At 38.4% G+C, this 72,089-nt stretch overlaps 5 protein-coding genes and 1 long non-coding RNA gene across 11 annotated transcripts in view; 2 read left to right on the forward strand and 4 right to left on the reverse strand.

The window, feature by feature from the left end:
- The first annotated feature begins 9,285 nt into the window (after positions 1–9,285).
- LOC110878344 (altered inheritance of mitochondria protein 32) lies at positions 9,286–12,669 on the forward strand. Its single transcript, XM_022126641.2, has 5 exons — positions 9,286–9,690; positions 9,806–9,891; positions 11,361–11,666; positions 11,766–11,849; positions 12,000–12,669. The coding sequence occupies exons 1-5, from the start codon at positions 9,427–9,429 to the stop codon at positions 12,310–12,312; spliced, it is 1,053 nt and encodes a 350-aa protein (XP_021982333.1). The 5' UTR covers positions 9,286–9,426; the 3' UTR covers positions 12,313–12,669.
- A 3,732-nt stretch (positions 12,670–16,401) lies between these two features.
- Positions 16,402–18,266, reverse strand: LOC110874582 (GATA zinc finger domain-containing protein 8-like). The gene is made up of 3 exons (XM_022123144.2): positions 17,605–18,266; positions 17,191–17,260; positions 16,402–16,556 (listed from the first exon to the last, which is right to left on the reverse strand). Exons 1-2 carry the CDS (start codon positions 18,215–18,217, stop codon positions 17,226–17,228), a joined length of 648 nt encoding a protein of 215 aa, XP_021978836.1. The 5' UTR covers positions 18,218–18,266; the 3' UTR covers positions 16,402–16,556; positions 17,191–17,225.
- A 2,331-nt stretch (positions 18,267–20,597) lies between these two features.
- Positions 20,598–22,443, reverse strand: LOC110878345 (U-box domain-containing protein 3). The gene is made up of 2 exons (XM_022126642.2): positions 22,047–22,443; positions 20,598–21,521 (listed from the first exon to the last, which is right to left on the reverse strand). Exons 1-2 carry the CDS (start codon positions 22,265–22,267, stop codon positions 20,768–20,770), a joined length of 975 nt encoding a protein of 324 aa, XP_021982334.1. The 5' UTR covers positions 22,268–22,443; the 3' UTR covers positions 20,598–20,767.
- Positions 22,444–58,575: 36,132 nt separating this feature from the next.
- Positions 58,576–62,825, forward strand: LOC110878346 (putative glucose-6-phosphate 1-epimerase). The gene is made up of 8 exons (XM_022126643.2): positions 58,576–58,816; positions 59,814–59,888; positions 60,782–60,838; positions 60,919–61,076; positions 61,150–61,281; positions 61,457–61,559; positions 61,653–61,752; positions 62,260–62,825. The coding sequence occupies exons 1-8, from the start codon at positions 58,739–58,741 to the stop codon at positions 62,475–62,477; spliced, it is 921 nt and encodes a 306-aa protein (XP_021982335.1). The 5' UTR covers positions 58,576–58,738; the 3' UTR covers positions 62,478–62,825.
- Positions 62,579–64,151, reverse strand: LOC110878347 (fatty-acid-binding protein 1). Of its 3 annotated transcripts, none has more exons than XM_022126645.2 (4): positions 63,861–64,151; positions 63,510–63,747; positions 63,328–63,419; positions 62,579–62,973 (listed from the first exon to the last, which is right to left on the reverse strand). In XM_022126645.2, the coding sequence occupies exons 1-4, from the start codon at positions 64,075–64,077 to the stop codon at positions 62,936–62,938; spliced, it is 585 nt and encodes a 194-aa protein (XP_021982337.1). In that variant the 5' UTR covers positions 64,078–64,151; the 3' UTR covers positions 62,579–62,935. The 3 variants fall into 3 exon arrangements, with proteins under 3 accessions (XP_021982337.1, XP_021982338.1, XP_021982336.1); XM_022126646.2 differs by having other exon boundaries at positions 62,579–63,059; XM_022126644.2 differs by having other exon boundaries at positions 62,579–63,019; positions 63,861–64,150.
- A 4,404-nt stretch (positions 64,152–68,555) lies between these two features.
- The window catches only part of LOC110878348, a 3,577-nt gene continuing 43 nt past the window's right edge, over positions 68,556–72,089 (reverse strand). Inside the window, exons 1-10 of one of the 4 annotated variants that reach the window (XR_004867037.1) lie at positions 71,833–72,089; positions 71,622–71,759; positions 71,401–71,514; positions 70,955–71,028; positions 70,685–70,775; positions 70,470–70,536; positions 70,263–70,380; positions 70,066–70,186; positions 69,449–69,637; positions 68,556–69,235 (exon numbers count right to left, since the gene is read on the reverse strand). The exon at positions 71,833–72,089 is cut by the window's right edge and continues 43 nt beyond it. This is a non-coding gene — a long non-coding RNA (uncharacterized LOC110878348). Of the gene's footprint in view, positions 69,236–69,448; positions 69,638–70,065; positions 70,187–70,262; positions 70,399–70,469; positions 70,537–70,684; positions 70,776–70,954; positions 71,029–71,400; positions 71,515–71,621; positions 71,760–71,827 lie in introns of all 4 variants that reach the window. The other 3 variants (XR_002557839.2, XR_002557841.2, XR_002557840.2) reach the window with 3 other exon arrangements.

The raw sequence follows: 72,089 nt of genomic DNA on the forward strand, positions 1-72,089 counted from the left end.
TTAGAGGTTTACAGAAGTGATGGTGAGTTAGTAGCAGAGGTGTACAAATCGGTTAATCGGTTTTTAAAAAACCGGTTAAAAAAAAACCGGTTTTTTTCACCCAAAATAAAAACCGGTTTTTTTAATAACCGGTTCGGTTAATAACCGGTTTTTGAGGTCCAAAACAATAACCGGTATAACCGGTTGGGACCGGTTTTTAACCGGTTTTTCTCAAAAAAACCGGTTTTTTCCCGGTTTTAACCGGTTTTTTAATAACCGGTTCGGTTAATAACCGGTTTTTGAAATCAAGAATAGTAACCGGTATAATAACCGGCGGTTAAAAAAAACCGATTAAAAAAAAACCGGTTATAAAAAAAACCGGTTAAAAAAAAAACCAGTTTCGGTTTTTTTTCCGGTTTCGATTCTAAAACCAGTTTTTTTGTACACCTCTAGTAGGTATCCACTCCCACTGACCCATCAAAATAATCCCAATTTCCTTTTTTTATTAATTTTTACAATCGACCATATTTTTTCCACATCTATAGTCTCAGTGTTTACAAGACCATACTGCCACGTCTATAATCTAAAGTGTTTACAAGACCATACTAGCAACAGTTTTAAAGTTGTTGCCCTCAGGTAACCTTTATTTTCTTTTATGTATCAAAACTTGTAATGAGAATGCAGATAGATACACTACATATTTTAATTTTGGTTTTATTGTAAACAATTTTAGTGATAATATCACGGTTTCCTTCTTGGAGCATAATAGCAATACAACATAATGTATTAAATATTTGTTACTATTTTATTAATTTTCCATAATTTAACCTATTGAATAAGATAAAACTTTCAATTTGTGTGTTCGATATTAGTTAACAAGATTTCTAAGACTCATGGTATAGACAGACTACACTCTGATGCTACGAATAAGAACACCAAGAGACATACTATACACTGTAACACGAGTGGATTGATAAACTAACAGGAAACAAGTACCGCGTTGTAAGTTGTCATCGCCGCTGCATCGTGCGGGTTTCCTACTAGTTATCTAAGTAACTAGGTTATAGTCTCGTGTGTTAATGAGCCTTTTCTTTGAGATTCTTAGAATTTAAAGGGCCATGTTAATAATGAACATTACAATAAGCACTTGGATTATACAAATACGTGTTGTAACATGGTCCACAAGACTCATTTGATCATGTAGTACAACCAAATTAAAGCTTATGCTCATACATGTTGGCATCTTTTAGATATTAAAGCATCCAAAACCATAAAATCAAATCGTACTTCAGTTTGATTTTAGATATGTGATCATTAGGTTTTATCGTTTTAGAGAAGTATGTAACATTAACAATGTGGTTAATTTGAGTTTAGTAATATAAAATGTAAGGCTGATGAGTGTGGGGGTATGAGTTGGGTCATCAATTATCACCTAGGACCATTAATCAAATGTTACACCAACCCCCTCAAACATCCACCATGATTAGCGTGGATTAAACCACAACAACCACGAGCCTCCTTTTTCTTTTACCAATATTTTAAGCATGTGCATTAATTTAGGGTGGTGGTTTGGGTGGGTTATGACTACACCCTTAGTGTAGTGGTTTTAGTCTTTTAGATGGTGATTTAGATGTGGATGACATGACGCTGATGTGGCGGGTCATAGTGGTCTTAATGGTCATGACCACACCCTATGGCCTAATGGTAACAATAACGATGATGAATGAGGATTGTCCTAAGAGCATCCTATGAAAACTGGTATTCAATTTAGGGTTTCTTTCATTCAAAAACAAAGACCTCGTACAAGAGGTTAAATACAGGACAAAGGAAACATGAAAAAGGAAACAGAAATATCACAATGATATGACAGCTAATTAAAAATAAAATCATAATAATTTCCTTTACTCCCCCTCAAGATGGAGCATGTAAGTTTCGAATGCCCATCTTGACAAGTAACGTTTGGAGTTGCTGAGATCCTAAACCTTTTGTGAGTAAATCTGCAATCTGATCTTTGCTGTTTATTTGCATTGTCATGATTTCTTTGGATTCAACTCTCTCTCAAACAAAGTAACAGTCCATCTCAACATGTTTGGTTCGTTCATGAAAAACTGGGTTGTTAGCAATGTGACGAGCTGCTTGATTATCGAAGAAGAGAGTTGTTGGAGCTGTCAGGATGATCTGTAGATCCTTAAGTAACCATCGGACCCATAAGATTTCACTAATGGTGGATGCCATGGCTCTATATTCAGCCTCTGCAGATGAACGAGAGACTAGAGATTGTTTCTTGGACTTCCAAGAAATAGGAGCACCACCCAAAAGGAGAAGATATCCGGTTCTCGATCGTCTATAACAGGGGCATCCAAGCCAGTCTGCGTCACAGTAAGCAGTTAAGACGGGTTCGCCAGCTCGTGGGAGTAAAATACCCTGTCCTACTGTTCCTTTTAAGTAACGAAGTACTCGATTTGCAACATCCACGATTGTTAAAAAATAGTTTGCCCCCGAAAGCGAGGGAATTCTATATCTTCCCCAGTTATCACAATGCAACAATTCAAAACATTCTTTGCTTTTGATAGAACTTATAGGAAAAGGCAATCGGGTGTATTTAGCTTTAGCACACGAATCACAATCAACAGTTTTAAAAGAAGCATTCTTGGCAAAATCAAAATGAGAAAGTTTATTACTAGAAGTATGACCAAGCCTTTTATGCCATACCTCCACCGAAGCCATCATAGCCTTTCTTCTATTCTCCACCATCTTGATCCGGTATTGTAACACCTCGTAAATCACGTCCAATGAAGTATTGACACGTGTAATAAACCCTAATGAAGTCAAACATTGAATTTAAGGGACTAATTTTTCGAAAAATCAAAAACTTCGATTATGAAATGACTGGAAGTGTTAGCAAACCTAAAATAAGTTTCTAAATAACCTCTCACGATATTTACATTCGCAAATGAGCCCCTTGGCGATCGAGTGTAGCCGTTTGTGGAATTAATTGGAAGTTTGCGCAATGAAGGGTTAAAAGCGTCAACATGTTAATTCTTACCTCTGAGTGACCTTTTAACAAATCGGGAGCTTTATAATATTTAATTATACTCTCGGGAATGCCAAATGATGGCCGTCTAAGGTTTTTATGCCTATAAGTAAAGTTACGCGCAACTTTGCAAGTTAGAGGGACTAAAAGTGTCAATATGTTCAATTATACCTCTGAATGACCTTTTAGCGAACCCGAAGCATTGTGCTGTTTAATAATACTTCCAAGGATGCCTAATATGGATTAGATGAGGCTTCAATACTAATAAATGATGAGATGCGCAAGTTTGCGCAATAAAGGGGCCTAAAGCGTCAACTTTTGAATCTACGCCATTCGGTGACCATTTAAGCAAGCGGGAGCGTAGTAATGTTTAATTATATGCTTGGGAATGATTAATATGGTCCATGGAAGGCTTAGATATCATTAAACGGCATTTCGCGCTACTTTGCGCAATTAAGGGACTAATTGCGTCAAACTGCAAAAGTATGTCGATTCATTTAGAATCGGACCTTCCGGAATATGACCATAAGTTAAACATACCCTATTTATCCTTTATATAGCTTAGATATAGGCATAGAGGTCTTTGGTGCGCAAAAATAAACTTTTAAGTCATGCAGGGACTAAAAATGTCAAAAAGTGCACAAGTTTGCATTTTCGCGCATATCTTGCATTCTGGATATCTCCGGACATCCAAAAATTTATGTAAGCACTAAAATATTTTATTTTAGTGATTGGCTTGATAAAATTCCATTCGTCGCGTAATTTGGTTCGTTTTTCGCATCCGTCCGTGTTTCGTCGTAATTAACCGAACGACGTGACCGTACGACCAAATGAACCGACATCCAGCATGTTTTTGAGCATGTTTCATGTTCCCCATGTTTAGGTATCATTGTAGAGCCTTAAAATGGTTTAACGGGCCTTAAATGTGTCGGAAATGACATTTGGAAGTGCAGGGGCCAAAACTATCAACAAATGAAAGTATGTGTGAGCTGTACTGGTCCTTACGGACCGTATACCCTGACCCTTACGGTCCAGATACAGGTGTCAGCTCCAGAAAATTAAAAACCAGCTTTGGTTTTGCTCTTTGTCTCACATACTTGATTCTATGGGCTGAATTTGGAACACCCATGGTTTTCTAAAACAAGGGGCATACTTATAGGGCTGAGATCGAATCCCGTTTATCGAGGAACGATCCTAACGGCTCTCAAAATCCTATAAATACCCCCTTTGTTTTGGGTTTTCACTTGCACCTTCCTTCATTTCTGATTGCTCTGAATTCTTTGAGGGTCTTGAGCTTCTTGAGAACCTCATTCAGTCCTTTGGACTCTTGTAAGTAATCCTTTCATGCTTAGTTTAATTATTTAGCGTTTTAACCCGAAAAGTCAAGCGTTTTTCGATAAACGCTTTGATTTTTAAACGGTTGAGCCATGGTTCACAACGAACATGGCTACATGATCGTAATTAGGTAGGTATTAAACCCTTAAAGGGGAACCTCCTAATTACCATGTTTACTTAGTTAAATTGTCGGGTCAAATAAAAGTCAAACGGGTTAATTTTTAATTAAATTCATAACTATTAATATAAGAAACCATAAATCAGTTTTCTCACTTTAATAACTTGGTAAATATTAGTTGAACATGCCTAAGCATGATTCAACCCGACAATTCTAAGTATAGGCTCGGTTCGAAACCGAAAGTCACAAAAGTTGACTTTTGCTTTGACTTTCAGTTCTGACCCGATTTAGCTTAGTTTAGATATGCCTTAGGATTCCATTAGGACCATATATAGGTTAGTATAACCCTCCGAGGTTATACAACTTGGTTCCATAGAAATCCTAGTTCATGCATGTTTCCGTTAAATGCCTAAATGTTGACCGTTATGCCCTTTTGACCCTAAAATGAGAATTTTGAAAATATGAGAGGACAATAATCTTTATTACCGATTTATAAACTTGTCCTTAAAATTTGACATCAGTTTGAGGTCTAGATTAGGAGTTATGCTCAATAGCGTAATTAAAAAGCTTTTTGTTAATTAAACGGCATAATTAGCGTTTAGCCTATCTAAACCCAATTTTTGAAACCAAACTTTTTACCTACTGATATAAAACAATATTTTGGGATTTTTAAAGATTTTTATTTAATTTTAGGCTGAGCATAACATAGGGTTCTAAGCTTGTTTCGGTAGTTGTCGCTTTTGCCCTTTTGGGCTATAAAATAAGTTTTACAAATCCTTTTGATGCCAAACCTTTTTCTACTTATCTAATATGATAAATAAAATATTTTGAGCCTTCTGAAATAATAAAAACATCAGGTTTCCTTTAAAAACCTGGAAATGGCTCCAAATCGCCTTTTTAAGCGTTTTTAACGCATAGTATGTATCAAAACTATTTTAAACATATAAGGGCTGATGCCTACTGATATATTCAGTAAATTTTTATATTTTAACAGTAAGGAAAAGTTTTAAACTCAGGTTTTCAGTTTTGACCTTTTAAGCCTATGTGAAATTACCAAAATATCCCTACGGTGCATAGTATGGTTATAATTAATAAATTTCACATATATATGATACCATACTGTTATAACTTATTAAATTAAGTATATTTACTGATTAAATCAGACCTGAAACTCATATTTATAATTAAATCCTTTTAAAGCTTTAAAATGACCAAAATACCCCTACGGGGCATAAATTGGTCCTTAATTCGTTTTGGGCATAATGGAAGGTATCCTACTGATATCACAACATATTTAGGGCATATTAACTTAGGAAACATGTTCATGACTCATTTGGTTACCCGTTACGCACTTTTCGCGTTCGGATCGGCTTATGTAACTAGTTTACATAAATTAGCCGAAACGGGTCAAACCTTATCATTTTTATCTCAAAATCCAGAATGTGTTTAGTTTACCCTTATTACACAAGTATACAAGCTTGTTGGTTCTAAACCACATTCTAATCCGGTTCTCGCTTAATCATGCGTTTTGAACCGTATCTTCCTTCAAAGCTAACCGGTCTAAGCATAGGCTTAATTAAAGACCCGTTAGGAATCTAATAGGTTATTAAAAACCTCCGTTCCAAATTAAGAGACCCAGTATAAGTACTTGTGCTTGCTAATTAGGATATAAGGCTGAGTATAAATTGCATTTTAAGCTCAGTTAAATACTCTTAACTTATTTTCCCTATACGGGCTTGGGATACGGTATTATAATAATACCGCTTGGTCGGGTATTGAATGTTTAATCGTATTGTGATTAAATTATTGAGGTAACCCGCTTTAATATGTCTTGTTTGAAATAAAGGCCTTTAGGGGTTAATGACCATGTCCCGGATATCCTTGGCATCATTATAAATTGAAAATGGCCACGTCTTAAGCACGGGGTGTAGGCGTACACCTGACAGTTGCATAAGGGAAACGGTATCCCACTCTCTTGTGGGCCTATACTTGTGGTGTGTCTGTTAATCTTGACTTGGTTTCTACATCGGGCCCTAAATGTATAACGAACATTGTAAATCTGTATACAAGATTATTTTTATATAATTGTCCCAAGTTATAAAAGTTTTGTGCCATGTGCATTCAAATCAATTTTCTAAAACATTTTCAAAATGAGTCAGTTAAGTTGTATTTACCAGTGTAAACTGACGTATTTTCCCAAAAAGATTAAGTGACAGGTACTATGCGTAATTGGCTGGGAGCTCAAAGCGTCAATAGGGAATCTCGCAAGTTCTAGATGCCTAAAGTCTGTTGAACAATGTTATATTTCTGTTTTAAGATCCGCCTGTGGATCCTTTACTTTCCGTTGTAATACTTTGATATTACTTTATATCGGATTGTGATATATTTATCTTTTGCTTCCGATGTGCATTTAAATTGTGTTGTTTGACTATGATGATATCAACTACGTCACGATACTCCCCACCGGGCCCACCGGTAATACGTGGAAATATCGGGGTGTGACAGGTATAGTCCACGTTCACATTTACCCATTCCAATCAATTCCCTTGAACGCAAGTCTTGTATGAAACAGAATTCGGGAAGGAAAATTACCGCACATTGATGATCCTTCGTTAAACAACTCACTGATAAAAGGTTACACTTAAACTATGGAACATGCAACACCCCCTTAATTTTCCTTCCACTTGGTAAATAGCAACTTCCTTTACCCATGACAAGTATAAAATCACCGTTTGGGATCATAACAGGAGGTTCACAAGTGGAAGCCATCATGTCTTCTAACCATTCACCTTGGTACGTTATGTGTATGGTACAACCCGAATCAACTATCCAATCGTTGGATGAGTGGTCTCCCATGGATGTCGATCAGAGTGAGATAGTAGAGTTTTGGATTTGTTTGTCGAGCAGGATAGTAGCCTGCTCTGATACCATATGAAAACTGGTATTCAATTTAGGGTTTCTTTCATTCAAAAACAAAGACCTCGTACAAGAGGTTAAATACATGAAAAAAGGAAACATGAAAAAAGAAACAAAAATATCACAGCGATATGACAGCTAATTAAAAATAAAATCATAATAATTTCTCCAAGTCAGACTCAACCAAAAGCTTTATGGACGATCATTCTCTCTCGCCCTCTCACACATGTGAAGACAAATTTTTAGTCATCTATTTCCTTGCCTCGTCCTCCGCATCGTCTCCTTCATCGATTAGGATGTCACAGATTGGTATCAGAGCCATCATAGCCTTTCTTCTATTCTCCACCATCTTGATCCGGTATAGTCCACGTTCACATTTACCCATTCCAATCAATTTCCTTGAACACGAGTCTTGTATGAAACAGAATTCGGGAAGGAAAATTACCGCATATTGATGATCCTTCGTTAAACAACTCACCGATAAAAGGTTACATTTAAACTTTGGAACATGCAACACCCCCTTAATTTTCCTTCCACTTGGTAAATAGCAACTTCCTTTACCCATGACAGGTATAGAATCACCGTTTGGGATCATAACAGGAGGTTCACAAGTGGAAGCCATCATGTCTTCTAACCATTCAGCTTGGTACGTTATGTATTCGGTACAACCCGAATCAACTATCCAATCGTTGGATGAGTGGTCTCCCATGGATGTCGATCAGAGTGAGATAGTAGAGTTTCGGATTTGTTTGTCGAGCAGGATAGTAGCCTGCTCTGGTACCATATGAAAACTGGTATTCAATTTAGGGTTTCTTTCATTAAAAAACAAAGACCTCGTACAAGAGGTTAAATACAGGAGAAAAGGAAACATGAAAAAAGAAACAGAAATATCACAGTGATATGACAACTAATTAAAAATAAAATCATAATAATTTCTCCAAGTCAGACTCAACCAAAAGCTTTATGGACGATCATTCTCTCTAGCCTTCTCACGCATGTGCAGACAAATTTTTAGTCATCTAGTTCCTTGGCTCGTCCTCCGCATCGTCTCCTTCATCAATTAGGATGTTACAGATTGGTATCAGAGCTATACTTATAGAAAAGTTAGGTTATTAGAATGCTTTTGACCTAAACTATAATATTTCTAGGACACCAAACATACCCAAAAGCGTCACAGGGCACTTCTAGATGCTATACTAAATATACCTAAAAAATAAAATTTGAATTTAAGAAATAAGCTATTATGAAAGGGTACAAATAGCCTTATCGTACAACATACATGAAAAAGTTAGAAAAAAACGTGGTGATATTTTCGTAATTATTTTATTCGCGATTACCGTACAAGATGAAAATATCCCTACCAGATCAAAATTACCCTACAAAATCATTTGTAGAGTATTTATGATACTCTATAAAATTACCCTACAAAATCAAAGTTATCCTAATTATGATGCTCTATAAATTACCCTATAAGATTAAATTACCATACAAGATTATTTGTAGAGTAATTATGATACTCTATAAAATTACCCTACAAGATTATTTCATGTTTTTCATATGTTTTGTATGATAACACTAGTTGGGTGTAGGGAGTAGTTAGACACTTTAAATAGGTAAACTCTCAAATCATCCAATCAAACAGGTAAATTATTTAAAAAAGGAAAAATGTGTTATTGGTTGAGAAAATATGAACCCCATCACACACCCCTCTCTCTCTCCCCGATTCGGTGAAGGTTCACCGATTTTCTCCCCCTTTTCGGTAAACATGTTGGCAATGAAGGAGGGTCGGTACAAAGTGAGTTTACCGCCCCACTCCGTATACCCTTAGATATTTCGCTATGACCAAAAGATACGGAAAAACCACATATTCAACCTACCCAATGTCCAACCCTACAATATTATTATTATATTTTCCTCATACGTCACCCAGTAATCCAGTATATTAATCACAGCCGTTCCCTTGCCGTCCAATCTTATCTCACCTCACTCTCTCTCTCTCTCTCTATCCCCTATCATTCCGATCACCGTCGATACTTTTTCCGGCATGGCCGCCGCATCGGAAAACGGCACCAGTGACATTTCTACCGAATCCGTGGTAGTAGATGATGACGTCAAGTTCGGTTTCCAGCGGCCGGAGATGTACACCGAGACTCTCACCGGATCCGTTAATCCGTACGGTCGTCACGTTTTCTTGTGCTACAAGTCTCACGAAGAGTGGCCTGCTCGTGTTGAATCGTCCGATTCCGATCCGCTTCCGAAGCGTCTCGCTGGAGCTATCAAGGATCGGAAGAACGATATCGCTGTTAAGGTTAGGGTTTCTAAACTGTGTTAGTTAGGTTATATCGTGTTTATGATTCTGATGAGATATTTGAAGTTTTGTAAGTGTTGATGAGTTGTTTTCGTTTGTGATCTGGTTTTTGTAGACGATGTTGACGATATGCGAGAGCGGTGATGGTACTGGTTTATCTGATGGAGATGTTTTGATTTTTCCTGATCTGATTAAGTACAGGTATTGTGAGTTTCTTTAGGGTTTTAGATTAGTGTGTACGTGTAATTGTAAGTGTGTGTAGAATTTCGCTTTATGTTTCGTATTTGTTTACTGTTTGATTCGAAAATTTCGCTAGGGTTTTAGATTTAGTGTATATGTGTAATCGTAAGTGTGTGTAGAATCTTGCTCTATGTTTCGTATTTGTTTACGCTAGGGTTTTAGATTTATTGTATATGTGTAATCGTAAGTGTCTGTAGAATTTTGCCCTGTGTTTTGTACTTTTTTTACTGTTTGGTTAGATCTATGACCTGTTCTGTTGTTTTTATTAAGTTTTAAAGCAAAATAATACTTGATGTCATGTACGAGTCATTATGAGTATATGAAGGATTTAAAACAGTGAAATGTTAGGTCAGATATATATTTATATGGTTTTGATGAAGTGATACTTTTGGTAGCATATTATTCGTTCTTTTGAGTTTGGAATTTTGTTGTGTTTTGTTTTTTGTTCAAGCTGTATATCTTTAGCTGATACGTACTAGTGTGTTTGGATATCAGGAATAACAATAGTCAAAGTTTCTAGCCAGTGTTATAAGAATTGCTAGGCGCTAGTCGGGCGGTGGGGTACCGACTAGCGATTAATAGGGATTAATCGGATTGAGATTTTTATGTGTAATGTTTAGTTATATAGGTAGAGGATCCTGTAAAAAGTGCTCAAAGTGTGAGAAGTGTGAGAAGTGTATTATAACACTATATATAATACTATGTAACACCATATAAACACCGTATAACAATATGTAACACCATATAATACCATATAACACTATGTAACACTATATATCATTATATAACAAATATAACACTATAGTTTGTCTGATAGCATGTCTATGATAGATGTATAGTGTTATGTTTGTTATATAATGTTATATAGTGTTACATAGTGTTATATGGTATTATATGGTGTTACATATTGTTATACGGTGTTTATATGGTGTTATATAGTATTATATATAGTGTTATAATACACTTCTCACACTTCTCACACTTTAGGCCCTTTTTACACTATCCTTACCCTAGTTATATATACACAAACGTATTTTTATATGTAGCTTTTTAAAGTAGACATGTTTTAACCCCTCATTGATTCATTTTTTAAGCAACTGACAGGAATTTATAAGGTTTGGTCGAAATTTGGCCGGGATCTGGACAAAATTTGGCTAGAATAGGATCGTCATTGACCGCCTAGCGATTAATCGGCCATTAATCGGTGAAAACGGCAACTAATCGGAGAATAGTCGGGATTTTTACAACCATGTTTCTAGCATTAGTCTTTTTTTAAAGATATCTGCTTACTATTTTTTGCTGGATTTTTTTCTCAATGATTAGGGGCAGTGTTGTAGTATAATCTTATAGAGCATTACCAAAATGCACTATAGCATGTGATAATGTTATTGTTAGGTTGGTTACTTACTTACTGCTTTTGTTGATTAAAGGGGTTTGGAAGAGTCAAACATCGATAGTTTTGTGGAGGATGTGCTTGTGAACGGCAATCCATGGTCTGCAGGAACAGGGGAACCAGTGACAGGTTCATATGTATTTGTCTGTGCTCATAACAGTCGAGATAAAAGGTGTGGTGTTTGTGGACCGGTTTTAATTGAGAAGTTCAACGAGGAGATTGGAGTGAGGGGATTGAAGGATGAGGTGTTCGTGGGTGCTTGCTCACACGTTGGGGGCCACAAGTATGCAGGGAACTTGATTATATATAGCAAGGTTCAGGAGGAGAAAGTTTCTGGACACTGGTAAGAGAACTTGCTACCGTGTTTTATTATTTGTCCTTAATTTTGTTTGCACCAGTCACTCTGACATATGTATGTTCCTGTACTATTGTTGTATTGTAGGTATGGTTATGTTACTCCAAATGATGTGGCTGATTTGCTTGACCAGCATATTAAGAAGGGCGAGATCATCGAAAGGATTTGGAGGTACCATTTTCCCTTCCTACGTGCTTTGCTCAATTGGTTGTTTACTGATTTATATATAATAACCCAAATCGACTCTTTATTACACATATGAGTTGAAATCGATCCCTACAAGGTTTTGCATTAGTGTTTAACGTATTTAATCAACTGCAGGGGTGAAATGGGTGTTCCTCCTGTTGAGAAAACCGAGAAGGTAGCTGAACAGACACTCCCGAATGGAAATGATCTGAAGGAAAACGCGAAAGACGAGAAGGAAAACACTGGAGGCTGTTGTCAAGGTGCCAATGGATTCTCATGCTGCAGAGTTGATAATTCAGAAGCGAAAAAGGATGGGAAAAAGTCAACCTACAAGTTTGACTTCTTCACTAGAAAGTGGGAGCAACACGAGATCTACACAGCTGCTGCTGTAGTTGGAGCTGTGGCAACTGTAGCTGTGGCATATAGCCTTTATAAAAGGACACGGTGAGTTTTGCTCTCGTGGTCACTTGTGTCTGTTTTACGGTATTATTACAAACTTAAAACGAAATGTTTCACGTGGCACGGATATTGTTAAGTATCGTTATCACTATACACGAACCTACTTAGATTTTGTAGGTATACCGCCCTGTTTGTAAGGGTACAAGTTAGCATGACTATGGTATCTTGATGATCTGATTTGTTGGTTTTATTTTGAACCTCCTGGTACCATGTTACAAGTGAGTTGAATAAATGGTACTTGAGATCAAAGGGGGTTTGGTTTACAAGATGTTGATGCATGTTATAATATCACATGAACTTATAATTTCTATGATAGTGTATGATAGTGTTGATGAGTTTTTAAACATGTATTTTTGTCTCATTTGAGTTTATATTTTGAAAAAATAATCGTTGTCCATTATATGGATCCATACGTGTGAAATTCTTCTTATCGACATTGGTTATGAGCAAACGTCCATTTTGAGATGTGATGATCTTAAATGACTCATGTTGCTTTTCTCTAGCGTTCAATGAGCGAGTTTTAGCAGTTAGGGTAAAGTTCTTGTACAAATAATCTTAACATACTAAACATACAAATTGAAGGAAAACTCAAAAAGACAAGGTGGCATTTTTGTAATTATCAATAACTATCAAAGTTACTCTACAAATATACCTAAAAAAACCTAACCACTCCCCCCACCCCAAAAAAAACCTAAACCCCCCACCCCCCAAAAACCTAAAAAAAACCTACCCCCCCCCCACACCACCAAAAACCGAAAAAAACCTAACCCCCCCCCCCCCCCCAAAACCTAAAAAAAAGCTAACCCCCCCCCCCCCCCACCCACCCAAGCTAAAATGCTAAAAACTAAACCCCCCAAAAAACCTAAAAAATCTAAAAAAATAAAAAAAACACACAAATTATTTTATTTTATTTTTTTAACATTTTTTATTAAAAAATCGCTACTTTTGGTAGCAGCAAAAAAAAAAACTTTTTTTTTTTTTTTTTTTTTTTTTGCTAACGAAATGTAGCGATTTTTTAATAAAAAATGTTAAAAAAAATTGTGTTTTTTTAGGTATTTTTGGTTGTAACTTTGATAGTTGGTGGTAATTACAAAAATGCCACCTTGTCTTTTTGGGTTTTCCTTCAATTTGTATGTTTAGTATGTTAAGATTATTTGTATTTGATCTTTTGCCTTAGCAGTTAACATTAGCATGGTTTCAAGCCGTAAGGATCATAACTGAAATCTTCATAAACAGAAGATCGAGTTTAAATGAAATACAAAAGTAATTAAACTTTTTTATGATCTAGATAAATGGATTGTAAAAATGGTATAAACAGGTTTATGCAAGAACAATCGACAACAATAACACCAGAAATAGTGATAAAACGGTGACATAAAACTTTTATTATTTACCAACCCAGAAAAACACCCAACCACCCTTGATCTTACAAAATGTAAGATCGAAGAACAATACAAGAACAATAGATCAACTGATGATAAATCAGTTGATCATATGAAACGATACAACCAAAACAGATGAAGATCCACAGGATCTAACTATACAACAAACAACTAAAACAAGATCAACAGCAGATCTTCAACAAGCTCCAGATCTTCAACACGAATCCAGAGAAATGAACGAACAGGAAAGTGAGATGTGAGAGAGTGAACAGAATGATCTGGAAACCCTAGATCACCAACAACCTTCCTTTTATATGAAGAAAATATCAAAGTTTCACTTTAGCCCTCAGCTTATGAAACATGATAACCGGAGCCCCTTGAAAGTTCCCAAAAGCCCCTAACAAACTCATGAAATACACTTTTGGCACACAATCAGTTGCAACCAAAAATATCTCCAACAGTAACAGATCAACCACTTTATACCGGCCCAACTTATATGAGCCCAACAACTAAAGACTAACACTGAATGAATTATAAGAAGTGAACGACTTATAATAAGCCCAATATAATTTAACATCCCCCCATAATTCATACAGTGAAAGCATCTAACATACCCAACATATGACACAAAGTGTCATGTTGTAACCCATTCAATCCTTTGGTGAACAGATCAGCTAACTGTTCATCAGAACTTACCTTTTCTGGAATAACAATACCAGCTGAAATTTTCTCTCTTAAAAAATGCAAATCCAGCTCAAAGTGTTTAGTCCGTTCATGAAAGACCGGATTAAACGCAATGGATATAGCAGACTGACTGTCACAGAACAATTTCACTGGTAAAGCACTTTCAACACATAGTTCTTTTAACAAGTTTAAGATCCACATAACTTCACAACAAGCAGAGCACATAGCCCTATATTCCGCTTCAGCGGTAGACCTAGCAACAACACTCTGTTTTTTAGACTTCCAAGACACAACAGAATTACCAAGAAATATACTAAATCCAGTTACAGATTTTCTAGATGTTAAACATTTCGCCCAATCAGAATCAACAAACCCTTTCAACACAAAATCATTTTCTCTTTTAAACAAAATCCCTTTCCCAGGAGATTGTTTCAAATACTTAAGCAACCGTAATGCAATTTGCAAATGACATTCTTTAGGCGAATGCATAAACTGGCTTAGAAACTGAACGGCATAACTTATATCCGGTCTAGTAATAGACAGATATATTAGTTTGCCTATCAGTTTCTGAAAACTCGTAACATCTTTCACAGCAGTTTGATTTTGACTCAGTTTATTACTAATAACATGACTTTGCTCTATAGGCGTACTAACCGGTTTAACACCCAAATACCCAAACTCACTAAGCAACTCTAAACAATACTTACGCTGATTCAAACAAATGCCACTATCAACATATAATACTTCAATTCCCAGAAAATACTTCAAGACACCCAAGTCTTTTATCTGAAAATTTTCACTTAAAACAGATTTAATTCTAACAATATCAGCTTCTGAATTACCAGTAACAATGATATCGTCAACATAGACCAGTAAAACAACAAATACAGAACCAGCAGACATAACATACATAGAATGATCACATAAACTCTGAACAAAACCCATTTTAATCAACACATCATTCAACTTCTCATTCCACTTCCTTGGGGCTTGCTTAAGCCCGTATAAAGACTTAACCAACTTACACACACGAGTTTCATTCTCAGGAAAGTAACCAGGTGGAAGTTTCATATAGACATCTTCCGAAATGGACCCATACAAAAATGCATTGTTTACATCTAACTGATAAATTTGCCAGTTATTTTTAACAGCTAAGCTTAACACACATCTAATGGTTACCATTTTTACAACAGGAGAAAAAGTTTCCCCAAAGTCTAGACCTTCACGTTGGCTAAAACCTTTAGCAACTAATCTGGCCTTAAACCTTTCTATTTCACCATTAGATTTATATTTTACCTTATAAATCCATTTACAACCTATAGCTTTTCTGTCTTTAGGCAAATTAACAAGAACCCAAGTACCATTTTTGTATAATGCTTCCATCTCTTTATTCATGGCCTCTACCCACCTAGGATCCTTAACAGCCTCACTAAAACAAGTTGGCTCAATTGTTTTATTTAAATTTGACACAAAGCACATGTTTTCAACAGACAAATTAGCGTAATTAACACATTTTTCTATGCCATACTTAACCCTCCCTTCAACAACATATTCATCAAACTTTTTTGGCATAGAAACATTTCTAGAAGAACGTCTAACAGACTGAGTGCCCTCAGACTGGTTGGTGTCATCATTTGACCCAGAAGCGTCCTCTGCCCTACCACTGTTACCTAATCTACTACTGCCAACCTGTTCCACCGGTTGACTAGACTCAAACCCGGATACAGGGGCTGATGTAGAGGGCTGCAGTGGTTGCTGATCATCACTAACTGGATCATGTGCACCACTTGTACCTTCTTCATCATTGGGCGTGTTAGGAACTTCAGATGTTATTATATCAACAAAATTTAAATGATTTAGATTTAATTCAAAGCCTCTTTCTTGATTATCTATTCCTTTAAGTTTAAAAGGGTACACATTTTCATAGAATTTTACATCTCTCGAAAAATAAATTTTTTTACTGTCTAAACTCCAAACTTTATACCCTTTTTTTGTGTTAGAATAACCAAGAAAAACACACTTATCAGCATGAAATGCAAACTTATCAGGTTCATTTAAAACAGTAGTGAAACACAAACATCCAAAGTTCCTTAAATGAGACAAGGAGGGTTTAAAACCAAACATAACCTCAAAAGGACTCTTACTATTCAACACAGAGGAGGGTAACCTATTAATCAGGCATACAGCAGTTAGAATACAATCTGACCAAAACCTCAAAGGAACACCACTTTGGAACATCAAAGCCCTAGCTGTGTTTAAAAGGTGCCTATGTTTCCTTTCCACCACACCATTTTGCTGTGGTGTATAGGAACACGTTGTTTGATGTAAAATTCCATTAGTTTTACAAAATATGTTCATATTGTTGTTTACAAATTCTGTCCCATTATCACTTCGAAACACTTTAATCTTTTTCTTAAACTGTGTTAGAATCAATTCATAAAACCCTTTTAAGTTTTCAAACACTTCAGCTTTACTTGTCATAAAATAACACCAAACAGACCTTGAAAAGTCATCAACAATTGTCAAAAAATACCTAAAACCTTCATAACTTGTGACCTTGTATGGACCCCACAAGTCCAGATGAACAAGATCACCTACACCCTTGGTTTTATGTTCACTTAAAGGAAATGGGACTCTAACTTGTTTGGCCCTGTGACAAATATCACAAGAGCTATGACCATTTGAATTTAAGTTAAGGCACTGTTTCAACACAGCCAAGACCTGATCAGAGGGGTGTCCCAATCTAGTATGCCAAGTAACAGATTTCACAGCACTATTAAAACAAGCATGAGCAGAATTACCATTAATTCCTACAACATACAGCCCACTATCTTGCCTACCACTCATCAGGATTTTCTTTGACTTGGAATCCTGAAGCAAACAACTCTCCTCATTAAACACAACAGACACACAATTATCCTTAGCTAACTTATGTACAGACAACAGATTTACACAATAATCTGGAACATAGAAAACATCTTGTAACACAACATTTTTAGTTAGCTCAAGATTACCAATCTTTAACACTTTAACCTTTGTACCATTTGGATGACTAACAGTAATATTAAACTCAGAGACATCCACAGCATTTATCAAATATTTATCAGACTTAACCATATGTTGACTCGCCCCTGAGTCAACAATCCATTCATGACTATTGTTAAACACATTGGAACTTGAACAACTCACAAAATTAGACACATTAAAGCACTCACCTCCTATATTAGGATTCTGTGACTCTGACTGAGAACTTTCACCAACAAGATTTAACAACTTGGTAATCTGCTCAGAAGTAAATGGCAATCCAGACACAGAAGAAGCAGCAGATTTACCAACAGAAGAATTAGACTTATTATTATTATTATTATTATTAACACTAGTGGAATTAACTCTATTAGAAGAGTTATTATTAGTATTATTGTTATTTCTTCTTCTAAACCCTGATGGATAACCAATAATCTCAAAACATCTGTCTATGGTATGACCTAACATATTGCAGTGAGAACATTTAAGATTGTTAGGTCCTCTTGTTGATCTTTTCTTATTCTCAAAACTTTGGCTAGCCTTAGAGACAAATGACACATTCTGGCTTTTAGATCCATTACTAGAAAGCCTGTGTGAATCTTCTCTAGATACAATAGAGAAGGCCACTTTTACTGAGGGAAATGATTCTCTTGTCAAAATATTAGTTCTCACAGGCTGATACACATCATCAAGCCCCATGAGAAACTGCATTAACTTTATAAGAGCTGAAAAATCATTGTAATCCTTAGCAGCTTGACAAGAACATGAAGGCAGTTGAAGCATTGCATCAAACTGCTTCCACATTGTTGTCAACCTGTTATAATATTCTGCAACAGTACTACCATTTTGTGAAATACAGTTTATTTTTTTTATACAAATCATAGACAACTGAACCATCAATCTTATCAAAGGATTCTTTTAAATCAGTCTAAACTTCAGAAGCTAGTTTAGAAAAAACTTGACCAAGAAACAATTCTTCTGAAATAGAATTTAATAACCAAGTAAGCACTACAGAATTGCATCTATCCCATTAGGCTGCCAAAATTTCATCATCTTTAGATTTTTCAACCTTACCATCTATAAATCCATACTTGTTTTTAGCTTCTAAAGCCAATTTCATGGCACTAGACCACACAACATAATTCTCAGTTCCTTTGAGTTTAATACTAACAATAGTTAAACTACTGGAGTCACTAGGATGTAAGTACAATGGATCTCCTATATCCAATTTACTAATCAACGTCTGAGAAGTACTAGGAGCAGTTTCAGCAGGCATAATGACAAGCAACAATTAGACACCAAATATACAAACAGACAACAACAGGTTATCAACAGAAAACACACAAAGAACCAAACAACCAAAGACAAAGGCGAAACTGAGTCAGGGACCAGATTCCAGGTTCATCACTCAAGGTGCCTGGACAAGCCTTTACTCAGGAGCCGAACCCTAATAGAAAAACAAAAGCTAACAATAACCAACCAAAAAAAGACAAAACAAACAATACAAATATGTGCCGGTCCTCACTACCCCGACTTCAACTATCCAACAACAGAAAAAAGATAGGATAGAACGATCTTACAGAGGGTGCAATTCCTTGAATATATATCAGATTCGTAGTTTTCAAGAACTACTAAACCTGATGTCCAGAAGACCAAGTGTCACACAGGTTAGTTTGCCCTAAAACCTTCAAGGGTTTTAGAGACCAACGCAGTATGAACACCAGCAGCAAACGAACCCTCACACAACCCAAGAAACCCTAAGATAGGGTTTCAGTAAACAGATCTGAACTAATATGCCCAAGATCAAGCCGATCCAAACCCTAGAACACCAGGGAATAACCTAAACACAAACAACAAAAAGAATCAGAATCGAACAGCGGAAATAACAGATCAGGAGCGATGAAGCTCTGATACCATGTAAAAATGGTATAAACAGGTTTATGCAAGAACAATCGACAACAATAACACCAGAAATAGTGATAAAACAGTGACATAAAACTTTTATTATTTACCAACCCAGAAAAACACCCAACCACCCTTGATCTTACAAAATGTAAGATCGAAGAACAATACAAGAACAATAGATCAACTGATGATAAATCAGTTGATCATATGAAACGATACAACCAAAACAGATGAAGATCCACAGGATCTAACTATACAACAAACAACTAAAACAAGATCAACAGCAGATCTTCAACAAGCTCCAGATCTTCAACACGAATCCAGAGAAATGAACGAACAGGAAAGTGAGATGTGAGAGAGTGAACAGAATGATCTGGAAACCCTAGATCACCAACAACCTTCCTTTTATATGAAGAAAATATCAAAGTTTCACTTTAGCCCTCAGCTTATGAAACATGATAACCGGAGCCCCTTGAAAGTTCCCAAAAGCCCCTAACAAACTCATGAAATACACTTTTGGCACACAATCAGTTGCAACCAAAAATATCTCCAACAGTAACAGATCAACCACTTTATACCGGCCCAACTTATATGAGCCCAACAACTAAAGACTAACACTGAATGAATTATAAGAAGTGGACGACTTATAATAAGCCCAATATAATTTAACATGGATAATGGTGGCATTAATGGAGATATGTAGAAAGATTACATAAAATATGGAAAAACATGTAAGAAGTGCTTTGCAGCACGTATGGTTATTTTCTATTTTAAATTTTTTGAGAATAATTTCAGTTTTAAAATTAAATTTTTCCATTCTAAAATCCAAGCAAGTATTTAGCTTTATAGTTCCATTCTAATAAATTACACTGCTTTTATGTTTAGTAAATAGTTAACCAGCGACGAAGCACTCTCTCTTTCACCTCACCCCTCTCCCCTCCATATCAGCGTATCCGGGGTTCGGACTCTATTGCGAATGCTCTTAAGCGGCGAATGCTCTTAAGCTGATGTTTCATTAAACAAAAAACACCCGATTTTGTATCAAAAGGAACAAGTATCGAACTAGACAGTTACAAATCAGACTAGACCAATAAACGAAATTTTGCTATAACCGTTACCGGACTTAATTCGATTCCATACTATATCCTTCCCATTCGGCATCATCGTTTGCCTTAAGGTTTGCAAATTCTTATGATTCTTTACTTCTAGTAATTGTTAACTTGATTCTAGCATTTGTACCAAAATGGAAATGTTGACGTTACACGATGAAACAAGTAAGTTTATACATCAAGTCGGGTTGATCCGTCAATATTTCCTATCGTTAGTTTTTAATAAACAGTTTACATATATTAAATACAACTCCATAACCTGATTAAACCCATGTATGAACTTGAATTTTGATATTTACAATCACAAAGTTAAAAAAAACCTCTGTTTCTATTCAAAGATTCACATGTTAAGCCTGGCAATCATCTCTTCCACCATTCCAACTTCAATTCCCCTCATTTCACCTCTATCAATCTCACCCATAACCTGTTCCAAAACCACATTCTTCGATCTTTCACTTCTGAAATCGCTCGAACAATCCCTCAAAAGCCGAAGCAGTGATTTCGCACTTGCTTTAGCGCGTTTGGTCCCATCGATGCTAACCTGCATTAACCCCGGGATTGCTCCTTCTCTTAAGATCATCCCTCTATATGTTTCTCTACTACTTTCACATATCATCAACAACATCCCCACCGCGTATTCTTTACAATGCTTTGAACCTTCTTCTACGGTCTCCACAAGTGCCCGAATCCCAAATGTGGTCGACGCAATCTCTTGCAGGGCGATTTCCGATGAAGAAACTATGTTTTCGAGCAACCCCATTGATTTTTCGACTAGTTTTGATGACTTTTCGGACTGGTTTACGAGGTGGATTAAGGAAGAAGATGCGCATGATAAAAGAATGTTGGGAATCCATTGTGATAGGTTATGGAGAGTGACTATGATGTCAAGTTTTGCTTGGGTACTATTGTTTTCATGAAGGGTTTGAATTAGGATTTCAATGGCACCACAAGCAGCCATTGATGATTTGTTTGCTGAGCATGATGATAAGATTAGAAGAGCTGCTATTACATGATCAATCAATGGATGGATTTGTGATTGAACTAGGTTTAAAAGTTGAGGAATCGCTCCAGCTTTCGCAATCCTGATCTTGTTTCTGTAAAATCAACACAGAAAGAATCAGGTTGGTATATTCATTGAGCCAGAAAGTGTATGCAAGGTGACAGGGCTGTTCAAAAAGCTTGCAGCTCAGAGGCTCGCTCGAAAAATGTTCGTTTGTAAATAACCCAAGCCCAATCGAAGCAAGCTAGCTCATTGGCTTGGCTAGCCAAAATTTTAATATATATAAGTTATAAATTCTATAGTTTATAAAAAGCGGTATTATGTGTATGTTAAAAATATTTTTTTTGTTATTGTTAATACTGTATTAATATTAGTGTGTAAAAATATGTTTCTTTTTTGTTTCTATTTATATGTGTAAAAATATAAAATTTAAACCTTTTATGGTTTGACGAGCCACAAGCTGCCTCGAGCCTTTTATAAGCCGAGTTTGATCTCAACATTTAAATTTGTTACGATAAACGAGTCACAAGCCGGCTCGGTTTGTAAACAAGCAGGGCCCTAGTCCAACCTGGCTCGGCTCATTTACAACCCTAGGGTTGATATGGTAAACAAAACGAACCTTTCGCTGCCATAGGCAAGACTGAGGAGAGCGAAAATGGCGGATTCTAGCGATTTGAAATCTGGAGGAGCATGAAGCATGGATACAATAGCAGGAATGGCTCCATTTTCAGCCAGTTTTTGTCTCTGCTTATTGGTTAAATGAGTAACGGCCTCCGCGGCTGCAGCCTTGGCTTCATGATCGCCGAACAAAAGCGCTTCAACCACCTGCACTTCCGCCATCGAATCCGGTATGTTATTAAATTCCTAATGCAAATGAAGCAATTTATAGGTGATTAGTTTGCCTTGAATCTTTGATAGTTGATATTGCAAGTAGATTACTTGATGCTCTTTTGAGAGTAAATTTGGATGAGAAGCAAAGTGTACTATTTATTCTCTAGGGACCAACAGCTTTTTCCGGTGACTGTTTGGAGTTGGGGATTGGGATCTTTAAGTTTTATAACTTTCCTGCAATATTAAAAACAATCACCCATGTGTATTGTGCACAATCTTTCTTCACTTGCCATTTTTTATTTAATATTATCTTTTCCAAATCTAGTTATATAAGTATATGTTATTACATAAGATGATCCTGTAAAAAGTGCTCAAAAGTGTGAGAAGTGTATTATAACACTATATATAATACTATATAACACTATATAAACACCGTATAACAATATGTAACACCATATAATACCATATAACACTGTGTAACACTATATATCATTATATAACAAATATAACACTATAGGTTGTCTGATAGCATGTCTATGATAGATGTATAGTGTTATATTTGTTATATAATGATATATAGTGTTACATAGTGTTATATGGTGTTATATAGTATTATATATAGTGTTATAATACACTTCTCACACTCTAGGCCATTTTTACACTATCCTTACCCTGTTATTACATTCTAGCTAAAAGTGCACACAAGTACGAAACAATCATATAACATTACTCAAATAATAGATCTTGATAAATGTGAGATAGGTAGAAAGTTAATAAAATTTAGTTCAAATGCTTATAATCTTTTAGGTTGTTTCATTAGGAAAATATATATTAGTATTTAGTATTTAATAATATAGGTTCATTTTGAAAGTTGGATAGAAAAGTGCCATATGCAAGTTTTGTCCTGTTTATGTTTTATATTTATGTTAAAAGTTCTATTTTTAATTTTGTAATTTAAAGTATTACAAATAAAAAGATATTTAATTTAAAGTAAAAGGGTTTCTATTGTGATTACTTAACCTTATCCAAAGTTTAGATCTAGGTTTAAGATGCTTATCTTTGTATTTTGGTAATGGTAGTATAACTTCTTTTATATTTGAGAGAGTTCACACCAAGGTTTTCAAAAGTTTATACATTATGTGCAATAAATATTGAAAAAAATGAAACATGTTACCTTAGTGGTTTTGACTAACTAATATGGTATCAAATCATGCCTAGACCTAGATTCTAATCTAGTTTTTAAAATGGTTATTATGTTTCACCTACCACCATAAGGCTAAGGGGGTGTGCGGTTCGGGGGAGGAAGGGAAGTCCCATGTGGCATCGGCGCCGAAGGGGAACATCACCCCCACCCATTCGGCTTGGTGAATTCAGGGGCTTTTTCCCCATCTCCTTGAACAAACATGTTTCTATCTCTCTCTTGTTTCTCCCCATATCTCTCTCGATTTATGGAAGGGGATGAAGGGGAACCATCCCCCTTGATAGGGATGGAGGGGAAGGTGGTGAGGTAAAGGTGATCTGGAGGATAGAGGAAGGGGGAGCACACCCCTTAGCCTAACATGTCCAACCCCATGAAAACCGTCTTACGCTCCAAAAATCCGACATTCAAGCTATGTCAATCCATATACTATTAGTGTCGTTTTGACACTTAATTAACAAAACAAAACAAAACTGGTTGATTCACCATTGTCAATGCTTGTTGGTGTTTGTAGTGACTACCCAATCTAAAACTCTATCTCTTAAACCTAAGCAAAATTTTCAAGCTTCTCCTGTTTCAAAATCTTAGAGCATTCACATCCAACCCCCTAAAATTATACATACATTCCACTAAAAAACAACTCCTATATCAATATATTTCAACTAAAAACAAATACTTTTTCTCTCACCTTTTCAATTAAATAGTATTTTTATATCTTTATCATTACAGTTTTCTCTCTCCTTCACTCATAACCACTTTCAATATATATTAAAAAATTATAGTGGGTGAACAGTGTCCCCCCAAATACACAGATGAACAGTAACATTTTCTCTCTCCTCCACTCACAACCACTTTTTATACTTTTTATATTTTAAAAACACTACACTGAGAATATGATGCCTTGAATGTGAATGATCTTATATCCACCCTCTACAATCTACATGATCCTAACCAAAAGGAGACCATGAAAGATTGACATCAAACATGCATGAGTGCTCTTGTAAACAATAATAATTTGGTTCTTGTGAGATTATACCTAATATAAACAATAATAATTTGGTTCTTGTGAGATTATACCTGATAATATGATACTAGTATGATCCTATAAAACATACTAAAAAATGAGAAATGTATAACATGTTCGTACTCCTTTTTAAGATAATTGATATAACTTGATAATTAGATTATTTCCTAGAAGTCAAGCTAGGGGCCGATAGGAAAAAAAAAAGTGTGAGGCAATCTAACGGCTATAGATTCATCACCACCATTAAAATAGTGTACCACTAGATACACATATATAATAATATGTAGACACACTTTCACATACAAGGTGTTTGGGGGAGCACATGAGTATCTATCCAAACCCTCATTATTCTCGGTGTGATCTCTGACTATTGTAAATGGCTCCAATATTCATGGGGCACCCTTTTTCTCTTTAATTTATGACGTACGGCTTCTTTCTTTCTCTTATTCAATGACCTATACTATGTTGGTTTTTTTTAACGGCTAATTTCTTTAATCACCTGCCGTTTGTGAGACATGAATCTAAGACCATCTCTTATCAACCTAGGTGTTTTACTCGATTAGCCAATATCGTTATGTATTACTTGATTAATTCTATGTTTGTTATACCTAACTATACGAGTAGGCATTTAACGAATTAAATGTTTAGTGAACCGTTCGATAGAAAGTTCGTTTATGCAAAAATGAGCGGACTTTTTGGTTCATTTAATTAATTGAAGGAACATAAAAACTTGCCCTTTTCATTTATCTATGCATGTGAAAACGGCTTTGGCCCTCACTTCCAACGGCCAATAAATTCTAAAAAAGTTATATTTAGATAATTTGGGCTTTATAACCTAGAATTACGCATACACAAATCATATAGATTGGGCCTCTTAAAGCTTGAGATGGCCCTAATACGTTAGGCCCCTCTTAGCCTATTTTATCGTACTAAGATTAACTACTAGTGAAAAAAAAAAAAGCAAAGATCACAAAATTCTAACATTTTCGGTCTGGTTTGGTTGCGGTTTAAACCAAAAAACCACCCAAGCAACCGTATCGGGTTCTACTAAGAGGGACATGTCCAATAATTTTTTGTATTATCAAAAACATATGTTTAGCACACCCCACTAATATAATACATATTTTCCGTTTGCCGTTATACGGCGGTAATATTCTCTTACGCAATTCCAGTTGCAAGTGAAAGGGATCGGATTCAATGCACCCCACCCATATAAAGACCTATTTCGGCCTTTTCCCTTTCTTTATGGAATTAAGTGAAGTTGAGGCATTCTTTATTCCAATTTGGGTGAAATATCTGCCATTTGTTTGTTCACGTACCTACTTTGGCTAATATTTAAATCAATCTTCAGTTTTAAGATTCATATTTTAAATATATGATTCATATATATTTTTTTTAACTTTTTTCTTCTTGCATACACTTTAAGGGAACATGACGGAGATTGAAATAAAACAAGGGTTTTAGATTGCACTTTCTTAAAGTTCCTCTATTGTAAAAGAAAAGAAAAAATGTAAATATTTAGCGTTTTCGGTAACGGTACGGTACCGGTTTTTACCTTCAAATACTGGTCCGTACTAGGGGTGTTCATTGAATCGAATAACGAATTTTCGAATTAACCGAATCGAATTTTTTTGAATTTGTATTTTTTTTACCTGAATTCGTATTCCATTCGATTAGTATTTGAAACTCGAATTGGAACTGAATTCAAATAAATTTGATTTAGTTCAAATTCACCCTAAAAATAATTTATTTTACTTTCGTTTTAAAACTACAACAAACTAGTTATATTTAACATAAAATATAATAATCTGCAAAATTAATCAACTATCAATATGTCAAAACACAAAAAAATTAGAAAATAGGTGGTTACTGATAGCGATCTGAATAAGGTAAAAATTTAGAAATAAGTAATATGGGCTATTTGTTATTAGGTTTGGTAAGGATATGAATAATTAACTTATTAAGTTATGAATGTAATTCATACTTTGGCCCAAATTTAGAAGTTATACGTGTGTGTATATTTAAAAATATATATGTATATTCAATTCGAATCGAATCGAAAATCATAAATTCGTATTCCATTCAAATTCGATTACTGGACTCGAATTCAAATCGAATTTTGAACACTTCTAGTCCGTACTAGTACCGAACCGTACCGTACCGTACTGTGTATTTTCGGTACCAATACCCATTTTTTGGGATTTTCGGTACCTGTTGGTACCAAACTCATCCCTAATCCAAACAATTATCTAATCCCTCAAAAAAACCAAAAACCGAATTCGTTTTTGGTCCGGGCCAGATGTATTTATATATCTCATAGATAGCTTTGAGAACTCGTTCTAATAAACTCAACCAACCAAGGGCGAAGGTTAGTTGTTGCCCGGGGGTGCACCCGCCCACCCCAATGTTTCGGTTAGAAGTGTATAGGTTCCGATTTTTCGTCCGAAAATTTAAAAAATTGTATAGGATCGCCTCCTCCCAATTATTTTTTCTAAATATTTATACAATATATAAATTAAAGTAAAGTTTGTTACCACTTTGTATATCCTAAATATTTATACAATATATAAATTAAAGCAAAGTTTGTTACCACTTTGTATATAAGTGATGGGTAGTTTTGTAAATATATTTTAACTCTTATTTGTTTAACCCTAAATTACCTACCACACAATAAACTTAATCGCAAGTTTTTATGTGTAAGAATGAGTCCTTTGAATGAATGAAATTTTTTAGTTTTATTTGGAACTATTATTATTTGACCTGACCCAAATAAATTGCCGACCTAACCCGAAACATAACGATAGAAAAAAAAATTGGGTTCCATCACTTTACGCCCCCTCGAAACTTTTGGTCAAGCTCCGCCACTGCAACCAACGTATATTAGCACATAAATAGAGCTTCAAAAAGCTCGATAAGTTGTGATTTTATACACTTAGGCAATGTGTACTGGGGCGCGAGAAGGGGCCATAGCGCCATTATGGCGCCGCGAACACCGCCCCCCCGGCGCCATGTTTGAAATTTTTTGGCCAGCGCGAACATTATAGCGGCGTGATGAACAATTGAAGTTTGATTCTTTTTTTTTTTTTTGTATTTTCTGTTTTGTTGCAGGTTTCATAGAAGGGGGGTGGGGCTTGCAGGTATACGAAGAAGAAGAAGAAGGAAGACAAGAAAAAAAGAAAGATTTTTAGGGTTTTTTTTATGGGCTTTGGGCTGGGCTGGGCTAACTCAAAAGATATTATGGTTTTTTTTATTTATTTATTTTCAGTTTTTTAATTTATTTTTCTGTTTTTGTTTTGTTTTTTATTATTTTCTGTTTTTTATTTTTTTTCTGTTTTTTTATTATTTTCTGTTTTTTATTTTTTTCTGTTTTTTATTATTTTCAGTTTTTATTTTTTAAATTTTGAACTAACATTTTATATTGTTTTATTTAATTAAATGAATTTTATTTTTAAAAAAGTTACAAATGAATTAAAAAAATAAAAATTAAAAAATGAGTAATGATTACACAGGGGCTTTATGACTACGGCCTCAAATTGCATAACGCCCCATAAAGCCCCGGGGTGACGTGGCATGCCACATGTCACATAACGCCCCTAAAAGGGCTTTATGACTACACATGCCCTTATACTTGACTCGTTCGATTTCTAACCTCCTTTCTGTAATCGAGCTTGATCATATTTGATCAAATTCAAGTCATTTGGTACATAATCATTAAGGCAAAAATCAAGGGAAACATATTTTGGCAAATTAAAGTGTAGAATCAATAGAACTAACCTTTGAACTGTGACACCAACAAGAAGAAGAATGCAGGTGATGATTATGCTTGTTAGAACCCACCCAGTGAAGATATGAGTGAAAACAAACACTAAAAATTAAGCTTTGACTAATGTGTGATGCGTACACGCTTTCAATAAATAGTAGACCCAAGAAACAAACAAACATATCCAATGCAATCTCATGATTCCTTTTGACCAACTTTTGCACCATGCAAATCTGTCTCGTGATTTCTCTCACCAAAAACAAACATGATCGAATCAAAATCCGTTTAGTGAATCAAATATGAAAATCAATCTTCATATGGTGATATAAAGTTGGTTCGTCCAACAGGTTACGTTCATCTTTAAGGATTCGCTTAATTTACCAACGATGACAATACTTATAAAGGATAGATACAAGAATCAGACCGTGATATTCCCTTGTGAATAAAAATAGTATTTTTTTTTAATGACAACGCTTATGCACTCATAAATCTACTCCTTTGCTTGGGACTGATTCCAGGACCTTCCGGCTCTCACTAACAGACAAGAATCTCTATCAAGTGAGCTAGCCTAACATTGGTGAAGAAAACTAGTATTTATAATGCTTATTTCACACAACATATATAATAAATTTGCAAGGCCAGTTTTCCAAATAAATCAATTTTTTGTCACGTAGGACTTTTCGAAATCTTCTTTTTTTTTGTTGTAAAATTTATAGGTTGTTGCTAGCCATTGGGGGCAACGAGCAATGCTTTAAAAATCGGTTCAAATCGGCCGGTTGTACCGGTTGAACTGTCCGGTAGAACTGGTTAAACCGCCATGTACACCCGGTTGAACCGTCCGATACATCCGGTTAAACCGTTTCTGAGCCAAATCCGGTACATTATAAAAACCGGATTTTAAAACATTGGCAACGAGTATAATCACAAGCCAATCAATTAACGCCACGGCGACGTGGAAAACCTCCTGCCTCCAACACCACACCATTGACGGGCCGGTGTATACGGCGTGGAAAGACAACAATGCCGGTTTTCTACGTTCACACCATGTAGTCTTATAAGAGCACCTACAATAGTGGTCAACAAACGTGGCTATGTAAGCACATGTCCATCTAACTTGGGCTCTACCACTCTTACAGTCGAAATCGGCTCCAAAAACACGCTCTCTCTTTCCTCCCTCTCTCACATAATCTGTTTTCAGACACTCTTGCACAAGAACATCCATCCTCACACTCTTATCCGTATTATCCACTCTCTCTTAAAAAAAACCGTTCAAAACCGTTCTTTTGTGGACGCTCTAAATAGAATTTGACCAAACTTGAGGAAATAGAAGTAGATAAATTTCTATGACCTAAACTGAGGGGGTGTTTGGTGTTGCGTTTTCAAAATAAATTTTGCGTTTTTAAAACCGCGTTTTGAAAAAGCATGTAGGTACATGCTTCACCAAAACTGCGTTTTAGAGGTAGATAATCACTTTTTCATCCAAACACTTTTTAAGATTATTTATGTTTTACAAACGCAATAATCAAATAATCACTTCAAAACGTAATCCCAAACACCCTCTGTGTAACACCCCGTGTTTTCGAATGTCAAAGTCAAAGTCCAAGTCAACTTTGACTTTCTTTGACTATAGATAGTCTATTTTCAATTTTATTTGTATTATGTGGAGTAAGTGTTGTAATCAGAAGAATCGAAGTAATCGAATGTTTTATCGACGCAAACCGATTTACGACTGCATATAGTAGGAAGTAACAATGCGATAATGTCACACCCCGATTTCCACGTGTTTCACCGGTGGGCCCGGTGGGGGATTACCGTGACGTAGTTGGCAACAATATAGTCAAACCACAATATTTAAATGCACAGCGGAAGCATAAAGATAAATATATTTCAACAATTGAATGTAATATCCAAGTATCACAATCGTCGAAATATAATCCACAGGGGATCAAAATAAGATAGAAAAATAATTCTTCAACAGATATTGGCATCCCAAGCTTGCGAGACTCTAACGATGCTAAGGAGTGGCCAGCCTATTACGAGTAGAACCTGCATTAATCTTTTTGGGGAAAATACGTCAGTTTACACTGGTAAATACATTCAACCGACACTTTTGTAAAATGTTTTAATAAAATTGATTTGAATGCACAAGGCACAAACTCTTTATAACTTGGGATAATTTGTCAATTAAATCTTGTAAAAGGATTACATGTTCACTATGCGTTCGGTCGCCCGGGTCGTGCCGGGTTTAAGGTTAATAGACACACCACATAGCATAAAACCGTGGTGGGAAAACCAACGGCTATACCTTTATAATTAAGGACACATTGACGGGTGTACGCCTACACCCGCGTGTCTAGGTCGTGGCCATTTCGTAAAATGCTGCCAAGGATATCCGGGACATGGTTATTAAGCTCCCAAAGGCGTAAAGCCAACAAAACGTATTTAAACAGGCCGATTAAATTATTCAATTAACCACCATATGATGGAAGATTTAATGCCCGAACAAGCGGTAATTTATATACCGTAACCCAAGCCCGTATAGGGAAAATAAGTTAAAAGTATTTACCTGAGCAAGTAATAATCCTTAATAAACAAATGCAAGTTTCTTTTACTGGTCTCCTATTCTGGAACGAAGGTTTAAACAACCTATTAGAATCCTAACTGGTCTTTAAATTAGCCTTAGCTTAGACCGGTAAGTTTCAAAGGATAATTACGGTTTAATCGCATGAAAGGCGAAAACCGGGAATATAATGTGATTCGGACCCAACAAGTTTGAAGACTTGTTTTATATGGGTAATATAACCACACTCTAGATTTTGAGGTCAAAACAATAGGGTTTGACCCGTTTCGGCTAGTTTATGTAAATTAGTTACATAAACCGAACCGTGCGCGCAAAAGGCGTAACGGGTAACCGTAAGGGTCCTACACAAGTTTCCTAAGTCAATATGCTTTAAAGAGGTTGTGGTATCAGTAGGATACCTTCCATAATGCCCGTAACGAGTTTAAATCCATTACATGCCCCGTAGGGGTATTTCAGTCATTTTAAAGATTATAAAAGAGGTTTCTGAGTTCTACAGGAAATCTGAGTTTTCCGAACAGTTTATAAAGTCCAAAATACTCTATTTATTATTTAAAATCAGTAGCAACTGGAATCGGGTCAAAATACTTTGTAGAACTCAAGTTATGTCCAAAAAGGGTATATTCGGTTTTACTGAACCGATGCCATAACCGCATGTTATGAGCAGGTTGAAAATGATTAAAAATCTTTAAAAATCCCAAAATATTATTTTACATCAGTGTGTAAAAGGTTTTGTGTCGAAAATTGGGTTTAGATAGGCTTTACGCTAAATGCGCCGTTTAATTACTAAAGTTTCCGTAATTGCGCTATTTAGCATAACTCCTATTCTAGACCTTGGATTGACGTGAAATTTTAGGGACATGCTTAGAAATCAGTAACTAAGGTTATTGTCCTTTCACATATCCAAAATTCTTGTTTAAAAGTAAAAAGGGCGTTACGGTCAACTTTTAAGCATTTAACGGAAATGTGCTAAAGACTCGGACAAACAACGAACCGGTCACAGAGGGTTATACCATCATGTAACCTGGTCCTAAGAGAGTCCTAAGGCATATCTAAATCATACCATAACGGGTCAGAGCTGAAGTCAAAGCAAAAGTCAAAGTTTTGCGACTTTCGGCTCCGAACCGGGTCAAAACAGTAAATGGTCGGATCAAACAAGCTTAGACTAGTTAATATACTTATTATCATGTTATATGAGTGTTAAAACATGTTACATGCCATCTACATTACTGATTATGCATAAAATCGCAAAATAGCATTCTGTTGACTTTTTCTAAGCAAGTTTGACTCGACATTCGGACTAGTTAGAGTGGGAATCAGAGGGTGCCCTTTTAGGGGTTTAAAGCCCACATGATTACCAACATATAACTACCTTTGATTCGACAAACCACTGGACCATTCGTGATTTATCGTAAAGTCAATCGTTAATTACGACGGATTGACTTTTAAGCTAAAACTATGTAAAAACTAAACCATAAAGGGTTAGGCATACTTACAGAAGCTTGGTGCACGACCAGAGATGATAGTAGAATGTTCTTGAGCTCCAGAAGTGATCAAGAAAGCAGGTTTGAGGTGTGGTTACAATGTGCACAACTCATGGCCTTTTATAGTGAACTTTGGAGCATTAGATCATGACAACAAGGCCTATAATTGATCATGGATGTTCAACAACTGTCCCTGAGTGTTAGGGGACGTGTAGGGGGCGCCCATGCTGCCATAATTGCATCCAAGGTCGTTTAAAATAGCAAACAGTGAACCTGTGTACGTTTTCTGCATCTGGGGCCTTGACGCAGCCCGCGTTAAGGATCAGGCTACCCTTACGCGGGTCGCCTGAATCCTAATGTCAGGCAATGAATCTGCACAGCCCGCGTAAGCTTCCTTGTTTCATCGACGCGGCCTGCCTGAGGCTTGATTTCCAAGATTTTCAAATCTTTTGCCATTATTGCCTTGGCCTTTCGGTTTCGAAAGGGTAACTTTGCGTTTTGGGCCTCGTTTATTTACGAATAAGGGTCTCGTGACTTGTACCCGCGCCGTTAAGTCCCCGGTTAGTTTAATTACTATCCGAAAAGCCCTAACTTTCATTGTTGACACTTCTAACCCCTCGCATACGAAATTGATCATAACTTTCTCGTTTTAAAACGGAACTTCGCGAAATTTATATCGTATATTCTAGTGAGCGTAATTTACTGTTACAAAGCCTCGGGTATGTTAAAGGGTCACTCAGAGGTATAACTTAAACATGTTGACACAATTAACCCCTGTAGTTTGTAATCTCTCACTTTCTTCCGTATTTCGTTCCGTACGATCCATGATTTATTTGTTTGAAGGTACGAGCATCATTTAGGGTTACTGTACAGTATATTTATCCCTCGTTGACATTTTTAACCCTCGAATTTACATACTTTCAATGTTTGTCAACTTTAGTCCTTTATTTAGTATTTAACACCACGTGTAACTTAAGACACGTGTTAATATTTTATTGGACGCAAAATTTCGAGGTGTTACATCCTCACCCCCTTAAAAGAAATCTTGACCTCGAGATTTATTGGAATAGATGAGGGTACTTCTCCTTCATCGTGGACTCTACCTCCCACGTGTATTCGGGACCTCTACGGGCATCCCATTTCACCTTCACAATCGGTATATATTTCCTGCGAAGTTTCTTAACCTGTCGATCCTCGATCGACACAGGTTTCTCAACGAATTTTAAGCTCTCGTCGATGTGTACATCTGTATGCGGTATAACCAGTGATTCGTCAGCGAAACACTTCTTCAGGTTACAGATGTGGAACACATTGTGGATACCACTGAGCTCTTCCGGTAAGTTTAATTTGTAGGCAACCGATCCGACACGTTCGATTACCTCGAAAGGTCCAATATATCTCGGGCTTAGCTTGCCTTTCTTACCGAATCGCATCACTCCCTTCCAGGGTGATACCTTAAGTAACACCTTATCGCCTACTTCGAAATTGAAAGGCTTACGCTTCAAATCTGCGTAGCTCTTCTGCCTGTCTCGGGCAGCTTTCAATCGCTCGCGAATTTGGACAATCTTGTCCGTTGTTTCGAATATTATATCAGGTCCTGTCATCTGGACATCTCCAACTTCTGCCCAACAAACGGGCGTTCTACATTTTCTACCATATAAAGCTTCAAAAGGTGCAGCCGTAATGCTGGAATGGTAGCTGTTGTTATAGGAGAATTCGACTAATGGTAGGTGGTTATCCCAACTGCCACCTAAGTCGATTGCACATGCACGAAGCATGTCTTCTAACGTTTGGATTGTACGCTCACTCTGTCCATCTGTCTGAGGGTGGTAAGCCGTACTGAAATTCAAACGTGAACCCAAAGATTGCTGGAAGCTTCTCCAAAAGTGTGACGTGTATCTGGGATCTCTATCGGAGATGATAGACACAGGCACGCCATGAAGGGCTACAATCTTGTCTACAAACAACTGGGCTAATTTATCGGAGCTATGAGTCTCCTTTATGGGTAGGAAATGCGCTGACTTGGTCAGTCTATCAACTATTACCCATATTGTATCGTTTCCCTTCTTTGTCTTTGGTAATTTGGTGATGAAATCCATCGTCACCATTTCCCATTTCCACTCGGGAAGTTCAGGCTGTTGTAGCAAGCCTGACGGCTTTTGATGTTCTGCCTTTACTTGCGCACAAGTCAAACATTTCGCTATATAGGTGGCTATAGACTTTTTCAAGCCTATCCACCAGAAATTTGCCTTTAAGTCCTGGTACATCTTATCAGCACCAGGATGAACGGAATATCGGGAACTGTGGGCTTCCTGGAGGATAACGTCACGAAGACCTCCATAAACAGGAACCCATATCCTTCCATTCAATCTCAGAATTCCGTCCTTGCCATAGGATAACTGCTCCTCAGTTACCCCTAGCTTTTCGTTGGGATAGTTAGCTTCTAACACAGCTTCTTTCTGTGCAGCTAACAATCTCTCATTCAGACTGTTCTTGATTTTAATGCTCTTGGCATTGATCCTTATTGGTTTCACTTTTTCTTTCCTGCTCAAGGCATCTGCGACTACGTTGGCCTTGCCTGGATGGTATCTTATTTCACAGTCATAGTCGTTCAGAGTTTCCACCCAACGTCGTTGCCTCATATTCAGATCCTTCTGATTGAACAGATGCTGAAGGCTTTTGTGATCAGAATAGATCACAAATTTAATGCCATAAAGGTAATGCCTCCAAAGCTTTAGTGCAAATACAACGGCACCCAACTCCAAGTCATGGGTGGTGTAGTTCTTTTCATGCACTTTCAATTGTCGCGAAGCATAGGCAATCACTTTGCCCCTCTGCATAAGCACACAACCCATCCCGGTGTGCGATGCATCACAATATACGACGAATTCTTCCATTCCGTCCGGCAATGTCAACACTGGAGCATTGCTCAGCTTTTGTTTGAGGATATCAAAAGCTTCTTGCTGCTTAGAGCCCCAATTAAACTTTATATTCTTCCTAGTTAAGGAAGTGAGGGGCGCAACAATTCTTGAGAAATTTTCGATGAAGCGTCTGTAGTATCCTGCTCGACCTAGGAAACTGCGAATCTCCGTAGGTGTCTTCGGCTCCTGCCAATTCATGACGGCTTCAACTTTAGCGGGATCCACCTGGATACCGCGCTCGCTGACTACATGTCCAAGGAACTGGACTTCTCGTAGCCAAAAGTCACATTTAGAGAACTTGGCATAAAGCTTTTCTTGATGAAGCAGTTTAAGAATACATCGAAGATGCTTCTCGTGGTCAGCTTGACTCTTCGAGTAGATAATAATGTCATCGATGAAGACAATGACAAATTTATCCAAATAAGGTTTGCAAACGCGATTCATGAGGTCCATGAATGCGGCAGGTGCATTGGTGAGCCCAAAAGGCATCACTAGGAACTCGAAATGACAATAACGAGTCCTAAATGCAGTTTTATGCACATCTTCATCCTTGACTTTCAATTGATGGTACCCTGACCTTAGGTCAATCTTGGAAAAGTAGCTCGCTCCTTGCAACTGATCGAACAGATCGTCGATCCTGGGCAAAAGATACCTATTCTTGATCGTAACTTTATTCAGCTCACGGTAATCGATGTATAGACGCATCGAACCATCTTTCTTCTTGACGAACAGGATTGGCGCTCCCCAAGGAGATGAACTTGGTCTAACAAAACCTTTGGCTAGCAGATCATCTAGCTGCGTGCTTAATTCTTTCATTTCCGTGGGTGCCAATCTATAAGGTGCTCTCGCAATAGGTGCGGCTCCTGGAATGATGTCGATACTGAATTCTACTTGCCTGTCTGGTGGCAAACCAGGCAGTTCTTCCGGGAATACTTCAGGATAGTCAGAGATGACTAGGATGTCTTCAATCTTGGGTTTCTCCTCCCCAATAGTCACCTGTGCCATATAAATGACACATCCTTTCTTCAAACATCTGGATGCCTTTAGCATAGATACATGTGCAGGCAATCCATGTCGAGTATCTCCTTGGATGGTAAGTGGTTCTCCAGACGGAGTCTTGATTACCACTTGTTTCTGGTTGCACACGATTTGGGCTTGGTTTTGTGATAACCAATCCATACCCAACACTACGTCGAAACCAGCTAGTTTAAAAGGTAACAGGGATAAAGGAAATGAGTGATTCCTAATGGATATAACACATCCATCTAAAACAGTTGAGACTGTTCCCATAGTCCCATCAGCTAGTTCTACTTCGTATTTTACATTCAAGGTTTTAACAGGCAATTTTAATAACTCGCAGAACTTATCATCTACAAAGGATTTATCTGCTCCAGAATCAAATAACACTCTTGCGAAAACATCGTTAATAAGGAACGTACCGGTTATGACGTTGTCGTTCTGGATAGCCTCTTTAACATCCATCTGAAAGACCCTCGCATTGGTCTTTTTCCCTTCTTCAGCCTTCTTCGCTATCTTCGGGCAGTTAGTCTTGATGTGCCCTTTCTCGTTGCAACTATAGCAAGTTGCATCCTTGAGTTTCTTGCACTCAAGAGTCCTATGCTCAGAGGACTTGCATATCCCACAAGCCTTTGGCTGGGATTTCTTTTCAAATCTGCACCTTCCGAAGTGGTGCTTCTGACAAACTTTGCACAAGGGCTTATCGCCCGACTGTCGATCATTCTTCTTGTTCTCTGACCCCTTCTTGTGGTCACGGTTGCCCCGATGCTTCTTGCTAGACCTCCATGAATCATCATCTTCACGCTTCCTCTTCTCACTATCAGCATTCCTCAACGATCTCTGTCTCGCTGCATCTAGTGTGAGAGACAGAGATATATCTGCCACGGATCTGAAGGTAGCAGGCCTAGAAGCCTTTACGCTAGCTTTTATTTCTGGGGCCAAACCTCCAATGAAGCGCGCGATCCGTTTGGGTTCCGGTGTTACAAGATACGGAACCAATCTCGACAGAGTGTTGAAAGTCGTGAGATAAGCCTGGCAGTCCAGGTTCTTCATGACCAGTGATAGGAAATCAGACTCGATCTTTTCAACCTCGTGCTGAGGGCAGTAATTTTCCTTGATGAGAGCGATAAATTCCTCGCACGTCATGCTATACAAAACAGCCTTCCCAGAGGCTTGAACCAGAGATCTCCACCACGCTAGGGCTTCACCCTTGAATGACTGGGATACAAACTTCACCACATCTCTCTCAGCACAACCACTTATGTCCACAACTGTGTCCATTTCGTCTAACCAGGTCATACAATCCACCGCGCCCTTTTCCCCAGTAAAATCTCGGGGTTTGCAAGAAACGAAATACTTATACGTGCAACCCCTGGCGCGAGGTGCATCATCGACCACTTTCTTCTTAGGGTGGACACTATTCTCATTGGATGAGTGCCTATCGTCATCCTTCTTTGGCTTAGACGGAGTCGAGGGTGGTTTGCTGTGAGATTTAGAGTGGGTTTTTGGCTTTGAGTGTGGTGTAGATAGGGTTCTGCTTCGGGACTCGGTGTATTCTTCGTACTGTCGATCTAAGGCTGCCTTAACAGCGCCGTCTACTAAAGTTTCAGTTCCGCGCCCGTTATATGAATCTGAGCGTTATCATTGTCATCCTCCTTCGAATGACTATAACTCCACTTGGTTCAGCCATTGTAACTCGAATCTGCTACAGAAGATAATGACAAAGTTTTATTTAGGAGTTTATTATGGAATTGTCTTTTATGGCAATTCATTAACCATGGTAAACATATACCATATTTGGTTAATTTGTTACTCACTGTTATTTAGGATTTGAATATAACTTATCCTATTTACAAATAATATAGTTAGTGGCACAAAGCCTAGTCACAAGGACGTTTTATAATGTAAGCCGGGATTACAGAGAATCAAGGCACGAAGGTTTGAACCAAAGTTCTTTTACCTCTTCTGACAGGGAGTCATAAACTACAACTGTCTCTTGTCTTATATGACAATAAGTATGGCCCGTAGGCACTACATCACTAATGAATGTTTTAACCCAATGATTTATAAATCATAAATTTTGGTTTTGGAATCCTTGATGGATTTGTATATAAGAATGACGCGTGTGATTTTAACGAATCACATCTGCCAAGGATGTTAACATGTTTACAGAGGTTAACTGGAATCTGAATCTTTTAACCAGGTCTTACCATTTTGGCCGGGTCTTATAATGACACCAGGCTAGGTTTCACCATTAAGATTCTTTATTTAGCAGGCAGATTAATTTTAAAAAGAAATGATTTTTGATTAATTTCATATAACAATGTATATAATAACAAAAATGAAATTTATAACTTAACATCCCATTAATCATAATAATGATTACACACTGCCCTAAACGGGACTTTTAAATAAATAAGTACCTACGCAGAGGTTTACAGAAAACAAGTCCACGCAGGGACCAAATACATAGATAGATGTCCACACAGGGACTAAAAGATAAGTCCACGCAGGGACTGAAATGCAATTGTCCACGCATGGACTAAACACGATAAATGTCCACGCAGGGACTAAAATACTTAAGACAAATGTCCTCGCAGGGACTTGATTGTAATAGTAAATACTATAGTACATAAAGAGACTAATGATCTCGTTTCTTCCTCCCTTTTAGTAAGTTTGCTAGGCCCTTGAGGAATCCACGATTACTTTTGCGTTCTTGCTCAAAGTCTCGTTCCACTCAGTTTAGACGGTGGAGGATTTCTTCTTGCTCCGGTGGAGAAAAACGTGGCTGCTACGACGGCTGCTGAACCGGAGGTCTAGGAGGTACTGGATACCCATGAGCTGAGTAATCTAGTCCCCGAAGATTTCCATAAGGTCTGTCGGGATGGAGGGCATTGTAATTAGCCGCTACCACGTATGGGTCGGCATCATAATTATAGTTGTAGTGTGTGTGAGTCGGCTGCTCAAACGGGTTGTACGCGGTGGAACCGGCGTACGCTGGTATCGGATTGTCGTAGCCGAATGGTGGCGGAGGTGGTGCAAATGGTGCAGAATTCACCTCTGCAGGGTGGTTCGAAGGTTCACCCAATTGTGGTTCTTCAGGCACTGGCGGAAAGTGACTTGCACTCGAGTGGCGAGGGGTGCTAAAGTGGAATTCCCCTCCTCGGGTAGACATCCGCGCGCCTGATCTCCTACGCCTTGGCGGATCAGGAGGTGCTTGCTGAACTGGTGGCGGTGGAGGCGGTGGCGTAACTGCCACGAAACGCGAATCCTCAGAAGGATCCTGTTGCTGCTGCTCATGAGGCGAGAAGTAGTGAGAAGGTGTGAAGTACCAATCACACTGGTTAAACCTCGCCTGGTAACTGTCGAGACCTTGATAGGGTGTTCCATGAAAGGATGACCCATCAGAGATCTCGATTGGATGATTGGGAGTACCTCTTGCAGGTTCTATGGGATCTGTGTCCTCGTCCATATCTACCGCATTATCTTCGGAGAAATGGTCTTCAGGTCCTAAAGGGTTATAACCTATTGGTTCATGGACATAATCAGCTGGATTAAATCGGCCTTGAAAGAAAGGAGTAGGATCTCCATAGGAACGGTGCGAAGCAGATCGCTGGAGAGGTATAAACGAAGGTTGAGGGTTACTGGGATTGTTCTCCGAATCTGGTCCAAAAGACTGACGGTATGAAGGTGTCGAACTGTGTGAGGTAGACCGTCTTGCAGGTTCAAAGAGGTTCCTTCTACGTCTCTGAGGTTCTTCGCTCCTTGTGCTGGAAGGAGCTCGCATGTTCGAAGGTCCGGCCTCGTGATCATTGTGAGTAGTGATCGGCCCTTTGCCTCTTCCTCCTCTTTTAATTGCTGGTGGCATAATTCCTGCTTTCAAAACTTTTAAATCAACAATATACAATAAAAGACAAACTGGAATAACAATTCGAATTTGTCCTATGTTCTTGTCTAGACTCAAGTATGTGCAATTGGGTCATTGAGATTAAACACATAAGGATAGTGTTTAATTCACTCAACGTTGGCTCTGATACCAACCTGTCACACCCCGATTTCCACGTGTTTCACCGGTGGGCCCGGTGGGGGATTACCGTGACGTAGTTGGCAACAATATAGTCAAACCACAATATTTAAATGCACAGCGGAAGCATAAAGATAAATATATTTCAACAATTGAATGTAATATCCAAGTATCACAATCGTCGAAATATAATCCACAGGGGATCAAAATAAGATTGAAAAATAATTCTTCAACAGATATTGGCATCCCAAGCTTGCGAGACTCTAACGATGCTAAGGAGTGGCCAGCCTATTACGAGTAGAACCTGCATTAATCTTTTTGGGGAAAATACGTCAGTTTACACTGGTAAATACATTCAACCGACACTTTTGTAAAATGTTTTAATAAAATTGATTTGAATGCACAAGGCACAAACTCTTTATAACTTGGGATAATTTATCAATTAAATCTTGTAAAAGGATTATATGTTCACTATGCGTTCGGTCGCCCGGGTCGTGCCGGGTTTAAGGTTAATAGACACACCACATAGCATAAAACTGCGGCGGGAAAACCAACGGCTATACCTTTATAATTAAGGACACATTGACGGGTGTACGCCTACACCCGCGTGTCTAGGTCGTGGCCATTTCGTAAAATGCTGCCAAGGATATCCGGGACATGGTCATTAAGCTCCCAAAGGCGTAAAGCCAACAAAACGTATTTAAATGGGCCGATTAAATTATTCAATTAACCACCATATGATGGAAGATTTAATGCCCGAACAAGCGGTAATTTATATACCGTAACCCAAGCCCGTATAGGGAAAATAAGTTAAAAGTATTTACCTGAGCAAGTAATAATCCTTAATAAACAAATGCAAGTTTCTTTTACTGGTCTCCTATTCTGGAACGAAGGTTTAAACAACCTATTAGAATCCTAACTGGTCTTTAAATTAGCCTTAGCTTAGACCGGTCAGTTTCAAAGGATAATTACGGTTTAATCGCGTGAAAGGCGAAAACCGGGAATGGAATGTGATTCGGACCCAACAAGTTTGAAGACTTGTTTTATATGGGTAATATAACAACACTCTAGATTTTGAGGTCAAAACAATAGGGTTTGACCCGTTTCGGCTAGTTTATGTAAATTAGTTACATAAACCGAACCGTGCGCGCAAAAGGCGTAACGGGTAACCGTAAGGGTCCTACACAAGTTTCCTAAGTCAATATGCTTTAAAGAGGTTGTGGTATCAGTAGGATACCTTCCATAATGCCCGTAACGAGTTTAAAGCCATTACATGCCCCGTAGGGGTATTTCGGTCATTTTAAAGATTATAAAAGAGGTTTCTGAGTTCTACAGGAAATCTGAGTTTTCCGAACAGTTTATGGTCGGATCAAACAGGCTTAGACTAGTTAATATACTTATTATCATGTTATATGAGTGTTAAAACAGGTTACATGCCATCTACATTACTGATTATGCATAAAATCGCAAAATAGCATTTTGTTGACTTTTTCTAAGCAAGTTTGACTCGACATTCGGACTAGTTAGAGTGGGAATCAGAGGGTTCCCTTTTAGGGGTTTAAAGCCCACATGATTACCAACATATAACTACCTTTGATTCGACAAACCACTGGACCATTCGTTATTTATCGTAAAGTCAATCGTTAATTACGACGGATTGACTTTTAAGCTAAAACTATGTAAAAACTAAACCACAAAGGGTTAGGAATATTTACAGAAGCTTGGTGCACGACCAGAGATGATAGAAGAGTGTTCTTGAGCTCCAGAAGTGATCAAGAAAGCAGGTTTGAGGTGTGGTTACAATGTGCACAACTCATGGCCTTTTATAGTGAACTTTGGAGCATAGATCATGACAACAAGGCCTATAATTGATCATGGATGTTCAACAACTGTCCCTGAGTGTTAGGGGACGTGTAGGGGGCGCCCATGCTGCCATAATTGCATCCAAGGTCGTTTAAAATAGCAAACAGTGAACCTGTGTACGTTTTATGCATCTGGGGCCTTGACGCGGCCCGCGTTAAGGATCAGGCTACCCTTACGCAGGTCGCCTGAATCCTAATGTCAGGTAACGAATCTGCACAGCCCGCGCGGCCCGCGTAAGCTTCCTTGTTTCATCGACGTGGCCCGCCTGAGGCTTGATTTCCAAGATTTTCAAATCTTTTGCCATTATTGCCTTGGCCTTTCGGTTTCGAAGGGGTAACTTTGCGTTTTGGGCCTCGTTTATTTACGAATAAGGGTCTCGTGAATTGTACCCGTGCCGTTAAGTCCCGGTTAGTTTAATTACTATGCGAAAGGCCCTAACTTTCATTGTTGACGCTTCTAACCCCTCGCATACGAAATTGATCATAACTTTCTCGTTTTAAAACGGAACTTCGCGAAATTTATATCGTATATTCTAGTGAGCGTAATTTACTGTTACAAAGCCTCGGGTATGTTAAAGGGTCACTCAGAGGTATAACTTAAACATGTTGACACAATTAACCCCTGTAGTTTGTAATCTCTCACTTTCTTCCGTATTTCGTTCCATACGATCCATGATTTATTTGTTTGAAGGAACGAGCATCATTTAGGGTTACTGTACAGTATATTTATCCGTCGTTGACATTTTTAACCCTCGAATTTACATACTTTCAATGTTTGTCAACTTTAGTCCTTTATTTAGTATTTAACACCACGTGTAACTTAAGACACGTGTCAATATTTTATTGGACGCAAAATTTCGAGGTGTTACAGATAAAGTTAACTAATCTATAATCAAACCGATCTAACTATCACCAAACTCGAATCTCGAATTATGCGAACCTTGGTTGTTGTATACGTGTGTGTGCCTTATGTGTTACCTGTGCGTGCTTACTTTATGATTTGTGTGGTGATCAATCGAATCAATCGAAACTCGAATCGAAACTCGAAACTCAAATCGAATACAATCGAAATCGAACTACGACGAATGGTAACGTAGGGATAGGGTGAATCATAGGAGTTTGTATGTTAGATATAGTAGTTGGGACTGAAAGTAATTTGAATAGGGAACTCTATCGTGATCGTCTCGTCTTCAATCGAAATTGAAATATCGAAAATCGTCGCACCGAACACTCGATCCAGGCTGTTGACCGATCAGGCTATCAGCCGATCGAACAGCCCAGCCGATCGGACGGGCTGTCCGATCGAGCAGGCTGTCCGATCGGGATGCCTGGCCGATCGGCCAGCCCTTTCCTCTTTTGGAGCCTATAAATAGGGCTGTCATTGTCATCCTTTCCACTTTTGGAAAGCTCTGACCGACCAGCTCGTGCTCCTCCTCTTTTCCTCAGATTTCTTCCGATTTCGGTAAGTTTCCAACCTAAATCTTGTACTTTCGTGATCAATACACACTCCTACACCTTTCTATCTTTCAAATCTTGACTTCTAACCGTGAAATCATCAAGATCTAAGCATTCTAGGATGATGTCATCATAGTGTTCTTCAAGAACATCATGGTTTGGCCTCAATCCACCATGAATAGCTCGGATCTAACCGATTTCCACATAAACAAGTCAAGATCTACCAAAGATCTAAACATTTACATGGTGTAAAGGATTGAGAGAAGGATTTCCAACTTTCTTTCAACTCTTTTACGCTCAATGCCTTCAAACTGGTAGAAACGAAGCTTGAGCCAACTCACCGATCACTCCAATGGTTGGTGGTTCAAGATTCGGGTTCTATCTACGAGGTTCACCGACTACGGGTTAAAAGTTAAACTGACGATCCGAACCGTTCACCGGCCGGACTTGGGTGATTCCTGTCCGAGCAGGAGAAACAAGTAAGAACGACAGTGTCATAGTTCAACTCGTTGTCAGACTACCTCAACATAACGCCAATTAAGCGGAACAGCCAAGTGTTAGACGAACAGGCCAACCAGGTCAGGATGCTGACCGAACGGTTAGGCTGTTCGAAAGAACAGCCCAACCGATCGGACATGTCAGCCGATCGACCAGGCCAGCCGATCGGCTAGCATGTGGCCCACACCTTGACAAATTCATGAGGAATGGTATTGAACGAAGTAATGACCGATCGAACAACTTAATCGATTGGTTAACATTACTCTTCGGATCATGAGATACTATGCTTCAACACTTAATCGATTTTCAACTCGTTCGACGCATTGGGGTGCCACCCAACCGAACATGCTATCAGAACGAACAGGCTGCTCGATCAGATATGCTGCTCGATCGAGTGACGACCTAATGAGGGCTACTACTGAAGTTCCTAATCGGTCGGATAAGCCGACCGATCGAACAGACCGTTCGATCGATCGACCTGAAAGGTAAGAACACTTCAGTGTTCTCAAATGCTACAACGAAAACTTCAAAAGTTCAAATCCTCACACACAAACACATCAAAGGAAGAAACAATCCACTCGAACAGTCCAACCGATCGAGCCTATCGGCCGATCGGGTAGGCTGTCCGAACGAATTGTCCAGTCGAACGAACAACCCACCCGATCGAACCTGTCGTTCGATCGACTAGGCTGTTCGACCCGTTTACACTTGTTTTCATTCTATGTGTATTCATCATTATGCTATCGAACTGTTCAGGCTAACCCTACTCTCAAGCGCTCCCTTCAATCCATCAACCAATCGCTGTGAGTATACTCGATCCCCTTTTGCTTTTAGCACTTTTGGGTGTTACATACGTTACTTATCAAAATCACTATCGAACACACTACTCAATTATTTGAAAGCTAACCGATTCGCATGTATTACGTGATTGAATGAATGCTTGTTGATTGTGTTTACACGTGGAATGTTGTCTACCTGCCTTAACGACGTAGTACTATAGTTTGGACTCAGCACCCGTTCACACGGGGGTTGTTAAGGACAATTACTTACATGGATTACGGTGGTAATCATGTATTGCGAACCCTCTCGGACGGTCAACCCACAGTCATTGGTATCGATAGATCCATGTCGATAGTTAACATGCTTCGTTTTCCTCTGTGTACGTGCTGGTTATGCGTAAACTATTCGAACTCGATATGTTATATCAAACTTGTATGCTCACCTTTACATTTATGTATTGACTGTATTTTAACGTATGTGACAGGTGTTTAAGATGTTTGCTTGCTAGGAAAGCGAGGCTAGAATAAAGCTCTAGAGCCCCCCAACAAATAGTTGTCTGTCAGGAAAGAGCAACTAGAGCATAGTTGTCTGTAGATCTTGTCAGGCTGGGTCTTTAGGAGTATTTGAACAATATTTACGTTTTGTATTAAATTAAATCTGAGTTGTCGGAACAGAATTACTTGTTTGGATGTTATCTGTAATAATGTATTTGTTTATTCGGGATACGGTATGGGATGTATCTTTAACTGGATTATATAGATAGTTGTTATGGAAACTTCTGAACAATCTGTTTCGCTCAGTGCCATGCCCCAATGATTCCGCCATCGGTTGGGGTGTGACAGACTGGTATCAGAGCCATAACTATAGGGAATTAGGCAAGACACGACCTAGTCCGGGTCGCTGTCTTAGAGACCTAGACTATAGTTAGGAACCAGCAAGACTCATTTAGGTGTTGTAACTAGGTACCCTCGCTAGCACTACACTCAAATTTATGACTAAGGTCGAGCGATTTAGTCAGGAATAGGTGTGAAAGCCGCAAACTCCCGGCTAGATTACTGGACTAATGTCGATTTCATCAATTTACCTATAATCTTCTCGCAATTTTCGAACAACAAACGAGGAGAATTATACCAAATCAGGAGTGAAATCCATATTTTGATGCATAATCTCCTCAAATTTTACTAAAATAAGGAAGAAATTGCTAAGCCAGGGGTGAAACCCGAACCTTGGCAACTTATTCCAACTTTTACTCATCTCACCGAAGCGTAGACGGACTCCAACGACCTAAACTCACCAGTATGACTTAAGGAAAATGTGTTGAATGTCCAAGAATCGAGGCAGGAACGCGATCCCGAAAGTCGAAAAGTGACGGCAAGTCTATTGTGAATAGTCGAATTGCTTTGGGTAGTCAATATCTAGTAGCCGCAGACAATCTATTGCCTCGATTTTTATGTGTTTTATGTGTATTTGCCTGTTTATGTGCTTAATTTTGATGTTCGTTCGATTTTTTGCTATCACTTCGATCAACACGCACGACTCGTATTGCTATCCTACCTCAAAACACTAACAAGTCGTTGCAATTCTAGACGACGCTATAATACGATATACGCTATACTATACTCGGCATACTATACGATTATACGAAACTACTCCACATGCTCTACGAACGACACGCGAGCTTTGAATGATAAGTTTCTGTATTCTGACTACTTCTGTGTTTTAATGTGTATGTGCTTCTGTGTTTATGTGTTTCTGTGCTCTATGTGCCTATGTGCTTCTGTGATTACGTGAATCTGTGGTTATGTGCCTACATGTTTGTGCGATGCATATTTCGACATGTTCCTAAGCTTTAGTAAGTAGTAGACGTGTGAGGTGAGATTCAATTACGTTGTGTTGAGTCCTGTGACGATGCCTGTTGCAAACCATGTCGTCGTCTGGATCCCGACACTATCTAACCCGCCAAGAGAAGAGAGACAAGCGTCTCGCTACTCTCATCGCAAAGAGTGTGGCAAAAGCTGTAAGCGACGCATATGAAAACGCTAGCAACTCGTCTGAAGAGTCGCGAACCAACGCTCCCAAAGATGCCAGCAAGACTGGTTTCAGCTTCAAACAGTTTAAAGCATGCGGACCCAAGGAATTCACCGGAGAAGATGGCCCTATCGCCATGTTTCAATGGTTCGATTCAGTTGAAGTCACTCTGGGCCAAAGCGGTTGTCCTGAGAATCTCCGCACCCTCAATGCTACCGGTGTCTTCCAATCCCGAGCTCTAGACTGGTGGACGGCCGAACGAAACAAGCGCGAAAATGATGCAGCTTATGAGCTGACTTGGGAGGAGTTAAAGGCAATTATGATGGATGAATTTTGCCCTCCCCATGAACGCCAAAAGCTGGAGGACGAGTTTTGGAACATCAAGCAGAAGGATGGAGACAACGCTGCTTTAACTGCACGCTTTAAGCAGCTCAGCATCATCTGTCCCGATCAGGTCAAGACTCCAGACATGGCCATCAAGAAGTATATTCGAGCTCTACCCGATTGTGTAGCTGACTTTGTTCACGCCGCCAACACATCGTCAATTGAGGAGACCTACTTGCTTGCCGCCGAGATCAATGACAAGCGAGTAAAATCTGGTTTCTGGGATAAGCCATCCAAGTCTCTGCACCAAGCCACCGCCGCGTCAACCGTCGACACCACCACTGCTCAACCCTCCAAGTCGTCAAGAAGAAGAAAGAAGCACAACAACAACAGCTCCAGCAACAAGAACTGTGCTGTGACAACAACTGCTGCCCCTCTGCAAGCCGTACCGGCTCAGCACTCACACCACCGACAAGCTCCAGTGATCAATGCGCCGCCAGCTAAGCGCGCTTACACAGGCCCCCACCCGCTCTGCCCGACATGCTCATACCATCATCCGGTGGGAGTCGCCTGTCGTTTCTGCGCTCACTGCAACCTCTACGGCCATTTCACTGCGAACTGCCGCTATGGTCCCCGTCAAGCCCCAGTTCAAGCCGCCGCTCATCAAGCTCTACTTCCAGCCCCTCAAGGCCAACCTGCAGCTCAAGCACCCGCAGTCAATGCTAGAGTCTGCTTTGCATGTGGTGACCCTAACCACTTTGCAAATATGTGCCCGAACCGGGTTGTGAAGCAAGAACCCCAGCAGCAGCAGCAGCCTCAGCAACAACAGCAAGCAGCCCGTGCCAGAACCTTTAATATCAATGCCCGTCAAGCCCAGGCTGACAACAACGTGGTTAATGGTATGTTCCTTGTGAATGGTATTTATGCATCATGTTTGTTTGATACTGGAGCCGATAACTGCTTTGTGTCGTTTGAATTCGAGAAGCTCCTTAGTCGTAAGCGCTCTTATCTCCCCTCGTCTTTCAAAGTCGAAGTCGCTACTGGAAGAACTGTCGCCGTTAACTCTGTTCTTCGTGATTGTACTCTCGAGATCAACAATCACCTCTTTCCAATCGACCTTATTCTTATGCAACTCGGAAGTTTTGACGTCATAGTAGGCATGGACTTTCTTCGCGAAAACCATGCTGAAGTTGTATGCTTCGAAAAGATGATTCGATTCTCACTAGCGAATGGAGATTTATTGTGTGTGTATGGTGAGACAGCTTCGAAAGGTCTTAAACTTATGACATGTGTCCAAGCTGGCAAATATCTCGGCAAGGAATACAACGCTTTCTTGGCCAACATTGTAGTAGCGGAGAAGGAAAAGAAAAAGAAGGTTGAAGTCAAAGACATTCCAGTGGTTCGTGAATTTCCTCAGGTGTTCCCTGATGATCTTCCTGGACTACCGCCAAGTCGTGATATCGACTTTCGTATCGACCTCATTCCTGGAGCTAACCCTGTTGCCAAAGCCCCTTACCGACTCGCGCCATCTGAAATGAGGGAACTCTCGAACCAACTCCAGGAGTTACTTGAAAAAGGCTTTATTCGCCCGAGCACCTCTCCTTGGGGCGCGCCAGTCCTTTTCATCAAAAAGAAGGACGGGTCGTTCAGGATGTGCATTGACTATCGGGAGTTGAATAAGCTGACCATCAAGAACCGTTACCCTTTGCCCCGAATCGATGACTTATTTGATCAGCTGCAAGGTGCCAAGTGTTTCTCGAAGATCGATCTATGTTCAGGCTATCATCAGTTGCGCATACAAGAAGAAGATGTGCCTAAAACAGCCTTTCGCACACGCTACGGCCACTATGAGTTCGTTGTTATGCCTTTTGGTCTAACCAATGCACCCGCGGTTTTTATGGATCTGATGAATCGTGTGTGTAAGCCGTATCTTGACCGTTTCGTCATTATGTTCATCGACGATGTCCTGATTTATTCCAGATCGAAGGCCGAACACGCGCAACATCTACGTTTGGTTCTCGAGTTACTCCAGGGGAACCAACTCTATGCCAAATTCTCCAAGTGCGAATTCTGGTTGGAGGAGGTTCAGTTTCTGGGTCACATCGTGAATAGTCAGGGTATCCATGTCGATCCCGCGAAGATTGAAGCAGTTAAAAGCTGGATTACGCCAAAGAACTCGTCTGAAGTCCGATCATTTCTTGGATTAGCGGGTTATTACCGACGGTTTATCGAAGGATTCTCTAAGATCGCTGTGCCGCTTACCGCTCTTACCTATAAAGACAGGTCTTTTGTTTGGGGAACCGAACAAGAGTCTACTTTTCAAACCCTTAAGCGCAAGCTCTGCAATACTCCCGTTCTCATGTTGCCGGACGGAAACGACGATTTCATTGTCTACTGTGATGATTCTAACCTAGGTCTCGGCTGTGTCCTCATGCAACGAGACAAGGTTATAGCTTACGCATCTCGTCAGCTCAAAATCCACGAGAAGAACTATACAACCCACGATCTCGAGCTAGGCGCAGTTGTTTTTGCATTGAAGATTTTGCGATACTGCCTGTATGGTACTAAGTGTACGATCTTCACCGATCACAGGAGTTTACAACACATCTTCAATCAGAAAGAACTTAACATGCGTCAACGCCGATGGGTAGAACTTCTTAACGACTACGACTGTGAGATTCGTTATCACCCAGGTAAGGCAAATGTTGTTGCCGACGCACTCAGCAGACGGAGTTATTTGCTTAGTATTCGCAATACCCAAGCCCAGCACAACCTCGAAGCTCTTATCCGCGAAGCTCAGCATGCGTGTTTTAACGAACGCACTTTGAAGAAGGAGAGAATCTACCACGATGGAGCTCAGCTTGTAAGCAAAGCAGATGGGATCTTCTATTACCTGGACCGAATCTGGATCCCCAAGCGGACCGATTTGCGAAAGATTATAATGAATGAAGCCCACAAGTCCCGATACTCCGTTCATCCCGGTGCCGATAAAATGTACCAGGACCTTCGTTACAAGTACTGGTGGCTGGGAATGAAACGGGATATCGCTCTCTATGTTGGAGGTTGCCTGACTTGTGCAAGAGTCAAGGCTGAACATCAACGACCTTCTGGCTTACTCGAACAACCTCCAATCCCTATATGGAAGTGGGAGAGTATAGCTATGGATTTCATAACCAAACTTCCGCCCACGCCATCAGGTCACGACAGCATTTGGGTTATAGTAGATCGTCTGACCAAATCAGCCCATTTTCTGCCAATACGGGAAGACTACAAGGTGGAACGACTAGCCCAAATCTACACCGACGAGATCATCTGTAATCATGGTACGCCTCGTGATATCATTTCAGACCGTGTCGCTCGGTTTACTTCGTGACTGTGGGAAACGTTTCAAGCGGCCCTTGGTACGTCGCTTAATTTGAGTACTGCGTTCCATCCTCAAACTGACGGACAGACTGAAAGAACGATCCGTACTCTTGAAGACATGCTCCGCGCGTGTGTTATAGATTTCGGTGGTAGTTGGAACAAACACCTACCGCTAGTCGAATTCTCGTACAACAACAGTTATCATGCCAGCATACAAATGGCACCATTCGAGGCCCTGTATGGAAGAAGATGTCGTTCGCCTATTGTGTGGCACGAGATCGGTCATTCACAATTAACCGGTCCCGAGATATTACAAGAAACGACTGACAAAATCCTACAGATCCGCGACAACTTGGCAAAGGCCAGGGATAGACAGAAAAGTTACGCCGATAGAAGACGCAAGCCCCTTGAATTTGACGTTGGCGACTACGTACTCCTAAAGGTATCCCCTTGGAAGGGTGTAGTCAGATTCGGCAAGAAAGGGAAACTGGCGCCTCGATATATTGGACCTTTTAAGATTCTGGAAAGGATCGGAAAAGTCGCCTACAAACTCGAACTACCGGAGGAACTCAGTAACATCCACCCGACTTTCCATGTGTCAAACCTCCGAAAGTGCCTAGCTGATCATGATTTGATTGTACCCCTCGACGATCTTCAGGTCAACGAAACACTACACTTCGTGGAAAAGCCTGTCGAAATCATGGATCGCCAAACCAAGCAACTCAGGCGCTCTCGCATCCCTATCGTGAAAGTCCGATGGGAAGGCAAACGAGGCGCAGAGTTCACTTGGGAACTCGAAAGCGACATGAAGGCCAAGTACCCGAAGTTGTTCAAATAAAGATCTGAAGCGTCAAATTGGTAATTCACGGTGCTGTGCAGCTTCGAGCCTAATTTCGGGACGAAATTCCCTAAACAAGGGGAGGCTGTAACACCCCGTGTTTTCGAATGTCAAAGTCAAAGTCAAAGTCCAAGTCAACTTTGACTTTCTTTGACAATAGATAGTCTATTTTCAATTTTATTTGTATTATGTGGAGTAAGTGTTGTAATCAGAAGAATCGAAGTAATCGAATGTTTTATCGACGCAAACCGATTTACGACTGCGTATAGTAGGAAGTAACAATGCGATAAAGTTAACTAATCTATAATCAAACCGATCTAACTATCACCGAACTCGAATCTCGAATTATGCGAACCTTGGTTGTTGTATACGTGTGTGTGCCTTATGTGTTACACGTGCGTGCTTACTTTATGATTTGTGTGGTGATCAATCGAAACTCGAATCGAAACTCGAAACTCAAATCGAATACAATCGAAATCGAACTACGACGAATGGTAACGTAGGGATAGGGTGAATCATAGGAGTTTGTATGTTAGATATAGTAGTTGGGACTGAAAGTAATTTGAATAGGGAACTCTATCGTGATCGTCTCGTCTTCAATCGAAATCGAAATATCGAAAATCATCGCACCGAACACTCGATCCAGGCTGTTGACCGATCAGGCTATCAGCCGATCGAACAGCCCAGCCGATCGGACGGGCTGTCCGATCGAGCAGGCTGTCCGATCGGGATGCCTGGCCGATCGGCCAGCCCTTTCCTCTTTTGGAACCTATAAATAGGGCTGTCATTGTCATCCTTTCCACTTTTGGAAAGCTCTGACCGACCAGCTCGTGCTCCTCCTCTTTTCCTCAGATTTCTTCCGATTTCGGTAAGTTTCCAACCTAAATCTTGTACTTTCTTGATCAATACACACTCCTACACCTTTCTATCTTTCAAATCTTGACTTCTAACCGTGAAATCATCAAGATCTAAGCATTCTAGGATGATGTCATCATAGTGTTCTTCAAGAACATCATGGTTTGGCCTCAATCCACCATGAATAGCTCGGATCTAACCGATTTCCACATAAACAAGTCAAGATCTACCAAAGATCTAAACATTTACATGGTGTAAAGGATTGAGAGAAGGATTTCCAACTTTCTTTCAACTCTTTTACGCTCAATGCCTTCAAACTGGTAGAAACGGAGCTTGAGCCAACTCACCGATCACTCCAATGGTTGGTGGTTCAAGATTCGGGTTCTATCTACGAGGTTCACCGACTACGGGTTAAACGTTAAACTGACGATCCGAACCGTTCACCGGCCGGACTTGGGTGATTCCTGTCCGAGCAGGAGAAACAAGTAAGAACGACAGTGTCATAGTTCAACTCGTTGTCAGACTACCTCAACATAACGCCAATTAAGCGGAACAGCCAAGTGTTAGACGAACAGGCCAACCAGGTCAGGATGCTGACCGAACGGTTAGGCTGTTCGAAAGAACAGCCCAACCGATCGGACATGTCAGCCGATCGACCAGGCCAGCCGATCGGCTAGCATGTGGCCCCACACCTTAACAAATTCACGAGGAATGGTATTGAACGAAGTAATGACCGATCAAACAACTTAATCGATTGGCAAACATTACTCTTCGGATCATGAGATACTATGCTTCAACACTTAATCGATTTTCAACTCGTTCGACGCATTGGGGTGCCACCCGACCGAACATGCTATCAGAACGAACAGGCTGCTCGATCGGATATGTTGCTCGATCGAGTGACGACCTAATGAGGGCTACTACTGAAGTTCCTACCCGGTCGGATAAGCCGACCGATCGAACAGACCGTTCGATCGATCGACCTGAAAGGTAAGAACACTTTAGTGTTCTCAAATGCTACAACGAAAACTTCAAAAGTTCAAATCCTCACACACAAACACATCAAAGGAAGAAACAATCCACTCGAACAGTCCAACCGATCTAGCCTACCGGCCGATCGCGTAGGTTGTCCGAACGGATTGTCCAGCCGAACGAACAACCCACCCGATCGAACCTGTCGTTCGATCGACTAGGCTGTTCGACCCGTTTACACTTGTTTTCATTCTATGTGTATTCATCATTATGCTATCGAACTGTTCAGGCTAACCCTACTCTCAAGCGCTCCCTTCAATCCATCAACCAATCGCTGTGAGTATACTCGATCCCCTTTTGCTTTTAGCACTTTTGGGTGTTACATACGTTACTTATCAAAATCACTATCGAACACACTACTCAATTATTTGAACGCTAACCGATTCGCATGTATTACGTGATTGAATGAATGCTTGTTGATTGTGTTTACACGTGGAATGTTGTCTACCTTCCTTAACTACGTAGTACTATAGTTTGGACTCAGCACCCGTTCACACGGGGGTTGTTAAGGACAATTACTTGCATGGATTACGGTGGTAATCATGTATTGCGAACCGTCTCAGACGGTCAACCCGCAGTCATTGGTATCGATAGATCCATGTCGACAATTAACATGCTTCGTTTTCCTCTGTGTACGTGCTGATTATGCGTAAACTATTCGAACTCTATATGCTATATCAAACTTGTATGCTCACCTTTACATTTATGTATTGACTGTATTTTAACGTATGTGACAGGTGTTTAAGATGTTTGCTTGCTAGGAAAGCGAGGCTAGAATAAAGCTCTAGAGGCCCCCAACAAATAGTTGTCTGTCAGGAAAGAGCAACTAGAGCATAGTTGTCTGTAGATCTTGTCAGGCTGGGTCTTTAGGAGTATTTGAACAATATTTACGTTTTGTATTAAATTAAATCTGAGCTGTCGGAACAGAATTACTTGTTTGGATGTTATCTGTAATAATGTATTTGTTTATTCGGGATATGGTATGGGACGTATCTTTAACTGGATTATATAGATAGTTGTTATGTAAACTTCTGAACAATCTGTTTCACTCAGTGCCATGCCCCGATGATTCCGCCATCGGTTGGGATGTGACACTCTGAGTCTGGGTTATATATATATTATTAACAATCATAAACAACAACTTTAACTTGTGACTTATTAGAACATTTGATATTGTAAGATGTAATCCTTATTTTGGTGATAATAAAAACATTAAGATGTGATACAAAGACTAATTAGAAGCACTCTTTGTTTATATCATAAGTTTTAAAATACAACGAAACAAACATTCTTTTTTGAATGACAAACTAACCTACTCCTAAATACTCTTATACGTGCACCATGCATGATTTAAACACTCTACCTCTTGGATATAGGGGAACACCTTACTACATGCTCCTTGAGGACACAAAAGAAACAAATATACCTAGTATAATTTCACTTATAGATAAGCTATTGTATGGTTTGGGGATGACGTGATGATTTATTTTAACCTAGGATATAGAGTGGCTGTTCCAGTTAAGACCCAACTCCAAACTTCATCTTTTTACATGTAAAATATAATAATCTAGATGATATAAAGTGTGGTAAAATCAAAACAAAACAAAATGTATTAAGGAGGGACGGGGCGTATCCGTGATGGCACGTGGTGGCTGGTGACCACGCGTGGAACACCGCCACCACCCTTGGCCATCACGCGTGGACTACACAACGCGTTGTACGTTTCACGCGTGAAGAAGTTGAGGGAAATTGTTGGGTTGTGAGGGAAATTGTTGGGTGTGGTGAGTGATGATCATTTCCACTAAAATTCATCACTAGTGATGGAATAATGCTTGATGACATGACGAAACTTGATTGAAAGTTGTGAGTGATGAGTGATGAGCGTCCCTACCTCCTAAATAGTGAACTACCTTAACAAAAGGTGGTGAGAAAATTAAGAAAATAAAAGAGTAAAGAGACAAGAAAAGATTGAAGTACAACAAATGTTTTAAAGAGTACATACTTGAAGAAAATAAGAATTGATGGACAAAGGCATGATACTAACCATGCCATGTCATGACAAGTAGTCAAGTAAACAATGTAAGATTAATATGAATGGATCACATGTTAAACAAGAGCAAATAGAAACAGCTAGATGACCAGGGTAAAGCTAGTGTAGCCAAAGATGGAAACAATGGAACCATCATTATAGCCACAAAGCATAAAGCCATGTCTAATAATGAGTGAATGCCAATCTTGGTGTCTAGATAGGGATTATTTTTCCACATATGAATAATTGATTGTTTTTATGGATAAATGCGTAATTCGATTCAAGATACATGATGGCGCCATTGACACCCGCTAATGTTAGTCATGTCTATGATCTAAACGAAATCTCATTAATTAAGGCTATTAGATGTGGGGATTCAACTAAAGAACTCTTGAAAAGTTCAAAGAGCACTCTTGTACTAGTGAAAGCTTGAAAGTAATTTTATGGAAAAGAAGAAAGAAAAACAAGTAAATAAAAACTACAAACTGATAAGTGTTATGAAAAAGGTATGGTCAAGTGTGTATGACTCAAAACTTTTTCAAAAAAGAGCTTGATCACCTCCATTTGCACTAGTAAATGGAGAATGGACCATTGATTGCAACACTAGAACACCCGTTAACCTTGCAACAGAGAGGGAAGTTTTCTGCGAATTGACTTTGGAGTGAGAATAAGTTTCTAAACTTGGGAGAACATAAATAGTTTGAATGAAAGTGACGACATGCTAACCCCCTCACAGAACCAATGTTTCACCTTGCTTTGGATTGATGTTATGCTATCCAGACCAGATCATATAAGTGCTACGTTTTCCGCACCAATCCGGTGTTACCCTTTAGACTGTGGGGTATGGGGCTTGGGTTGGGGCGTGGGTTGGCTGAAAACGCCCAAGCCACCATCCCGGGTGGGCTTGGGTTGGGGCGTGGCCCAAGGGGCAGGAGTCCTGCCCGCAGGAGTTTAAAGCCGGGCGTTGGGCGGGCTAGCGATCCTATGTGGCCGGCTCCTATTCGCTTGTTGGCCATGTCATAGCGGGGCATTTAAAATTTAAAATGTAACCGTTTGGCCAAGCCAAGCGGTCACCCCAACCCAACAGTCAACATCACTATAAAAATAACCCCAACCCCACCTGCTACCCCAACCCAAACAATCGGTGGCGAACATTGAGTTTCGGGGCAAGGAGCGAAAGCCGTTCGACAAGCTCGCGCTTTTTGAAATTTACCTAACGCTCTAGGTTTTTTTTTTATTTTGTAATCGTTTTTAGATTTTTTTTTTTTGTAATTTTTAGGAATTATGTAATTTTTAAGAATTTAATAAAATTTTAGGCTTTTTTTAATGTTGTGTGTATTTTTTTAATTTTTTGTATTTTTTTTAATAAACTGCCAAGCCACGCGGTTCACCCACGCCCCGCCATACCCCACGGACACGTCACTCACCGGTGGGGGGGCTCGAACTCCACGTGTCAACTCATGCCCCCAACCCCCGACCGCCGCCCCACCATACCCTATGGTCTTAAGTTACCCCTTCAGGTCCTCTCCATCCAGCTCTTTGTTCTAACTTTAGACGAACTAGTGGACTTCTTAAAAACTTATTTGTCATGTTGTTGCAGGGTTGTCTTAGTGATGTCTATGAGTGACACTAACCTCTCTTATAACATGCACTTATTCCTTTTAGACAAAAACGACGTTTGATTTTATATGTTGGGTTAAAAATCAACTTCTAGGCATGAGCAAGTTCCATAACTTGTTACAATTCCAAGCTATCTTCTTCGTCTTTTATTGATTTCAAGACTCAAGAGAAAGTTTGGTCCAATTGCTCTTTTTTATTACTATAGTTTTAAATTATTGTGGTGTGTATCTTGAAGAAGATGACAAATATATGCAAATGTAGTGGAATAAGTAACAAATTGGTTTTAATGAACTTTGCACTTAATTAGAAGATTGAGTGTCTATTGAAACAAGAAGTGGGTGGTAGCCACGAGTAGTTGATTAATGATTGTAAATGGGTATTTAAAAGAAAGATGGCATTTTAGGTGTTGAACATGTGATATTTAAGGCACGATTAGTTGGAAAGGATAAACATACCTACTTAGAACAATCTAACGGTTTTGAAGTTGAAAAAAAAAAAGAAAGACCGAACAAGTTTGCTTGTCGAATAGGTCCTTGTATGCATTGAAGCAGTCACCAAATAACTAATATAATAGGGATTTGATTCATTCACATTGGGTCATGATTTCACGATAAGTCTATATTATAGATCAATGTGTTTTCTATCAAAATTTAGATAATGTATCTTTATTTATATGTTGTCATATGTTAATGATATGCCCATCGCTCTTGATGCATCGTATAAAACATTCACCGTTGCAGAACAATGGATTTGAAATGAAAATTTAGGTTATATAAGACTCAATAAATTAATAAAGTTTGTATCTATGCAAGATGGTGAAACTTTACATGCCATATTATTGGGAAAGTTTATATCTTTGCAAGGGTCATGCCTCATCCCTTCTATAGTCTATACTACCCATGCTTTTTACATGATTTAACCTTTTAAATAAATGAAAATTTATTATCGAACAGAAAAAATGACAATGTATACATAGTACATTCTTCATAAAACCGTATCATATTTCTCTATAAAAATATGATACTACCAAATACATAGACTTTTAAATTTTTAATATTTCTACATTTAGGACACCTAGTATTCTCGTCTAATGAAATAATAATGATGTAATACTATTTGAACCAGAAATCAGTTGATCTTTTAAAAAAAAAGTATATAAATAATTCATAGGGAGTAGCCAGTCTGTACCGTACCGTACCAATTTTATTTCAATTTTATTTTTTGAACTTTCCTTATTGGTTGCTATGCCGAATACCGATATCGTATTTATATAGTAACAAACCGGTACTAATAATAATACCAGCTGAATTTCCACCGCATCCCTTCTAAGAACCATACGCTTCTTCTAGTCTTTTCTATAGTAACAAACCGGTACTAATAATAATACTAGCTGAATTTCCACCGCATCCCTTCCAAGAACCATACGCTTCTTCTAGTGTTTTCTAAAACGAATAAAAAGTACGTAAAACTATCCATCGGCTAAAACTAAATGGACCAGTTGTGCATTTCCAAAATAAAAAAATTTAATCATTAATAAAATATCCAAAAATAAAATAGTTTTTTGTTTTTCTAAAATAAAATAATAAAAAACTGATTTAGTAACTTGACTTTTGTTTTGTGTTTATTGGATGGATGAAATAAGGTAGAGGTGTTGTTCTCTCTCGCTGATTGATTCTATTTTTACGCTTTTTCTCATTCTCTCTCTTTTCCTCCTCAAATTTCGAAATCTCTCTTCTTTTCCTTTTCAATTCTTCCTTCGTAATCGTAATGCTCTCACTCTGATCGAATCTATGGCGATTAATATTATCAAAGAAGGCGATCGATCGCCGAGAATCATACTGCATGAACCTACCGGATCAACCGTTGAGGTTCCTCAATTTCTTTTTTATTTCATATCCTAATTGTCATTTTGTAACGAGATTCCTTCCAGTTGTTAGCATTATGCGGTTTTGACATATTATGTGTTTGTGTTGAATTAGTATTACAGAATATTGTTAGGTGAACGAGTGGTTGATTGATGCTATTGTTAGGTTACATTTTTAGGATGACTGGTTCATGGCGTTAGGGCACACTTTGTGTGGTTTTGATCCGGTATTATGTGGCTGTATGTGTTTGTTTGTGTTTGGATTAGTATTAGAGAATATTGTTAGATGAATAGAGTTTTGGTGCTGGAATCGTTTCGTAAAGGAGTGGTTGATTGATGCTGTTAGGGCACAATTTATGCGGTTTTGATCCGGTTTGCCATATTATGTGGCTGTTTGTGTTTGTGTTTATGTTTGTGTTTGTGTTTGTGTTTGAATTAGTATTTGAGAATAGTGTTGGATGAATGGAGTTTTGGTGCTGAAATTGTTCCGTAAATGAGTGGTTGATTTGCTGTTAGGTTACATTTTTGGATAAGCGGTTGATGATCTTAGGGCACAATTTGTGGTTCTGTGACATAATGATAAAAAATATTGAAATATTGTGATTTCTCAATGACAAATCTGTAATTTGTTATGCGGTGAGATAGATGGAATTGATCATTGCATTTTGACGGTCGTAATTAGAAACTGTAGAGTAATGCTTTGAAATGGAATATCGCGTATCGGATTTGATTGTCCTGAAATTTTGATGTTACTATAGCAGCTTAGAAATATAGGGCACTGATTATAACTTTTAATGCTGCATTTTTGATGTTACTATAGCAGCTTAGAAATCTAAGGCACTGATTATAACTTTTAATGCTGCATTTGTTTACTTTTAGTTTACATATTTCTTTTGCATTTATGCTGAAGAATTGTTTTATATCTTGAATTGGTAATCCTTTACTTTATGCCAGGATTCTTACCATTTGATTTGTGTATTTTTCTTTTCTATATTATTTAGGTGCTCTTGTATGGGGCTCAGGTTATTTCTTGGAAGAATGAACGTCGAGAAGAAATACTTTTCATGAGCAACAAGGTAAAACTGCTGCACTTTTTTGTTATAAATGTTTGAAAAATACAGTTCCCAAAAGCTTACCGTTCTGCTGTTGTTATTAGTATGCAAGATTGTTAACTTGTTTATATACAGAAGTGGGTTATTCATGCATGTATGGCGGTCATGTATTTGATTTGTGTCTGCAATACTTTACCTGAATGTCAAAATTACATGATTTAGATCATTTACTGTATATGTGCATGTATATGGAGTGTTTATTGTTACCATACGAGATGAGTTAATAATTAAAACGTGTCAAATAGCTATATGGTTTTAAAATTGTATTTGAAACTGTTTACTTTCTTTTTTTTCAACTGCAATAGTTCCCCATGCTCGGAGAAGTAGTTTCAACTAGCTTTAATGAAACATGTGTTTGATGTGTATTCAATTATGGCATGTGAAATATTTATCATAAAGGCGTCAAAATGCTGGAGAAATGAGATTGTGGTATTGTATATGTATTTTAGCTTCTACCTATCGAAAGATCTCAACAACAAGGAGTACTCTACTACTGTTTTAGTCTAGCGATCATTGTTCCTGCTGCAATGCAAACAGGATTTTACTCAACTTTTGACATCAATTGAGTTAGATTCTCATAATTTTGTGTCACCAATATTCTCGGCGGGCTTACCATAAATGATGTGGATGCTTGGATATTGTGGTCACTTTCTATTTAACTCTCCTTTGTAGATTATTTTATACTTTATCTGAAATAAAAAAGTACATTTAAATTCCGGGTCGTTATTTGAAGGACTCTTTTTAATTGAATTGAAGAACTTGTTCTTCTAATAATAAGTCACAGCATATCTTTTTGTACACCGTTCTTCTATACGTATACCACATTATATTGACATGGGGACTTGGTATGTATGCAGGCAGTTTGGAAACCACCTAAACCCGTCAGAGGTGGCATACCCATTTGTTTCCCACAGGTTTGAACTGAACAACCTTCTCTCATTACCTTCTCCGTCTCAATAATGTACTCATCAACTGTCATCTGTGCGTATTGCAGTTTGCAAATTTTGGAACACTGGAGCAACATGGATTTGCCAGGAACAGGCTATGGTCGCTAGACGATGACCCTTCTCCTTTAACCCCAGCTAACAATCAATCGACTGCAGATCTTTTACTGAAATCAACAGAAGAGGATCTGAAAACATGGCCATACAGGTACGTTGATAGTTTGTTTATATCTTTTAAATGCAATATGGAGCTACATGTCTGTTTGCAAATGACTTTGCAGATTTGAGTTGCGGCTCCGCATTACTGTCAGTGCTGGCAAGCTTACTATGATCCCTCGTGTGAGAAATGTAGATAACAAGGCCTTCACATTTACCCTTGCGCTGCGTAATTATTTTTCTGTATCTGATGTCAGGTTTGCCTACTCCATCTTATTATTATCAGTGTTCCACTCTGCTTATCCAAAAGTTGGACCATCTATCATAGCTGTTAGACATTATCCGACTTATCAGCACTTTATATTAGGTTCCTTTTTAATACTTTTCATATTTCTTTTTTTTTTCTAAAAGATAGGAAATATAATTTTGCAGTGAAGTACGTGTTGAGGGCTTAGAGACGCTGGACTATTTTGATAATCTGTCCAAGAGAGAAAGGTACACAGAGCAGGCAGACGCCATTACTTTTGATGGTGAGGTAAGACATGGTTTAACTTTTACCTCCAAATGTATTACATTTGAAGTTTGTATTTTCTGTATATAAAGGTCTGATAGTTTATCTTATTATTAGATTGATCGTGTATATTTGAGTACACCTACTAAGATCGCCATAATTGACCATGAGAAGAAGAGAACAATCGTCTTACGTAAAGAAGGCATGGTGGATGCAGGTTTTTTTTCCTATCTTTACTTTAAAAAAAAAATCCCAAATACGACCCAAATACTCGTGGGTCGACCCGAAAACGACCGGTTCAGCCCGAAATTTTTTTTTTCCGCAAATTAATAAATTAAAATTTACTACAAAAAACACAAAGGTATATAGTATGATTACATTTTAATTACAAAATCTTATGTCAATTTCTCTTTTAAGCTATACTCATGGCATAAAATACCCACCCAAATTAATTTATGACATGAAACATATAGTAAAAAAATAAAATATAATATAAATGGGTTGAACGGGTCAACCCGCCAACTCAGCCGGGTTGACACGAACCCAACCCGTTTAGCTAGACCGGTTCGCGGGTTCAACCTGAAACTGACTCGAACCTATTTAGACTAAAGCCAACCCCACGAATTTCGTGTTAGGTTCGCGTCGTGTTTCGGGCCGTGCCAGAAATTAACACCCCTACATTGTTTATTAACTATTTTTAACCATCATGTTTTACACTTTGCAGTCTTATGGAATCCTTGGGACAAAAAGGCGAAAGCAATTCCCGATTTGGGTGATGAAGACTATAAAACCATGCTATGCCTTGATGCTGCAGCTGTTGAAAACCCGATCAGCTTAAAACCTTGTGAAGAATGGAAAGGTCGTCAAGAGCTGTCTATAGTTTCCTCAAGTTATTTCAGTGGGCAGTTGGACCCTTCTAAGGTTATTAACGGATTACATTGATCTCCGGAAATTCCAGGTTTCTTACTTGATCTGCAATATTAATGTTGCTGCTGCCTGCTTATTACATTGATTTGGTGTTTAGGGTTCTTTAGATATTTGCAAAAGAATCTCCTTGTTATATATAACCATATTATTCAAGTTGATCAGTGAGAATGTTGGACTTCGCTATGATCTGGTCCACCAAGTACACCTGGTATAATTAGATCAACAAATAGCCTCTCTTTTATAGTTATGAACCACTGTTATCAATTTTTGTTATCTGGTTCTTGAGCAACATATATAATATACACACAAGAGACTTTATGTATCTATTCAGTATTTTTAATGGTATTGTTTTGCGTATGAAAACACCTTAAGAATCTCATAAATGTGTGATTGCAACAATTTGTAAACTGCTTAGAGTAGCATTTAGATGAGTGAAAGCAGGGACATCCCGAATTTTTCTTTGGCTTCCTTGTCTAATGGGTCATCTCCCAGATACAAATAGACACAGGCCCTGCACAGCATTTCACTTTCAAATTTATTTACCACCTTGCCATGCACTGCACCGTAAAAGAATACATTTTAATTAAAATTCTGCACCTGTAAATACATAATAGACTTGGCGTCAGGCCAGGTAGCTTGAGTAACGGGTCAATTTTAAGTTGTTTGTGTATTAGGTTTTGATTGCAGATACAATATTGCTACAATCAAGTACAGAAGTTGTATGCATTATAAATATACTTTGGGTGACTTTTAACCTTGTTAGCTACGTATTTTTATTTGACTTGATTTACCATTTGAAATAAAACAACATCCAAACCTATCTGTTTATAAATGAACTGGTCAAAGTTAACGTCTCAACACATACCCTTTGTCTCTAGAACGTATCCTGGTAGGCATGTGATCTCGATTTCAGAACCAAGAGTTAGCTTGATGCCATCTTTCGCTTCCCCCATAATCCTTCAAAGCCAAAAAAAGAGTTAGCTTGATGCCATCTTGGCTCAGCTTGCCAAAAGAATAAGCCTTGGTTTGGTTCGTATGGTTACTTACCTCTTTGTGAGATCGTTTTTTTCACCACCGAGCTTCTTAACAGCTGCTCCTACAGTTTCATTAAAGTTGTTCCTTACCATGCTCGTAGTAAGATTAGAAAACACAATCACCATTTTCACTGTGATCCCCACTGGATTATCAATCACAATTCTATACATCTCTTTTGTAGCCTTTGCTTCGGCTTTCACTATCTTTGACTTCAAAACACCCATCAATATTTCGTTATCCACATATAAACCTGCCAAAAAAATACGCTATCAGAAGTGGTCCATACAGGATTGGTAGTCGGATGCAGTTGGTGGGTTGCTCATGCATCCGACTACCATACAAAACATTACATTGTACAAGTACCAAAGCTATAGATTTTGACCGAAAACCCGAGCACGTTTTTCTTCCTTACACCAACAGCTTTCAACTCCTTCCCATCACTTAGCTTAAGTGGAAAGGAAATACCCGTTTTTCGTTCAACTTCAACCGCCATCTCTTTCTTGTTGGTTACACCATCTTGAGTTGTTTTTTCTTCTTTGGTATCTCGGTTTCCGGTTGTCGACAGTGTGTCCGTGTTCATGTTCGAGATCGGAACAAGTAAATGGCGAAAAGGCGGTGTGTAAGTCAGTCCAGGATCTACTCTTATATTAAAGGGGAGTTAGAGACATTTAAAATGAGTTAGACTTTGTGACGGAAATTTAAAGCCGTTTAAGTGGTTGGCACCCGTTTTTGACGTAACTATATTGTACTTTATGCTTGTACAACTCTGGATGCTGAATGTACAATACACTAATGCGACGTCATGAAAGCAATAAACAAAATGACACCTACACACAAATGCACCAATGCATACCGTGTGATTTATCCCGTCGTGCAAAAATAAAACAATAATTTATTAAATGATTTAGATAAAGATTTGGATCCAGTTCAAGTCACTCTCGTTGTTTTTTACAGTAATTATTTACCTCTAATTATCTTAATAAATGCCCTCTTACATGTGTCTTTTTGTACTAAAAAAAAGTAAGCTTATGTAGTTTAACAATATGTAGCTGAGATTTAGATACACCTGACAAAACATGCAGGTCAAGGTTGAGTTTCGGGTCATACTAGGTTCGGTTTAAAACATGTTCAGGTTCGATGTTTCAGCGGCCTACACTGTAAGATTTGGAAAATTGTGGCTCAATCAGACCACATTCAGCTACAATCTACCAGCTGGAGTTCTTACACCCTTTTTTTCTAAAAAATTGCTCCAAACAAAATCTGAGCCAAAACCAACTCCTGGTGTTCGGCAGTATAAGTGCAAAAGTGGAGTGAAATACTTGTGGCCAAAAAGTTGTAAACTAGCATACTCAACAATCTCCACTCTAGCATCAAGATCCCCTGAAAATACCATACAAAATCTACACTAAAATTCTTGGATTAAGTGAAGAATTTCAATTCCATCAACGACCAACCCAAACACATTTTTATTAGAAACATGACATTTTTAACTTTTTCAAAGTTTCGTTGACAAAACTTTAAAGCAACTTGCTTTGATACTACTAATTGTAAATAACTTCTATGTTACTTTTTGTATTTTGCATTCACTTTTGTTTAGCTCTTATAAATTTTATGAGATTTGCAAGTAAATACAAGAGGAAAGCGATGACACAAGATGTACAATGATTCGGGTGGGTGTTTATATATTCACCTTACATCCACTTATTATCTTCAACCGAGGTTTTTCCTCCGCTAAAATTGTCGAACCATGCTATTCATACCCACCATCTTATTTTTACACCCAAGCAAGCACGGCGTTTCAGGTTAATACTCAGCGCTTTGGCCAAAGCTCAGCGTTTTGGTGGTTTTTTGATTTTTTTAAATTTTATTTTAATTCAAAAACGCACCTATACTTGTCGAATTTTGACGTATTTTGTTATTACACGTCAATTTATGAAGTATATGGTCTATACGGCACGTTTCGGATAAGTTAGGTTACGTGTGTTGTCATATTCCATGATTTCATGTGATTCTGTTTTGATTTCACTTGTAATCCAACGTGTCGTTTTGTATGTATACGCGTCCTACCGGATCAGTACTTGACGTATTTTGTCATTAAATGTCGTATTATGACGTGTGTTGTCACTATTGTTCCGTACTATCGCATATTTTGGTCGTACGGGTCATGTCAGGGACATCCGGTATCGTGACGTTTATTGTCTGTAAGTGCCGTATTAGTGCGTAGATTGATTGTTATGGCGTATTATGTTTAAATTGGTCGTATTATGGCGTATTTTGGCCGTACGGGTCGTGTCGGTGACATTCGGTGTTCGGGTTGGCATGACACATGATAGAAGCGCATCTTTTGAACAATAACAATCACAAACACACTTTTGGTTTATAACTGATTTAGTTGGATTAGAATTATACATACTTAACCTACATCTTGAACATTTGGGAAAACATTAAGGTCCGTGGGTGTGTAGATTATCATTTGGTAATAAACGCACCTATATATGTCGAATGAACCTGAGGAACCTCATCAAGTGGTTGCGGTTGTGTTCGTCGACGGTGGACATTTCATCCATGATTCGTTGGCCATAGAGCAACGTTTGACCTTATACCATGCTTCAACGTGTCCACTGCGTACCGCCTCCACCATCGTCATGGTGGCTGTAGTCGTGTCGTCGCCCTAAGTGGTGGCTGGTTCCACCGATCTCCATTTTTTCTCTGTGTGTGTGTGCATATAAATGTGTGTGTATATGTATATATATTATAATAGTAATTTTATTATTGTTTTTTATTTAAAGGAAAAAAAGAAAATTAAAAAACTAATTAAAGAAAAATAAATGGGTAAATTGCCAAAATCGTCCCTAGGTTAACCATACATTTTAACTGGTTTTATGATTTGGATGGAAATGGAAATAAAATCAAGACAGGGATCGAATGAATGCGTATCAAAGGATAATGATCCGGTAGGACGCGTATACATACAAAACGACACGTTGGACTACAAGTGAAATCAAAACAGAATCACTTGTCATGTGTCATGACAACCCGAATACCGAATGTCACCGACACGACCCGTACGACCAAAATACCCCATAACACGGCCAATAGAAACATAATACGCCATAACAATCAATCTACGCACTAATACGACACTTACAGACAATAAACGTCACGATACCGGATGTCACCGACATGACCCGTACGGCCAAAATACGCGATAGTACAGAACAATAGTGACAATACACGTCATAATACGACATTTAATGGCAAAATATGTCAAGTACTGATCCGGCAGGACGCGTATACATACAAAATGACACCTTGGACTACAAGTAAAATCAAAACAGAATCACATGAAATCATGGAATACGGCAACACACGTAATCGAACTTATCCAGAACGTGCCGTATAGACCATACACTTCATAAAATGACGTGTAATAACAAAATACGTCAAAATTCGACGAGAATAGGTGCGTTTTTGAATTAAAATCAAATGTAAAAAATCAAAAAATCTCCAGGCTGAGTATTACCCTGAAGCGCCGAGCTTTGGCCAAAGCTCAGCATATAGGTCGGGTCAACCAGACAAAGACAAAGACTGACACTTGTCAGTCTTTGTCTGTTTCGTGTCAGTCTTTGTCTTTGTCTGGTTGACCGGACCTATATGCTGAGCTTTGGCCAAAGCTCGGCGCTTCAGGGTGTCAACATAGACAAAAGAGGTGTAGGAATAGATAGGGCCAAATTGTCTCTCTAAAGACAATAGAGATCGTAACCGTAACTTCTTACTATGTAGGTAGTAATTAAAACTTCCCGTCTCACTAAGTTTAGTAGTGATCACCAATATTGTCTCAATAATCTTTGTAGTGATCACCGATCTCTCTTTTCACCGATGTTAGTAGTGATAACCACCAAATTGGTAATAAGTGTACGTACAAATCAACCCATATAAGTAAGCATTCATAAGGTTTATGCTGAGTACATAAGCACTTTCAATTTTGCTAGCTCTTGAATATGTGGATCTTGATCTTCACCTTAATTATGAAAATGGAAAGAGGTTAAAATATGAAATATCCCTACTAGATGAGAGAAATCTATCATTGTGTTTTGCTGAGGTGAGTCAAAGTGTTGAAAGGAATGATGCTTAAATTGTAGCCTTGTAGGTCAGTTACCAATTTGACTAAACTCACTTTTGATTATGTTTTACATTTGAATACTTCGTTTTTAGGAGGATGTAAGATTAAATATAATTATTGTGCTATATTTAATTGTGTAGCCATTATAATCATTTATATTACTAGTTGTTTACCCGCGCGATACGGCGGGAAACATATCACTTAGGTTGGTGAGTTTAGGGCTATGTACGGTGATGTAGTTTCTGAAGTGGCGTGCGACGACGATGGTGGCAGTGTAGCAAAACGTGAGGGTCGGTTGCGGCCTTCTTCAGCGGCGGAGAATCAGCGGTGTGCGGTGATTGTTGGTTTTGTGATAGCGTTTGGTGGTTATTGTGTGATGGCCGGTTACCGGCCAGTTAAAATGAGGCCTTCGGCAGTGGCGAAGCTTGACGTTTTCGACCGCGGGGGGGGGGGGGGGTCAAAAACGTATATACCCAAAAATTTCTATACGAAAACGTATTTAAACCATAAATATTTTTCTCAAAAATATCAAAAGTAGGTTTATCCACAACCTTATTAACAATAATGATATCAGATGCTAAATGTATCGGTTTATACACAAGAAGAATTTGTGCACATCCATATACCTTAATCCAATCTCGTTTTCATATTAGTGGGTTGAAATAGTATTTCCACCTCTACCTGTGACCTGCTCACAAAGAAGTAATATTAATTTAAAAAAAGAAAACACTGACATCTGCGCAATGCAACGATGGCAACTATGTAAACATTGCGGTGTCGACAATTTACAACTCCGTACTCATTTAGTTAGTTTGTCAATCATCTCGTGATATATTGTGTATAATTATGTTACTTATCGTATTCACATAATAAATAATATTCACAGAAAGTCCATATCAAGCCCATAAATACACGCGTTATTATATGGGGTTGTATAATAGAAAATTGAAAGTGCATTAATGTGTGCAAAAAATTACAATTATGTGTGTGTACACTTAAAACATAACTCTTAATTATATTTCAGCCAATTATACATGGAATTCACATAACAGTTGAAATATGTAAATTGACAAAACTACCCTTAATCCAACATTTGTAACATCAAACTTTGTCCCATTTGAACATCCAACAATTTGCATGTAGCAAAGATGAAAAGAGTTTCTTTGCTGCTGTAGACTGGTAATCCATGTCATCTAATTTTCAGGTGGCGTTCCGTTTTTGGTTGAAAATCACTATGGGTATGGGTTTGATCATCTGATGTCAGGCTGAAATAGAAATAGGTACGATTACATGAAAACTGGTGTTTGATTTATGCGTTGGGTGTGTGAATGAATCCTAAAACTGATGTCTGTTATCCATGGGTAGAGGTGGCAAAATGGGCAGGTATCGGGGTCCAGTGAATCCCCCGCCTTTTATGCCAGTTCATTCTAACCAGAAGAACCTGAACGTTCATTCTCATTCCTCCGTTCTTAATCCCTAAACCAAACACCACCTCAGTTTTGTTTTAACCAAAGTTAATGGACCAAAATAACATTCAATAATCGACCCGTTTCGACCCAAACAAATGTAGCCTTTTTTAATTGACCTGTTGACTGGAAGCCATTCTGAGCGAAACCTGTTCAAAGAAGCAAAAAAATGAGTTCAATATTATCAATTCATTATCAAAGAAAAAAGCCAGGTCACGTAACGCATCAGAATGGATTTAGGTGAAGATAATCAACAAGTTAAACGTGTATTTGGTCGATTCATGCAGGTTTGACCCAATGGTCAAAACACTTTCTTTAATGAAAGACATATGATTGCACCAATGCGCCTTAAGTGTGCCTACCGTCGCGAATGAAGAAGGATCGAGACGGAAAATAGATGGTGAGACATTGACGTGGAGGTTGCTGCCGAACTGTCCTGCCTTGGAGCATTAGAGCTTGATATAGAGGAAGCATCACCTTGACACTTAGATCCACCTTTGAGGTTTTGACTCTGCTGTTGATGGTAGCAATACACCACCAGAAGGATTCTCCTATGCATTTTGACAAACAAACCCATTATCAGAAGCATTACCTTATCTGAAATACTCTTTTTAAAAACAAACCCATTTGGACCCATCCATTTTGACAAATCTTTCATCCCTAACATAGATTTACCCTAATAGTTGCAACTAATAACACTTCTAGTCCTAATAATTATACCAATTCCACGATATGTTGCTTTAGAAGCCCCTTTTTATTTTAAGAAAAGGTTCAGCATTAAGATTAGAATATGATTCAATTATTTTTTTGAGACCTTCCTGCAACAAACATACTTCTCTACATCAAATATATATACACACACACACACACATATATATATATATATAGACTACTAACATCACATATAAAAGCATGTTCGTATAAGAAAACAAACCCATCAAAACTGAGCTTAAAAGCATGTTCGTATAAGTAAACTAACCCATCAGTTCTGAATGTAAAACACATGAATGTAGCTAGAATAATCAGATCTACAAAGTTTTGTCATCTTCCTCGGTACCGTAACCTCCATGGCTCGTGTATCTACACCACTCCATCTTCATCTACAACAAAACAACCAAAAACATAAAAAAAATGACCTTAGATATGAGAAAACATTCAGCAGAAAAAAAAACCTACATGGATCTTTTTCTCATCAATTGCAACCACACAAAAGCTTCATGCTTCTGATTTCCACAAGAATGTAGAAAAGGTTCAGCATTGAGATTAGAATCTGATTCAATTATTCTTTTGAGACCTTCCTGTAGCAAACAAACTTCTCTATATCAAATATATATATATAAAAACAGACTATCAACATCACATATACAGCGAATAGTGTCTCACTTGCAACCACGTCATATAGAGGATGTGACATTTGAAAGAATCCAAGCTTCCTAGCTGAGAAAATAACCTACATTGAAAACACAATAGCAGAATGTCATTCCAGAATCTCAAATGAGAAATCCAAGTTTTATGAGTTTCAGTAAATACTCCAGAAATTACGTCGAATAAAACACTTAGAAAGTAAATAAAATTGGATTGCAGGAGGTTTGACAAACCATCTCAAACAAATCTATTATCGGAATGCCTCATCATCTTGTCTGTATATATGTAATCCGAGTTCGTAATAACCAGTAACTTTTTTCCAGCCTGGTGAAATGAAAACACACGCATTTAGAGCACATACTGTAAATTCGTTAAAAGCATTTCACTTAAAAATAAGAGATTAATAGAAAATACTTCCTTTTAGAGCACATACTGTTGAATATATTTGTTTTTTAAAAGTTATCAGACACTCATGACTCATCACAAGAAAAATAGGTACATACCCGCTTAATTGCTCAAGCTTTTTTCTATTATATTGCCCAATCACATCAACAACTCTCTTCAAAACCTCATAGCCCTGTTTTACCCGAAATGTCAGTCGTATTATCATCAAAACACATGATAAAACAGAACATTTTCATGGTGAAACTATAGTAAAAATGTCATTCGTATTATCATCAAAACACATCTGCACAATTTACATACAAAAAACTAAGAGCAAAAACGTTGACTATTTGTAAGTCAAACCTAGTATCTCAGCAATTTAACATGAATATGAATCTTGAAATAGTTATTTTAATAAAAAAAAGTAATGATGATTTTTTTCACAAAATGATAAATTCCCAATATCATAACACCTACAAACTAACAGATTTACATAAAACAAAACGATCTCACCAAGAATTAACAATTAAATTTATGAAAAATTAGGGTTAGACTAAGAGCCAACCTGTTCAGGCTTGAGGAACATGACATCTCCTAACACAATAACAAATCCAGAATCATCCAAACCTTTCGCCAGATCTAACCCTAGATCTCGGTTCGCACATCCTTCCACGCAGATCTGAACAAATTCATCATATAAAACGTGATTTTAACACCTAAAATCATCCAAAAACAACATATTCAACAACAGATACAAAGTAAACTAAAGCTAGATTAAACGATTACCGGTATTAAAACCAGATCTGAACAGAAGACGATGAGATTAACATAAGCAGCAGCCGATCTCGGAGAAGATGGTTTATAATGGCCAGATCTTCCACCCACAAGCACCATCGTTGACGAACCCACAACCAAACGGAAGATCTGAAACATTACCCATATTAGATTCAAATAACAAAAAAAAAAAGAAGATATGGTAAAAAGAAAGGTACCCTACAGTCAAACCAGTAGATCTGGTGTTGGATCTACTGAGATAGTGTCGGATCTTGAAGCCACCGGGAAAGAAGCCATAGAGATCGATATGGTGTCGGATCTGCTGAGATAGTGTCGGATCTTGAAGCCACCGGGAAAGAAGCCATGAAGCGACTGTTGGAGTGGAGAAGGGGAGAAGACGGTTATGGCGACGACCGGTTCGATGGAGGAGCGGTGGAGTAGCGGTGGATGAAATGAAGGTTAGGGTTAGGGTTTGTAGAG

Source organism: Helianthus annuus, chromosome 9 (genome assembly GCF_002127325.2).
Source record: "Helianthus annuus cultivar XRQ/B chromosome 9, HanXRQr2.0-SUNRISE, whole genome shotgun sequence".
NCBI lineage: Eukaryota > Viridiplantae > Streptophyta > Magnoliopsida > Asterales > Asteraceae > Helianthus > Helianthus annuus.

Coding starts and splice junctions, on each gene's coding strand:
- LOC110878344 (XM_022126641.2), top strand. CDS start 9,427: ATGGCCGCCGCATCGGAAAACGGCACCAGTGACATTTCTACCGAATCC. Junction 9,691..9,805: donor AGAACGATATCGCTGTTAAG/GTTAGGGTTTCT, acceptor TGGTTTTTGTAG/ACGATGTTGACGATATGCGA. Junction 11,667..11,765: donor GAGAAAGTTTCTGGACACTG/GTAAGAGAACTT, acceptor GTTGTATTGTAG/GTATGGTTATGTTACTCCAA.
- LOC110874582 (XM_022123144.2), bottom strand. CDS start 18,217: ATGTGGAAGCAGTTTGATGCAATGCTTCAACTGCCTTCATGTTCTTGT. Junction 17,261..17,604: donor ACAGAATCCTAATATAGGAG/GTGAGTGCTTTA, acceptor TGTTTGCTTCAG/GATTCCAAGTCAAAGAAAAT.
- LOC110878345 (XM_022126642.2), bottom strand. CDS start 22,267: ATGGCGGAAGTGCAGGTGGTTGAAGCGCTTTTGTTCGGCGATCATGAA. Junction 21,522..22,046: donor CTTGCCTATGGCAGCGAAAG/GTTCGTTTTGTT, acceptor TTGATTTTACAG/AAACAAGATCAGGATTGCGA.
- LOC110878346 (XM_022126643.2), top strand. CDS start 58,739: ATGGCGATTAATATTATCAAAGAAGGCGATCGATCGCCGAGAATCATA. Junction 59,889..60,781: donor TACTTTTCATGAGCAACAAG/GTAAAACTGCTG, acceptor GTATGTATGCAG/GCAGTTTGGAAACCACCTAA. Junction 61,560..61,652: donor CCATTACTTTTGATGGTGAG/GTAAGACATGGT, acceptor TCTTATTATTAG/ATTGATCGTGTATATTTGAG.
- LOC110878347 (XM_022126644.2), bottom strand. CDS start 64,077: ATGAACACGGACACACTGTCGACAACCGGAAACCGAGATACCAAAGAA. Junction 63,748..63,860: donor GGTCAAAATCTATAGCTTTG/GTACTTGTACAA, acceptor TTTTTTTGGCAG/GTTTATATGTGGATAACGAA. Junction 63,020..63,327: donor ATACGTTCTAGAGACAAAGG/GTATGTGTTGAG, acceptor TTTACGGTGCAG/TGCATGGCAAGGTGGTAAAT.